The sequence below is a fragment of the Miscanthus floridulus genome, chromosome 9, assembly GCF_019320115.1.
Source record: "Miscanthus floridulus cultivar M001 chromosome 9, ASM1932011v1, whole genome shotgun sequence".
In the NCBI taxonomy this organism is placed as follows: domain Eukaryota; kingdom Viridiplantae; phylum Streptophyta; class Magnoliopsida; order Poales; family Poaceae; genus Miscanthus; species Miscanthus floridulus.
Window position 1 is genome coordinate 39,239,615 of NC_089588.1, and position 72,089 is coordinate 39,311,703.

The following is a 72,089-nucleotide window of genomic DNA, read 5'->3' on the forward strand; positions in this document are numbered from 1 at the left end:
CTTACAGTGCAGCTATGAGGGCTACATGGATCTGGCTTTGGCTCAGTATGAGGACCTTTTCTAGATTGTTAGAGGTTACCTTTATTGGCATAAGAATGGCTTGCCGATTTGGGTATAGGACAACCTCTACTCTTATGTGTATAGCCATGATGGAATTGTGCCATTCGATAGGGGTTCCTATATCTCTTTGCCGAGTGAATCTAATGGCCCTAACTTGTTAGACGAACCTTTGAAATGCTTCATAGTGAACCCTACCTGCTCACCTTGGAAGTGTTTTGGGAGTAATTAACTCAGACATATGGGTATCATGACTCATAGTAAAAGTGTACAACCTCTGTAGAGTATAAAACTGGTATATCAGCCATGCTCATGGTCATGAGCGGCCTTGGAACATTTATAGAAAAGATGAGCACTAATGATTATATGTTTTTGCTATTCATTATTCATATTACCTGATCATGAGTTTATTATGGGAAATTTTTGACAACTTGATGCTACTCACATGCTAAACTTTTGACAACTAAAAGCTAAATGCTGTTAAACCCGAGTCATACCTTTTTGAGCCTCATGAACCGTATGCTACACTTGTTGAGTGCGATATGTACTTACGCTTGTTTATTTTCACTATTTGGATAAAAATTCTGGATGGGTAACAGAATGCTGTGGTAATGATGACTTTCCTGAGAATTACTAGACTTGTGGTCAACCAGTTCATGTCCCTGTGATATGGAGCTTCCCTGAGAGATTTATCTTTATACTTCCGCTATATTTATGTGAAGACTATATCTTTTTATTCGTGATATAATAAACACTTATGATGATACTATTTATAATTTGTCGGCTTATGTGTGTGACTGATCTCTAAGCACACATAAGATTTTGCATCCTATTTTATCCTTAAAATCGGGTGTGACAGTCGGAAGGTCAAAACAGGTCATACATTACCCTGCATAAGGTACACAAGTAGACAAAACAAGGGTAAACCTATTTGAGCAGAGGTCAATAGTTATCTTCGATCACATCAATAATTATAAGTTTATCAATATTTTCTTTGCCTAGCTACCTTCCCCGGCAATGGTGCCAAAAATACTTATTGACATTTCTTAGCGTCGCTACTAAGAATAGGGTTTTAAATCCAGTCCCTAGCAACAGCGCCAGAAATGCTTCTTGGTATTTATTAACATGTCACTTGTTTTTAAATAGCCACATATTATAAACTTATATCTCCTAATTTTACTAGGTTGTCATCCCTAGTGATGATATCAGAGATACTTGTTGGTACTACATAGCATTACTACAAGAATAATACTAAGCAGTTCTTTATTAATTATGTGACTAGGAAGAATAAATAAAAATATGAATGAAAAGGATCTGTAGGCGCACATATAATATACCATTGTAGCATTTTACCCAAAAGTATTACAGGTATCGTTATTTATATTTTTACCACAGGGAAGGGCTAGCATGGACATGTATTGATAACTTATACTATTTAAGAAGAAATAAACCATAACCAATGTTCTACTCATAACAGGGGTAAGTCATAGGATAAGATATATAATAAGTATTAATAATGATAAATCACTCAGACTACTCTTTTCTATGGCATTAACATGTTCAGGTAGAATATTAGGACAATAATTCCTAAGTCATTCTTAATTACAAGTCAAAGCATACATTGATTAATGTAATTATACCTAGTAATAATTGCTAAGATCATTGTCATATCTACACATAAGGTATATTACTAAGGAAGATTAAGAACAGAGCTTGCCCTTCCTTAGAAGTACTGTAGCATAGAGCTGTTTTGGATTTCGAGGCAGAAAATGAACTGAGAAGAGGAGGAGCCGGTGGAGCCACGATTTTGAGCTTCTCCGGCTCCGTGCTACAGTACTGCTAGAGTAAGTGACTAGTTACTTGATAGCATCATAACTATAAGTTATCAATCTCTTTAATGCCACCGTCTGTCCTAGTGATAAAATATAAATAACGATACATGTTGACGGTAATTAACATCAATTATAAACCATCAATATAACCTACATATATACTTAATTCCATCACCAAACATAGGTTTAGGGGTTTAAACTAATAAATTCCCTGAGTTTTGGTGAATCTATATTTGCAGGAGGATTTAATTAGAAAACCATCAAGGCGGACCTATTCGTCAAAGTAAATCATGTTTATCCGCGATGAAACCGACTTAGGAAGACTCTAGAAGCATCCAGAAGACAACTCACCGAGGGCGGCCAAGAGGGCGGCCAGCCCCACCACTAGGCCGGCTGGCCTGTGGGTCCCATAGGTCAGCCCCTCCATCGTAAGTCGGTTCCCCACTGCCTTAAGGATCAAATCTACGTCATTGTTTAAGGTCGGTTTGATCCGAGGGTCTAGAATTGATGTTGCCCCCTATATATACGCCCCTGTACCCCTCTCCAGGAGTGGTATCCTGAAACCCTAATTCATATCCTCCTCATTAGGATCAGAGCCAACTATCAAGAGAAGATTAGTCCTCCATAGGATCTAGTCTTGTATTAGAAATAGAGAGATAGAGTATGAGGGAAGAGTTTGGATGAAGTACCGGCCTGTTGGTCCTCTCTCTACGGCTTGTACCATAGTGGAATCAAGTTCTTCATGAGCTTGCTTCTGAGATTTCTCTGGTAATCAACTTCTAATTCAAGTAAGTAACGTGTTTATATTGTTCTTTAGGTTTGTGACTATTTTTAAATACTTTAATCCTTGTCATTCCTGGGTTAAAGTAGTATTTATAGTGTAAGCGTGGTGCTTACAATCGGTTACTCGTAGATGTACCCTACGTACCGGATCGGTGGTAGCTCGTGAGGGTGACTCTTATAGCCTCGTTGAATATTCTATAGTTCACCTCCCGTTTGTAGGCCGAGCAGGATCTAGTTACTATAGGAAACATACTATGTTTGTGTTTTCCTTATATCCCTAGATTTGAACAATAGAAGACATAGCTTACCAAAGTTAGAACTAGAAGACCTTAGTGATCTCCTTTATACTCCTGTAATCGTAAGTCGTGTTGCTACTCTGGGTTAAGTTAGACATAGTTAATCTCACACGTTTCCCTGTGGATACGATACTTGGAATACTTCCGGGATGAAAAGCTACAGTGGTATCCGTGCGCTTACGGATTTATCTATGTGCGTTAATAAATACCAACAATACCTGGAATACTCCTGGTGAAATGCTATAATGGTAATATGTGCGCTTGTAGAATCCTTAATATTTTATTCGCACTCACAAACATCCACAGTGCCCTATGTTTCCTTGGAAATGTCGTATAGACAGAGATGCTGGCATACACAACACACAGACACCTATGAATGCTTTCGAGTGACTGGGGTAGCAAATCTTGGGGTCACAAAATTCAGCGCAAGCATCTCAGTCCTATTGACGAGCAGTCGTCGACCGCCAAAAGTATAGTTAGTCCAAAATGTGAAAACCTATATTTGCTGAGTGAGAATATGTTGGACCAAGAACACCAAAATGTTTAAACCAAATGAATGGTCAAACATAATATAATGAGTAAGTTTGTAAGTATTTTAAATGACAACAACCATCTTCCATGGCATGTGAATAACTAGTGTTGATTATTGACCACTTTACTAGCTTGAGTCAAATTTGTGCTTATTCAACCACCACTATAATTAATGCTCCTGTGGTGCTATAGTTGAATACATAAGTCTATGATAGACAGTTGTCTATTATTATTAGTCAACAATGTTCTATACAATCAATACAGGATGGACACATGTACTCTCTAAGTTGACATGTGTAGACACATGTTTCTCTCCATAGGACACATGTATTGTGCATGTGGAGGAACACATGACATCTGGACTACGAAGCCATGAATTTAATTTTCCAAAAGAAATTCTCAAAACATGGTATATGTCACTAGTTTTGTGGGTGGTTTCTTTTAGATCATGGCAAATGGCATAGAGTCGTTTCATGCACATCAGTTAAGCTCCATCTGTCATTCTTTTGCAAGACTAGGTAGCAATTAATGTGCCAGTCAACATAGGAAACGGTGTTAGCTGTACTAATGAATCATAGTGAAAACACCAAATGAATGGCATCCTGAAAGTTGATTCTGGCTATTTCTATGACCATTTTTTGGGGGACCTATTATTCTTTAGGCGCCTGTAATTAAGGTATTATTTAGCCGACCTGTTCAGCCAACCAATTCTGACCATTTGTTGTTGATCCAATGAAGCATAGGCCGTCTTCTTCCTTCAACCTACTCTCGCTCCTACCTCCCACCCTTCTCCAGCCATTCCTGACGACTTCCTCGCTACCGGAGCCTCCCCCACCAGCTACACTAACCACTTCATTTTGAATATTTCCCCCTTCATTTTGGACCTTCTGTGCCGCCAACACAGCCTAACTGCTGTCCCCCGCCACCCGTGGCCGGTGGCACCATGCCTCACTACTCCGCCCACCCACCATCTCCTCCTCCGTCGGTCTACCAACCTCGCGCAAGCTCCTTTATAAAGGTGGAATATACACCTAACCTCCAACAAACCAGACCATAACTATCGAACAACACTGGCACTATTCTTTGATCACCTGAGAAGTTGTCTAATTTTAGGCACCGGACCTTTAAGTATGCTCTTATTGTTGACTTTCTAGAGTTTCTAGGATACAAGGGGCAGTGTTGTGGTGTACCTGTAGATGTCCTCGACAATGATTTCTCTTTACAAAAAAAAAAGATCACACCCGTGAATAAATACGCAAAAAATAAGGGCCTATATTAAAAACTACTAATTAAAGCAAGCCTCTCGAAGGTGTTCATTAAAAAAGTAGCCAAACTTACACCAAACTCTATCGTCATCCGCATTAAAAAAGACTTTTGTCTGATTGTCTCTTCCTTAAAGGCTGTAATGATTCCTTAGTAGTGTGTTTGGTTTGTTGGATGAATCCATTTAGAACCATCCAATCCAGAAACGGAATCCATTTTCTTTTTTTATTTATTTTCGGTGAATTTTTGAAAAATTATAGTAAATCATAGAAAAATCATAAAATAAAAATTCTAATTTTATTGGACTCCACATGAGTAGATCTACACAGTGAATATATAATACGGTATGCTTTAGTATAATTTTTTTTTGTAGCTTTAGATTAATTGAAAAATCCAATTTTGTCTGTAATTAATTAGAATTTATCTATAACTAAGTTATACATAGTCCAATGAGTACGAAATTTTTACTATAGTTTAAGCATACAATAATTAGCGTACCATAAAAATTTCACCACAATTGGACCATAGAAGCTGCAGCTATGAATTATTCCAATTAATTACAGACAAAATTAGATTTTCCAATTAATCTAAGGCTACAGTAAAAAAAATTTGTACTAAAACATACCGTATTATATATTCACTATGTAGATCTACTCATGTGGAGTCCAACAAAATTAGATTTTTCATTTTATGATTTTTCTATGATTTACTATTATTTTTCAAAAATTCACCGAAAATAAAAAAAATTCAAAACCACCGACACTGTAGCAAACCCACCGTTACTGTACCAGGCCGCTGTTACTATAGCAAAACCGCTGCTGAAAACCGTCCAGGGGGTAAAATGGACGATTTTAGAAAGTTCAGGGGGTAAAACAGACGGGTTCATAGTTGGGGGTGAAGTAGACCAAATATGAAAGGTGGGGGGTTAAGTAGACTTTTTCCATAAAAAAATGATGTAGCGCCAGTAGCTAGACGATTGTCCATTAGAGTAATTGTGCAAGAACCCATAGAAAAATGAATCCTAGCATGCATCCGTGAACCAGACACATAGGGCAGTCATCGTCAACTCAAGTTCATGGGTGCCAATGCACTTACTGCCTTAGCGCATATGCTGACAGCATCAGCTTTAAAGTCATTAGAGTAATTGGCTCTCCTTTATCTATGTTTAGGCTATGTGCTTTTATGCAGAGGCCGAAAGTGGGTTAACGATTATTAAATCAACTCGATATAATGATTGTGAATTAATAAAAAAATCAACGTTAAAGGCTTAATTAAGAGTCTCCTTGCTTGAACCCACAGAAAACTCTACATCCTAACAAAGTGTTGATTGCATTGGGGTCCGTTTGAAATTCTGTAACCTTGGAGGAATTTGTGGCTGTGTTTAGTTCGCGAAATTTGGGAATTTAGATACTGTAGCACTTTTATTTTTATTTGGCAATTAGTATTCAATCATGAACTAATTAGGCTCAAAACGTTGATCTCGCGATTTCCAACCAAACTGTGCAATTAGTTTTTTTTTCGTCTACATTTAATGCTCCATGTACGTATCGCAAAATTCGATGTGATGACTACTGTAACACTTTTTGAGAAATTTTTTGGGAATTAAACACAGCCTGTATTATCTTAAGAAAACCATAATAATCACGCAATTTTTCATCTCAAGAATTGAGTGTTATCAAGGAGAAATTTCCTACTCCCTCCATCCTAAAATACTTGTTATTCTAGAAAATCTCAAACAGATTAGTGTGGAACTCAAATTACCATATTACCCTTATTTATCTTCTATATAAAGATCGGTTGTCACTTGGGTAATTGCTTAGTTATTTGTGCATGCAGCTATAATTAAGGAGTTTGCATGCATATGTGGAATCGGTCAAATAGAGAAGAGATATATACAGTTGAGTTGATATACGTGGGCCTCCCAGGCTGCCCAAAGGCTACAATTGACAAGTTTTTACAGGACAAATTTTAAATCCTAGAATAAAAAACTTTTTGGGGCGGATGGAGAGTATCAAAAGAAATGTTGTCATACTTCATTATTGATACATGCTAGGATTCACAAAAAAAAATCCAATATTGAAACGTATGGTATTTGGGAATCAATAGTGTTTTCAACAATATATTTCATAAAGATTTTATTGCATGAAGCACAGCATATTTTTTAAAACTAATTGAAACGTTAAGGATGAATCAATGCACTAACCCTGTTGGCTCTTCACATCAACTACACTCACCCTCTAGCTCATTCAATGGCATTGAATGTGCAAAGCCAAGACAATCCTGTGATCCATTGAATTTGGGGAGCATCAAGTAACCATCATATATATCCTGGGGCAGGGCTTCCATGTTGCTAGGCATAATAAGGGGTTGTTGCTGTCACATCGAATGTTTGACATTAATTTAGAGTATTAAAGATAGACTAATTATAAAACTAATTGTACAGATTGAGACTAATTTACGAGATGAATCTATTAAGCCTAATTAGGCTTATGTTTAGTCTTTCTAATTAGTATCTAAATATCCGATGGGATATCTACTAAACTTTAGTCCCCGAATCAAAACACTTATGCACTGCCACGTAGGTCGGATCACTCAACCAGCGTGATCCACCATTGTTATAGCATGCATGATTAAAAACTCTCTATTATTCGCAAAAAAAAAACACTGCCTGTTAGTCTCTCATCAGGTTAAAAATTATATGACACATTTAACTTTGTGCTGTTTTCAATGCATATTTTTAATCACTAATTGCTTCAAATTTATGAGTTTTAGTAAGTTTTTTTAATATGAATATACACATATAACTTATGTGTTTCTAAATTAAATAATGTAATAGCTACTAATTTTGTAGTTTCTAATAGTTATACACACACAATAACAACAACAAAATTGCATCATTAAATTAAATGAGTGTATTCATTTCCTCGGCTGAATATTTAGCGTAAGCACTACGCTAGCTCAGTCCAATATGACCTAGCTCTAGCCCCTACCCAGTCCTTTTCCAACACGATCCTGAGCCCATACAAGGCCCAACTTCAACTTGGCATGAACCCAAGCAGATTCAGAAATCCTAAACTGTACAATATATGTTTGTCACTGACATGACAACTCTTCAATCCTTAATTCAGAAACCTAAACATTATTTAGATATACAAAAAGAATCCATATATAAATTAATTTGTTGCCTTGATATGCGGTGCATACATCACACATAAATAAAATGTATGTATATGAGACTGTTTTTTTTGTTTTAAGCTTTTGTGTCCTGTAATAATTTTGCATTGGTCTGACCTCTCACTTGTGGGGATGATGCCAGATATTCTTCCATTATCTAAAAGTGTTTTACATATTCTTGGCATATACATGCACAATAGAATTTTGCCGGCATTTTTTAGTAATATTCGGTAAAATGACATGAAACAGACATAGTGTCAACAAAAAGGAAATTATCAAGCAAAACAAAGATACACAGAAGGTCTGCAAAAGTAGCTAGAATGAGGTTTAAGTGAGAATAAAGCAACTAGATATCGAAGAATAAAGTGATAGGGATATGCAAGGCCAGTGGGAGAAAAACAAAAGGCCAAGCAAAAATACCCATAATTGCATTACGAGAGCTGAGCCTATCGAGGCTAGGAATGAACTAACCGGGCATGAACAAGGGAGGGGAAAGGAAAGGAAATTTATTTATTTTTTAAAAATAAAAATTCAGAGAAAGCTAAGGATGCGCCTTTAATCTTTTCCCCTTGGGAGAGAGATATTCCTGGATCATCCAGCCTTATATTGTTCTAAAGATCTCATGGAGGAAAGAATGGACATTCCTTGTGATCTATGGGGACAATTTGATAGAAAGAAAAAGTAGGGTGTCTTGCATGTACCCTAAAGATCATTCTGTGTGCACTTTGCATGCTTAGGCAGCACTTTATAATATTCACCACCAAAAGAAGTGATTAGGACCTTTCTCCCTCCCACATGGAAAAGAGGGAATCTAATTCCCATGCAAGGTGATAATAATATATAACCGCAGCTGATTCCATCATGTGACCTAAGTGCAACTTGGTTGCTGTTAAAGAAAGACTTGGCAATTTTAGCTTTTCTTTCTAGGGAGGCAGGAGAATGTTTGTGCAGTGAAGGACAAGAGCACTCACTCACCATCCACTAGTGACTACTAGTAAGCATAGACAACATAGCCATGCACAACCCCAGCAATATTTCATTCAGGCAACAGGCAGGCAGAGAGAGGTAAAAGTTGCAGGATCCAAAGCTTTGGGGTTAAGTAGTGGGCCTAAGGACGGCAGCAATGCATATACCTTTGCACACCCCAAGGTGATGGAGTAGGTGCTAACTCAAATCATGGCGCTGCCCAATTATGAGAATCGATCTTTGAGATGACATCTACTTATCTATGAGCATGCTCCATGTGTGTTGTCTGAACTGAACTAATTTTTTTTTAAGAAAAAGGAGTGTAGGATTTGTCTTGATTGGCGTATAATCATATATATATATATATAACTAGTCTAACCCCAGTGGCTCTGACCAAAACAGAAAGTGTCAATCTAACCATGTCCCCTAATCTGAAATTTGTTGATTGCTAGCGCCACTACTTTTGTGCTACATGCCGTTTTGACCCCTAGCCTTGGGGTCTGCAAATTGCAATCCTCCTGCTGTGTTGCACATTTCAAGAAGGCACAAGGGGATTTGATTGGTTGGTTAGTACTGGTGTGGTCATTGTGTGTTTTTTTTTTTGAGGGAAGTGGTGTGGTCACTGTGGGATACCATCAAGACATGGGGGCATGGTCAACTCTTAGGGCACAATGATACGCTTCTGTGTGATACAAACAAACCCACTATTATATATGCTCTGGTACAGTCACATAGCCGACATTATCTAAAAAAACAGTCAGATAGCTGAAACATGCATGCTGCTAATACTGTTACTTATATCACTATAATATAATATCGCTGCCTTAAACACTTTTTTCAACTATACTAACATCATCTGGTACGTTGCAAGCTGCACTAATTGTTTGGTGATTGCACTAACATCTGGTAGGGTATGGAGATATGGATATATCCTGAAACTAATTGCTTCGTATTCTTCAGACCACAAAAGATTAGCTTATCTCTATAAAGATATGTAAACCTTTTGCATATTCGAGAAAAAAAATTAGCTTATCTCTATGTGTGTGCGTCGTTCTTTGTGCTAGTTTGTCATGTTTTGGTCCTGTTAACGTCAGAAGCAATGGAAAGGCCGGTATGGGCAATCGGGAGGCACTGCCATGGATTTGTGACTCAAACTATTTTTTTTACTTAACATAATCTTAAATAACAAGTATCTAGGTAATTTGTGAATGCAACAAATCTGCAGGTAATCTTGGCATGAATGAATGCTTTTTTATTTAAATTTAGAAGCATTACCTTTTATTTTCCTTCTTTTTTGTGAAAAGGGCTTCTTTTTAATGAACCGTGCCTTAGCATATTTTTTTTTGTGAAAGGTCTTGATTTTTGTATATAACATACTGCTATGCAATATTTTGTCTAGACCACTGCAATGCTATTGTATAGATTAAAATACAAAAGAATATATATGTATACAATTCACGTAGTCATGGCTTGTGATGAGGATGCAAAGACTGCCCACTATGAATAGGCTCCGGCAATGGAATTGATATTATCCCTCTATTACGCATGAGAAATAAATACCCAGAGCACAGGGGTTGTGTGAAATGCCCATGAGGCATTAACTGAGTGCTTAACTGCATTTTTCCCTTAGAGAGAGAGGGGGGGAGGGTAAAACCACTACTGTCATTCTATTGGGTCTTGGAGTATATAATATGGAAAAAAATATCAGTGCCTGGCTGGTTATCATCTCTCTCCCCTCCTCTCCTCTGACAGGCCACTGAGCCTCCTCCCTCATTCACACCCCCCTCTTCTCTCTCTCATTCATCTGACAGTGCAAGCAAAGCAAAGCAAGGGTGTGTTTAGTTTCCCTGAATTTGGCACTATGCAAAAAGAAGATTTCCCGTCATATCAAACTTGCGGTACACGCATGGAGTACTAAATGTTGACGAAATCAAAAACTAATTCAACAGTTTGATTGTACTTTGCGAGACGAACGTTTTGAGCCTAATTAGTCAATGGTTGAACAATTATTACCAAATACAAACGAAATGCTACAGTGCGCTACAGGAAATTCGACGACGCCAAATTCGGCCGAACTAAACAAGGGCCAAGCACCAAACACTAATATTTCTCTTCATATAATTCCTACTAGGGCCTTGTTTAGTTGGCGAAATGGTACTGTAGTATTTTTCGTTGTTATTTGATAATTAGTGTCCAATCATAGTCTAATTAGGCTTAAAAGATTCGTCTCGTGAATTTCGTCTAAACTGTGTACTTAGTTTTATTTTTTATTTATATTTAATGTTGCATGCATGCGTCTAAAGATTCGATGTGACGGAGAATCTTGAAAAATTTTGGAAACTAAACAGTCACTGGGGCCCTGTTTAGTTCCACTTCATTTTGTCAAAATTTTCAAGATTCCTCGTCACATCGAATCTGTGGACGCATGCATGAAGCATTAAATATAAATAAAAAATAAAACTAATTACACAGTTTAGACGAAATCCACGAGACGAATCTTTTAAGCCTAATTAGACTATGATTGGATACTAATTGTCAAATAACAACGAAAAGCGCTACAGTTGCATTTTATAAAAAAATTTGCATCTAAACTGGGCCTAGAAACAGAAGAAGTACAGAACCATCTTCCATAAGTGCGTCTCCTCCTCTTTCCTGTCTCCGGCTTTCTTTCTTTTATCGCCCACATGACAGCAGCTCGCTAGCGTGCCCTAGCGAGCGAGGACGCTAGTCACCTCACTACAATGGTGGAAGCTGCAAACTGAAGGCCTTGCCCCCCCCTGCTCCTGTGTCTCTTGGTCTCTCTCTCTCTCTCTGTCTCCCCCCCCCCCCCCCCCCCCCCCCCCCCCCCCCGCCCCCCCCTTTCTCTCTCCTCCTCCTCCTCCACTGTTCAGACAGATAGCACAGAGCAGCCAGCTAGTGGAAAAAACCCCTTGTAGTCTTGTGGCGTCCAAACAAGACCCATCACACACACCAGCAAACACTGCGCTAGGCTTAACACAAAACATCTGCAGCAGCATGAGAGCTCCTCCTCCATAGCTTCTTCTTCTAGTCATTGCTGTGCTGTGTCTCGTTCAAGGCGAGGAGAGAGAAGTGGTGTGTTGTAAGCCTAGGATTTAAGAGAGATAGAGAGAGGTCAAAGGCTGGTCCATAGCCCATACTCACATACATCTAGTAACCAGTAAGGGTAGAAGCAGTATATCAGTAGCCAGTAAATACTTGGAGCCAGTAACCAGGAGATCAAAGTATCCCAGTGCTGCCTTTTGGTAAGAACAGCCTCACTGTTCCTGTTTCCATCCTTCTTTCTTCTACTATAGCCACTGAGTGAGTAGCTTCTCCTTCATTTCCTTCCTCTCTTGCTTCCAACTTGTATGTAATGTAATGTAATTTTGTGTGCATTGCATTGCATGGGGAAGAGCCCAAGAAAGGAGGAGGAGGAGAAGAAGCTGATATGTAGCATAGGACATGGCAGCAAGCACAGATAATAACAATATGCATCCTGGGGTTTGCAATTGCAAGTTGTAGTAGTATCTTGTTGATAAGGTCCCAAGATTCCCACAGCACCCTTTTTGTTCACTCACTCTCTCTCTCTCTCCTTTAGTGCCTTCTGTCTTTGTTGAGTCCCAAGAAGCACTGAGAATTTTGTTGCATCTACTACCCTTGAGACTAGAGAGTGAGGGGAAGGAGCTCTGGGCGCCATTGGCCTTTTCTTGCTTGCTCTCTCATCATGGTTTCCATTGTGCCGCTGCAGAGAAGGCCAGAAGCACCAGCAGCGTCAGCGTCAGCAAGAAGCATCTTCTCTCTGGAGCAGCGCCGCCGAGAAGAGGACGACGGATCAGGACCAGGAGGAGGCATGGATCTTTCTGGCACGCAGGGCGAGCTCGCGATCCCAATGCACGCCAACGTCGCGTCGCCATACGGAGGCGGCGGCGGCCATGTCCTGCAGCAGCTGCACGGCCGTGACCACGGCAGCAACAACAATGGCCAGCAGTCTCCGGCGGCGGCGGCGCTGACGCCGTCGCCGCCTGCCGCGGCGGAGGAGACGGAGAGCTCCGGGAAGAAGCGCGGGCCGGCGGCCGGCGGCATTGGCGGGGGCAGCTCCGCGGTGAAGTACCGGGAGTGCCTCAAGAACCACGCGGCGGCCATCGGCGGGAACGCCACCGACGGGTGCGGCGAGTTCATGCCCAGCGGCGAGGAGGGCTCGCTGGAGGCGCTCAAGTGCTCCGCCTGCGGCTGCCACCGCAATTTCCACCGCAAGGACGTGGACGACGAGGACGACGACGTGTACGGCGCCGCCAACGGCTTCAGCGGCCTCGGCCTCGGGCACGGGCACCGCGCCGCCCACCTCCTCCTGGCCCCCGCCATGGCGCACCCGCACCACAAGAGCGGCGGCGGGCTCCTGATCTCCGGTGACGACCCCTACGGCGCCTACGCGGCAGCGCGCGCTCTCCCCCCGGCTCTTCCGCCGCCGCCGGGGCACGGGCACGCCCACCACCACCAGTACGTTATGCCGCTGAACATGATGCACACCTCGGAGTCCGACGAGATGGAGGGCGGCGGCGCGGGCGGCGTCACCGGCGGCGACGCGGCGTGCGGCGGCAGCGGCGGCGGGTCGGCGTCGTCCAGGAAGCGGTTCCGCACCAAGTTCACCCCGGGGCAGAAGGCGCGCATGCTGGAGTTCGCGGAGCGCGTGGGGTGGCGCCTGCAGAGGCTGGACGACGGCATGGTGCAGGCCTTCTGCCAGGAGATCGGCGTGAAGCGGCGCGTGCTCAAGGTGTGGATGCACAACAACAAGCACAACCTCGCCACCAAGCGCCTGGAGGCCTCGCCGGCGGCGCAGGAGCAGCAGGCGATGGTGGGCATGGAGTCGCCGCCGCCACCGCAGCACATGCCTCTGCAGATGCCCGCTGGAGTCATGCTGCCGCCGCCGCAGCAGCAGGCCGGGCCGTCCTGCCACCGCGGTGGTCCCGGCTCCCCGCTGCCGCTCAAGCTCGAGTGACCGACCGACCGTCGGGTCGGACCGTGCCGCCTTACAACCTGACAGAGAAGATCGAAGAAGAGGGGTGGCCACCATGGTGGTGGCCGTTGATCCGTCCTGGTAAGTGGTAACCTAGCTAGCTAGCAGACCAACCGACCGCATCGATGGCCATTTCACTGTTCCATTAATCCATCGTCGTCCAAGCAGCGAGAGAAGTGGTGATGAACTTCTTGAAACAACAAAACGAACAAGTCAAGGCTATTATCGTCTTTTTTCCTTCTTTTTTTTCCTGGTGTTTGTTGCTTTGGCCCCGTTCGCTTGTCTTAAAAATGGCTTGTTCGGCTTCTTTTTTCAGCCGGAACAGTGTTTTTCTCTCACAACAATTCAGCAGGAACAGTGTTTTTCAGCCAGTTTCAGCCAAGTTTCAGACCAGCGAACGGGGCCTTTGTCACAAGGTAGGGGAGCAAGCAGGCAAGCGCAGGCATGCATGATAGTAGTAGTAGCTGATCTCAACTGGACCGGACTCTTGAATTTCCTTCTAATTTTTTTTTTCTGGTGATGGAGAAAACTATATCCTACTAGTAGGCTCGCTCATTTATGGCCCTGTTTGGATACTCTAGCACAGCTAGAGGTTAGAGTTAGTTTCTATAGCTTAGGACTAGCTCTGAACTAACTCTAGCCTAAGAGATGTTTGGATACAAGGGTTAAAATGGTAATAAATGTGCTTTTCAAATCATTGGTGCGGATAAAAGTAGAGAGAAAACAGTGGACCCCACCTCAAATAGCCCCAACTAGTCCAAATAATCACCTCTTTGGGGGATAGTTTTTTAGGGTGGGCTAGTTGCAAATAACCCACTCTAATCCTCCTGTTTAACTACTTTAGGGCTAGTTGAGCTCCAACTAACCCAAACTAGCTCTAACCCATGGATCTAAACAGGGCCTACGTTATTTATTATTCATTTTCTTGGCTGCTGCTAGTAGTAGTAGCATCGAACTCTGACTTTGAATCCTTTTAAATTTCATTGTTTGATTGATATTGAGAGGTGTCGTTATGGATAACATCTTTTCGTTGAGTTCTGTGCCGGGGGTTTTGGAATGGTGTGCGTACATGATGGCATGACGCGGCAGAGCGAGGGTTGTGATTGAGATGCAGCAGCCAGCAGCCAGCAGCCAGCAGGGCAGCAGGGGTGCATGTGCTGTGGCTTTCAGGATCACTGTTTGCTCTTATGGCTCTGATCCACGCTGATCACTGCGTCCATACGGTGTTTGCTTAGGTTTGTTATGTTTATAAGTCGTACTTTTTCAGTTAATAAATATTATTTTTTTCTTATAACAAATCAGCCAATACTATTTTTAGTCGTGGCTTATCTGCTAAATAAGCTCAAACAAACAGGACAATCCATACTTAATCCCTTCTGCTGTCGGTGCTATTAAGACGCCTCTCGTCGTTCCCATATGACTAACTGTTAGTTTGCCAGTTGTTGCTTAGCCTTCTGCGTGTTTGCATCCCATGGTTTTTACATTTAGACTACTTTAGCTTACTTGCATGGGTCTAGCGAATCATTAACTTTTTTTTAAGATTGTCTAAACTTTAGACAACACTTTAGACTATGTGTTTAGAGTTTTAATAAGAACTAAAATGATCTATAGTTTAGTGACTCAAATTTAGACCATGGGATCTAGATAAGATCTAAGACTAGTCGTTACTTCTATACTATTTGGACTGTCTCGATCTCATATGACTAACTTTTAGTGTACCAGTAGTTCGTCAGTCTTATACTAATTTTTACTTCTATACTATTGGGGTATATGAGCCAGTAGCTATTGGTATACAGTTTCAATACATATAGTTACCAAGGGTGCATTAGCTTTTACGGTATAATTGAATGTAATAGTCCATCACATTTCGGTTTCATGACACAATTTCATGGACTAATTAACCACATCATTTAATTGTTATATAGTTGTAGGGGGTATAACCCTGGGTACCTCAGGGCGCCGATTAGTTAGCAGGTCAAGTAGCCCACAGCGCGTCACCTAGCAAAGACCCCAATGATCATGGCCCAGCTAGGCCAGGCCAGATGGCAAGGCCAGGGTCAGCCACGACCCCTTCCTCCTACATTAGCTGCACAACGCTCGAAAGGCACACGACCCCCCTAGTCACGACCCCGGGAGGAAATGGAGAGAGGTCGGGCCCAACCAGGAACAAGCACGCCGCACTAACCCCACAAGAAACGAGGGGACAACAGTCATCTCAGTCTGGTCAGACGTCATCCCTATGCAACGCTTCACAGACAAGACAATACCGCCCAAAGCGGTGACGACAGGTACGATGATCACCGGACAGATACGGCCCGACGAGATGAGAGCATGATCCTACCCACTATAGGATGGGATCCATGATGAGGGCCTTGACTTAGAGGCCATCCAGGTTGGCGGGGACCACGTTCCCAATGGTAGGGATCGTGCCCCCCCCCCCCCCCCCGCTCCTCAAGACGACAAGGCGATCAACGACCCGGGGACGACCACCAACTCCTGTATGACGCCCTAGGAAACCAGAAGACGATGACGAAGACCATGGTGGATACCATGTCACACAGGACGGCTGGCGAACTACCATCGTGTCTATAGTACCGCCACGGCCGGCACAGTAGCACCACGCCACGCCACGCCGCGAAGTGGCCACAAGACCGTGACGACAGCCACGCCCGGATGTGCTCCACAAGATGACGTAGCTTGCAAGCTAAGTTAGATAGGCCCTCCCTTAGGCTCTCGACCCCTCAGTCAGGAGAACCTATTGCTTTGTATACGCCCTGGCCCCGAACTCTATGTAAGGGCAGTCAAGGCACCCATCTAGACATGATCCAGATCCTCTACCAATTTTCACTCATTCTCCATCATAGCAGTGTTTGTGGAGCTTCCCTTCAGGTGGTCCATCTCCTAGCTCTAGCTCTCCATCCTCTTTCACCATTCTTGTAACCCCATTGTAAGAACTTCAGAGCATTCAAGCGAGGAACACACACTCGATCATCTCTAAGACTAGACATAGGGCTCCGGCCTAAACCAGTATACATCCTTATATCTTTTGGATGCTACTATCATCTTCCTAGAGCAGCGCGGCAATCATATAAATTTACTAGTCCGGTTTACAAAACATCGATAGTTGGCGCACCTGGTAGGGGACAGTCGCGCACTCTCATTGTTGAGAAGGAAGCGATGGCTCCCTGCACTTACGTCAGACTTGCTCTTGGTGCGGCCCTTGGTGGCCACATCTGCTTCAAAAGCCTCGATGGGCCAGCTCCCATTAATGGTCTTCTCCCTGGCCAAGCCCTGCGCTTCAAGGACCTAGACTTCATAGTCGATCGTCTGGGTCAGTTGCGGCTCAGCAAAGAGAATGCGGCTCTGATGCACATCTCGACGCCTGATTATGAACCGGCCCATGCTGCCCACGATCGTCGACTCCGGTGCGCTAGCATGTAGAATCGACGCATATCTTGGGGCGAATCCCAAGCCAGAGCTAAGCCGACGCATTTTCTACGTGTTAGCAAACGCTTTCACCCAACTCTCCAGAAGCGGGCCCTTGCCACTAGAGGCCGAATTTTGGAACCCCAGCACCGCACTACCCTCCGAGATAAGGGAGGCGATTGCGCTCTTCAAGCAAGAGCTAGCCAGGCGCGATGGCCAATCGATGACGCTGGAATCCTCTGGGTTTGTGGGGATGATGGAGTAGGATCCGAAGTCCATCTATGACCTCCTGCTGGCAACTCCTAAGAACACGGACTTTGAGTCTGATTCATAGGGGAGCTGCTGTCCGCTAAGAGATTGCAACATGTTGCACCTCTCGGAGAATGGCGCAGCACCGACGGAGGATGCAGAGGATGATGCCTACCCAATTCCGTGCACCCCCAAAGAATAGGCTGAGAACGACCAGGAGTGCCTAGAACGAGCCAAGGCCCATGAAGCCAATTAGGCCGATGAACGCCACGACAATGGATGCCCTAGCCCGTAACACCTTGACACTAAAGGCGCGCGGGCATAGGCATGTCGTCTGTATGTTCAAATCCAATAGGGCAGGAGGGAGACACCCATCTTCCCTTGAGCTAGCTAAAACATCGCAGCGGCCACCATGATCATGTAGACGGCCCCTAAGCCCTCGACCGATGAGGGAAAGCACGTCTATCAGGAGCTACGAGACCAGCTAGAACTATAGTGGTGCAGCAGGCTCAAAGCTCCATGGAGAGGCGACATCCCTAAAGCTAGCTTTAAACACATCTCCTTGGCATGCGGTGCCCCCGAGGGGCACCATGCGCCAAGCACACTCTGGCCAGGCAGCGGCAGCGCGACACATGGGCGAGAACACTCCTAAGCACGTAGTCGTTGCTTCAGAAACCACAATACCCATCCAGCTCAAGGCACTAGGAGCGTTGGGCCAAACCGGGCGAGCGAAGATCAACCACACTACGGTGACAGCAACCCAGACAACCATGGACAACATCCTAGGGTTTGGGATGCTCGACGCAGCCCATGCCTAGATGACTGTGGCCCACGATAGTTCACAAAAAGGATCCGGCAGACGCCATTCCCGTCACACTTCCGTGCGCCATCAAACATCGTCAAGTACTCTGGGGACACCAACCTTGCCATGTGGTTGGAAGACTTCCGCCTCACCTGTCAAGCAGGCGGGGCGGATGACGATCTCTTCATCATCCAATATTTGCCACTCCACCTTGCGAAAAGCACCCGAGCATGGCTCGAGCATCTCCCCGCGAACAGCATCCACTCATGGGTAGAGTTCAAGCACGTCTTTGTAGGGAACTTTCAAGGGGCGTACGTGCGCCCTGAAAATTCTTAGGATCTCAAGGCCTGCAAATAGAAAGCGGGAGAGACTCTATGCAAGTACATCCATTGCTTTTCCAAGCAGTGCAATGAGCTTCCCGATATCGTGGACGCGGACATGATCAGAGCGTTCATCTCTGGCATGACCAACAAAGCACTCGTCTATGAGCTTAGATGCTACAAATTGTGGATGACGTGGGAGTTGCTCGACCTCCCATAAAGCCACGCCTCTGGTGAGGAGGCTGTCGGTGCAATCTTATGCAAATACAAGGGTAAGGCTCAAGCTGAACCCATGGATGAGGCTAGGGACCACAGTCATTGGGTAAAGGGCAAGAAGGATAGCGAGAGATGCCATGACAGCGAGTTCATCATGGCGGTCGATAGGGTCCATAAGCAGAAGAACTGGCAAGCTCAACCATGTCAGCTTCGACAAGATAGTCAAGATGTTGTGCCGCAACCATAGCTATCTAGTCAAGCACACCCTCAAGGAGTGCGACCTCATCAAGCGCTACTTCAGTGGCGATTACAAGGTTACCGGCATGGACGCACCATCCGGGCCCGCAGGCAATGAGGAAAAGGGGTATGTGTATCCTAACCCGAATGGGTGCCTCATGATCTTCGGTGGACCGATGACGTATGAGTCCAAACGTCGATAGAAGCTCATGGCTAGGGAGGTAAATGTGGATGCCCTAGGCAAAGCCATCTCGACTTACGTGAAATGGTCAAAAACTGCGATCACTTTCAACAGAAAGGATCACCCCGACCACATTCCGCAACCAGGGCGCTTCCCCCTTATCGTGGACCCGATCATTGGCAAGACCCGCCTGTCTTGCATCCTCATGGACGGTGGGAGTGGCCTCAACCTCCTCTAAGTCGAGATGTATGACGCCATGTGGCTGCCATGAGTGGCGATACGACCATCTAGCGCTCTGTTTCATGGGATTACCGGGCTTTAGGCCGTTCCCCTTAGACCGATCGACTTACCCGTGACGTTCGGAGGTTGAGCCAATTTCCACACAAAATTGCTTACCTTCGACATAGCGGATTTCCCTGGCACCTATCACACCATCCTGGGCCGACCATGCTATGCCAAGTTCATGGTCGTCCCCAACAACACCTATCTGAAGCTCAAGATGCCCGGGCATCACGGGATCATCACTGATGAGGACATGACACCCATGCATATGACCATCTTTGGCACATGGTATGGAGGGGTAGGAGGCCAGCAAGGGTGTCCAAGTCAAGAAGGAGGCCCAAGGCTAATTCGGTTCCAGTCCCCGAGGTGGAGGCCCAAAGCAACTCAAGGTCAAGTCTGTCTCGGCCTCTAGGACCAGTCTGCCTTAAACTGGTCACCCAGGACGCATCTGGACTCTATTTTCGATGATCCACATATGGTTGGAAAGCTAATTTGATAAGGAAACCAATCCATATAGTCTCACATCAAAAGGCCTCCAGAATCAATAGGAATCGTCGAAACAAGTCAGCGTCCAGAATCTACCAGAGTGTTGCGACACCGTCTTTTGGTCCGATGGACCGTGTATCGTGTTTGGGCCCATTAGGGGGCGTGTCCAGGGTAGGCGACGACCCTAAGACCTTTATAATCATATGCCGCCGCCATCATTAGGTTTTGGGTTTTGCTTAGATTATTTTGTCAAGAACAGTTTCACCGTTCATCGGTTTGTGAGACCCCAACTTCATGAGATTAAGCATTCATCTGCAATTTGGTTGTGTTCTTTCTTGTTCTTACTTGCGTTCTTCGTTGCGCGGGCGGGGATTAGCCTTCTTGGCGAGGTCAACCTGGTCCGTGACTTGGTTGATAACCAGAGGAGCTATGGTGCTAAGATTGCAGGGTTCGATCTTTCGATCTGAAGCCGGATCGGTGTGTCATTCTCCACCACAACAATAGTTACCTCTACCCGATGAAAGATCGGGATCCTCGTCCCCATTAATCACTATAGGAAAAGACCTCCAGCAGGCCCACCTATGTGAACAGAAGAATTATGACATCATGATAGCTATGTGCCAACCCCCGGGGACTAAGCCCGAACATGACTTCTCTACGCGGTAGGGGAGCACGTGGAGGTTGCGCTCCACGACCTCGGCCGTAGCATGCTATGAGGCATGCAATGACATGGCATGAGAATGACATGATCGACGAGCATCAGAGGGCTCGTGACACAGTGCATTCCTCGACCCGGTGAGCCATGTGCTCTAGGCCTGGCCATGTCGAGCACCGCAAATGATGAAAGCCATGACCAGTGGCGCGGACACTTAGCATTCGCATCAAAGTTATTCTCAACCAACTGAGAATTTGTATACAATGACCAATGAATCCTTCCTACGCCTAGAGATCGCAACATGCCTCAATGAGCACACAATGAAGCGACACTCTAACGACGTGAGCGACCCCAAGTGACCCATGTCGATCAGCACATGCCGGTCAACACGGTTCACTCATGGGGGGCTACACTGTGGCACACCACGCGCTGATGCTCACCAGAAGGAAAATCGCCATGACCAAAAGGGAGAAGGACGACAAAAGGCGCGCTACCGCCAGATATGTCCTACAACATTTGGGTCACGAAAACGGAGTTGCACTTGTGAAAGGTCCTAATGGCTAGAGGGGGGTGAATAGCCTAATAAAAATTTCTACAACAACACTTAACCAAAGGATTAGACAATTATGAGGCAAAGCAAGTGTTACGCTAGCCTACTCAAAATGCAAGCCACCTACCACAATTCTAGTTTAGATAGTGTCAATTCACACAAGAGCAATGACACTACCCTATGTTAGTGTGCTCTCAAAGGCTAACTAAAGAGCCACACCAACCAAGCATGCAAGCTCTCACAACTAGCTACACTAAAGAGCTTGTCAACTAGTTTGCGGTAAAGTAAGAGTGAGCAAGAGAGTTATACCGCCGTGTAGTGGTAGGAACCAATCAATCACAATGATGAATACCAATGTAGACCAATCACCTCAGAATCAAATGATGAACACAATTATTTTTACCGAGGTTCACTTGCTTACCGGCAAGCTAGTCCTCGTTGTGGTGATTCACTCACTTGGAGGTTCACGCGCTGATTGGCATCACTCGCCAAACCCTCAATAGGGTGCCGCACAACCAACACAAAATGAGGATCACACAAGCCACAAGCAATTTACTAGAGTACCTTTTGGTGCTCCGCCGGGGAAAGGTCAAGAACCCCTCACAATCACCACGATCGGAGTCGGAGACAATCACTTCCTCCACTCAACGATCCTTGCTGCTCTAATCCGTCTAGGTGGCGGCAACCACCAAGAGTAACAAGAGAAATCCGCAGGGAAACACAATCACCAAGTGCCTCTAGATGCAATCACTCAAGCAATGCACTTGGATTCACTCCCAATCTCACTATGATGATAAATCAATGATCTAGATGAGTGGGAGGGCTTTGGCTAAGCTCACAAGTATGCTATGTCAATAGAAATGGCCAAGAGAGTGAGCTTGAGCCGGCCATGGGGCTATAAATAGAGCCCCAATCAAATAGAGCCGTTATACCCCTTCACTGGGCAAAACGTCTTCTGACCGGACGCTCCGGTCAGACTAACCGGACGCTGGCCCTCAGCGTCCGGTCGCTCGATGTCAGCCACGTGTCCAGACTCAACGGTCATCAGCCTCAACCGGACGCTGCTTCTTCGAACTGACCGGACGCTGAAGCCCCTATGTCCGATCATTTACAGTAAGCTCCCGAGCATGACCGGACGCAGCCCAGCGTCTGGTGCTTAACCCTAAGCACTGTGCCGACCGACAGCCTGACCGGACGCACTACTTCAGCGTCCAGTCGTTTCAGACTCAGCGTCCGGTCACTATTAAACAGTGAGACCGAATTCCTTTCTCCTCTATCTTCTTTACCCTTGATCCAATGTGCCAACCACAAGAATTTGCATCCAGCGCAATAGAAAATGGGCAATTCATTTTCCCAAAAGCGCCGAATCCCAGAGGGACCCAAACCCATCTCAACCCTGCAAACACCACCTCCTTTGTAAAATGTGCCAACACCAACAAGTGTATCACCTTGTGCACAAGTGTTAGCATATCTTCACAAACATTTTCAAAGGTGTTAGCACTCCACTAGATCCTAAATGCATATGCAATGAGTTAGAGCATCTAGTGGCACTTTGATAACCGTATTCCGATACGAGTTTCACCCCTCTTAATAGTACGGCTATCAATCCTAAATGTGATCACACTCTCTAAGTGTCTTGATCACCAAAACAAAATAGCTCCTATGGTTTATACCTTTGCCTTGAGCTTTTTGTTTTTCTCTTTCTTCTTTTCCAAGTCCAAGCACTTGATCATCATCATGGTATCATCATCATCATGCTATGATCTTCATTTGCTTCATCACTTAGAGTGTGCTACCTATCTCATGATCACTTGATAAACTAGGTTAGCACTTAGGGTTTCATCAATTCATCAAAACCAAACTAGAGCTTTCAATCTCCCCCTTTTTGGTAATTGATGACAACCTTTATACAAAGATATGAATTAAAATTAAATTGAATCCATGTTGCTTGTCCAAGCATATTTACCATGTGTAAAAGGATATGGACAAGTTTCATGAATCCTAAGTGGTAGCAATAGCTCCCCCTACATATGTGCTAAGAGTTTGGATTGTAGCTTGCACATATGATTAGATAGGAAATGTAGGAGACAATGTCTACCAAATGATGCTAAGGTATAAAAGATGGACCTTTGAAGCGTGTTACCAATCGGAGTGCACTATTATACCATCCTTAGCATCATGGTTAGCTCAATACCACTTGGAAACACTTGGAAATGAAATCACTAGATAATCTCTGCATACTAGATTTTCATTTCATCATTCAAACCTACAACTAGCATACACCACACAAGCATGGATATTGAAATTTAACACTTGTGCCATGCAAGCAAACATATGAAATGCACATTCAAATGCACCATACAAGTTTATGAGCTTGCTCCCCCTACTTGTGTGCTCAAAATTGTAAGTTTTAATTGATCCCATTCCTTTATCATATCTCTCCCCCTATGTCAAGTACTCCCCTATCACTCATATCTTTGTTTCTCTCCCCCTTTGTCATCAATGACCACAAAGACATAAATTATGGATAGGTTTGGATTATCAATGTCAATCAATGGGGTGACGATTATTTTCAAAATTTGGTTCAAACTAGAATATTTGCCAAAGATATTCAACTTGGTTTGATCCAAGGACAAGCTTCTTCACACCTCCAAATGAGGGTTATCTTGTACCATGTTGAGTTAAACACTTATAGTTCATTTTCTAGATTAAACACTAGGTTTACAAGCCCACAAACATGTCATATGCTATCACTAGATCAAGTCAAGCATAGAAGCAATAGTGATATCATACAAACATCAAATTCATTTGATTTTCATGAATGAGCAATAAGCCTAATAAATAGGTCCTAATGAAATGTAGGAATGACTAGATGCACTAAACATGTCCTTAGCAAGGATGCAAGTCATGCCTATCAACTTTTACCTTTGATAGCTCGAAGGAGAGGCATGTCATAGAAGTGGGGGTGCATCAACACATATTTGAGAAATCCAATATGTTCAACTCATTCCTTAGCTTGCAAAACCTTTTCTCATCCAATGGCTTGGTGAATATATCGGCAAGTTGATCTTCGGTGCCTACACTCTCAATGCAAATGTCCCCTTTTGTTGGTGGTCTCTTATGAAATGGTGGCGGACATCAATGTGCTTTGTTCTTGCATGTTGAACCGGATTGTTGGTCAACTTGATTGCACTCTCATTGTCACATAGCAATGGCACTTTCCTGAACTTGATTCCAAAGTCACTCAAAGTGGCCTTCATCCAAAGTATTTGTGCACAACAACTACCGGCGGATATGTATTCGGCTTCGGCGGTTGATAATGCAATACTATTTTGCTTCTTTGATGACCATGAAACAAGTGATCTTCCCAACAATTGACATGTGCCCGAGGTGCTCTTCCTTTCAATCTTGCATCCCGCATAATCCGAGTCAGAATAACCAACTAGCTCAAACTTTGCTCCTTTGGGATACCACAAACCGACATTTGGTGTATGCTTCAAGTACCTCAATATTCTCTTTGTAGCCTTCAAATGACTTTCTCTTGGTGAGTCTTGAAATCTTGCAAACATGCACACACTAAACATGACATCCGGCCTTGATGCGGTCACATAGAGTAGGCTTCCAATCATAGACCGATACAACTTTTGATCCATCATATTTCCACTTGCATCACTATCCAAGTTGCCATTGGTTCCCATTGGTGTGCTAATAGCTTTACTTTCACTCATGTCAAATTTCTTGATCATGTCCTTAATGTACTTGCCTTGACTCACAAATGTACCATTCTTCAATTGCTTGATTTGAAGACCAAGGAAGTAACTTAATTCTCCAATCATGGACATCTCAAACTCATTGGCCATCATCTTTCCAAATTCATCACAAAAATCTTGATTGGTTGATCCAAAGATGATATCATCAACATAGATTTGCAACACAAACAAGTCTTTTCCAATCTTCTTGATGAAAAGAGTGGTGTCAACCTTGCCCATTGTGAACCCTTTAGAGAGTAGAAAGTCCATCAATCTCTCATACCATGCTCTAGGTGCTTGCTTCAAGCCATACAATGCTTTCTTCAACTTGTACACATGGTTGGGCTTCTTATCATCTTCAAAACCGGGAGGTTGCTCAACATATACTTCTTCATTGATGTAGCCATTGAGAAATGCACTCTTGACATCCATTTGATAGAGCTTTATGTTGTGGGCACAAGCATAGGCTAGCAAGATTCTAATTGCTTCCAATCTAGCAACCGGGGCATATGTTTCTCCAAAGTCAAGACCTTCAACTTGAGTATAACCTTGTGCTACCAATCTTGCTTTGTTCCTTACTACTATCCCATCTTGATCTTGCTTGTTTCTAAAGACCCATTTGGTTCCAATTACGTTGTGTCCCTTTGGTCTTTCTACCAATTCCCATACTTGATTTCTTGTGAAGTTATTTAGCTCTTCATGCATAGCATTGACCCAATCAATATCCCTCAAAGCTTCATCTATCCTTTTTGGTTCAATGGATGACACAAATGAGAAGTGCTCACAAAAGGATGCTAATCTTGATCTTGTTTGAACACCTCTAGAAATATCACCAATGATTGTGTCCAATGGATGATCCCTTGCAACATTTGTTGGTTGGAGGATTGGCACTTGATTGCTTGTACTTGCTTGATCATGGGGTTGAGATGATGTACTAGCCACTTGATCTTGATCATTATCATGAGATCCACTTGTACTAGCTTGAATTTCATCATCTTGCACATTTGAGTTGGAGAGCACTTGCACTTGATCATCTTCATCATCATTCACTTGTCTAGGCCTCAATTCACCAATATTCATATTCTTCATGGCATTTGAAAGTTGGATGCCTCTAACATCTTCCAAATTTTCATTCTCTACTTATGAACCCTTGGTTTCATCAAATTCAACATCATGCACTTCCTCAAGAGTACCACTATCCAAATTCCAAACTCTATATGCTTTGCTTGTAGTGGAATAACCAAGTAGGAATCCTTCATCACATTTCTTGTCAAACTTGCCCAATCTTGTGCCTTTCTTCAAGATATAGCATTTGCAACCAAAGACTCTAAAATATGCAATGTTGGGCTTTCTATCATTCAAGAGCTCATATGGTGTCTTCTCTTTCAATCGGTGACAATAGAGCCGGTTGCTACAATGGCAAGCCATGTTGATAGCTTCGGCCCAAAAGGATTGACTCACATTATACTCACTAAGCATAGACCTTGCCATATCAATGAGTGTTCTATTTTTCCTCTCAACAAGGTCATTTGATTGAGGTGTGTACTTGGCCGAGAATTGATGTCTAATTCCAAATTCATCACATAACTCATCAATTCTAGTGTTCTTAAACTCACTACCATTGTCACTTCTAACTCTCTTGATGGTGGTTTCAAATTCATTGTGAATGCCTTTGATAAATGATTTGAATGTTGCAAATACGTCACTTTTGTCCACTAGAAAGAATACCCATGTATATCTAGTGTAGTCATCCACTATCACAAATCCATATTTGTTACCACCAATGCTAGTGTATTGTGTTGGCCCAAACAAATCCATGTGCAATAACTCAAATGCTTTACTAGTGCCCATCATGCTTTTCTTAGGATGGGTGTTTCCAACTTGTTTGCCGGCTTGACAAGAGCTACATAGCTTATCCTTTTCAAACACTACATCTTTCAAGCCTTTAACCAAGTCATGCTTAACCAATCTATTCAATTGTTTCATTCCAACATGACCAAGCCTTCTATGCCATAACCAACCCATACTTGACTTAGTGAATAAGCATGTGGATAATTGAGCTTCACTAGTATTAAAATCAACCAAGTATAGATTCTCATATCTAAAGCCTTTGAAGATCAAGTTAGAGCCATCTACACTTATGATCTCTACATCATCTACTCCAAATATGCACTTAAATCCAAGATCACATAATTGAGCTACGGATAGCAAGTTGAAGTTCAAGCTCTCTACTAGCAATACATTGGATATGCTCAAGTCATTGGATATTGCAATCTTACCAAGCCCTTTGACCTTGCCTTTGCCATTGTCACCAAAGGTGATACTTTCATATCCATCATTGCCATTTGTGTTGATTGAGTTGAACATTTTTGAATCTCCAGTCATGTGTTGAGTGCACCCACTATCAAGAACCTAATGCCTTCCCTGGCTTTATAGTTAACCTACAAAAGAAGATCAATTCTTTTTAGGTACCCAAACTTGCTTGGGTCCTTGAAGGTTAGTCACTAAGCTCTTTGGCACCCAAATGGCTTTCTTCTTTGAGCCCATCCATGGTTTACCAATGAACTTAGCATGAACACCATTTGCACCTTTCCTAAGCATATAACATGAATCTAGCTTAATGAAGGATACATTAGCATTATTTCTCTTATTGGTGCATTCATGCTCTTTGTGACCAACTTGCTTGCAACTAGTGCAAAACCGACCATTGTTCTTCACAAAACTAGTCTTGTGAGGAGCAAAGGCCGCCTTGCCTTTCTTGGGGGTATAGCCCAATCCCTCTTTGTAGAGAGAAGCTCTTTGGCTACCCAAGCACATAAGCAAGCGGTCCTCACCACCATAAGCCTTAGCTAAGGTGTGAGTGAGCTTAGTTACCTCCTCCTTGAGGTTCTCATTCTCAACCACTAGTGAGGTATCACAAGTGAAACCATCACTACTAGATGAGGTGGAAGTAGTAGTGCTACAAGAAGGGTTAGTGATAGGAACAATGATAGGTGTAGATAATGATTCATCAATTAAATCACAAGTTAAACCTACATTGCAAGTTTCAACATTCTTCTTTTTAGTTTGCTCATTAAGCAAAGAGGAATGAGCTTTTTCAAGCTTCTTGTGAGCCTTGCCAAGCTTTTCATGGGCATCCTCTTGCCTCTCATGAGATGCATTTAGCTCATCAAATGCTTGCTTAAGGGCTTTTATTTCCTTACGCAAGCTTTTGCATTCCCTTCTTGACATGTTAAAGTGTTCTCTAGCATCTTCTAGCATGTTAATTAATTCATCTTTAGTGGGTTCATCATCATCATTATCACTATCACTATCATGTTCATTATCACTTCCATCATCACAAGATTGTACCTTGGTAGCCTTAGCCATGAAGCATGATGGGGAGTCAAAGAGAGATGGCTTCTCATTGATTGCAATGCTTGCAAGTGCCTTCTTCTTGGTGGTCTTGTTGTCATCACTTTCATCATCATCACTTGTGGAAGCATCACTATCCCAAGTGACTACATATGAACCACCCTTCTTCTTTTTGAAGGACATCTTGTCCTTCTTATCTTTCTTTTCTTTCCACTCCTTCTTGTTCTTGTTGTCATCATCTTTCTTACTATTATATGGACATTTGCCAATAAGATGATCTTTGCTTCCATAATTGAAGCACCTCCTTGCCTCTTCCTTACTCTTGGATGAATACTTCTTTCTTCTAGCTCGATAGCCCTTCTTTACCATGAACTTGCCAAACCTCTTGACAAAAAGAGCCATCCTCTCATCATCATCATCATCCCATGAATCATCATCCTCACTTGATGTTTCTTGCTTGGCTTTGCCCTTGGATGATGTGGCCTTGAAAGCCACGCTCTTCTTCTTGTCATCCTTCTTCTCATCTTTCTTCTATCTCTTTTCTTCCTTCTCATCATCATCTCTATAGGCATCATCGGTCATGATATCTCCCAAGACTTGGTTTGGTGTCATTGTGTTCAAACCACTCCTTACTAGCAAGGTGACCAATATTTTGAATCTTGCGGGCAAACATCTCAAGAACTTATTTGAGAAGTCCTTGTCCTCTATGTTCTCACCGAGTGCCTTGAGATCATTGACAATCACTTCCATCTGGTGGAACATGTCCGGCACACTCTCATCTTCCTTCATTTTGAAGCTTGCAAACTTCTCTTTGAGAATATAAGCTTTTGCACCCTTCACGGCTTGAGTGCCCTCAAAAGATTCTTCTAATTTCTTCCAAGCCTCATGTGCCATCTCAATATTCTTGATTTGCTCAAAAGTTCTTGCATCAATTGCATCATGAATGGCACTTAGAGCAATATCATTGTTTTGGAGAAGTACTTCTTCGGCGGCGGTGGGATTCTCCGGATCATCAATCTCAATTTTAGTTTCTACCACCTTTCACACCTTTCTATTGATTGACTTGATGTGTGTAGTCATCTTTGACTTCCAATATGAATAATTTGAGCCATCAAATTGGGGTGGCTTCTTGGTGTTGTTGATTTGAGCCATTTTACACCGAAGGTTGTTAAGCCTCAAATTAACGGTGACCTCAGCTCTGATACCACTTGAAAGGTCCTAATGGCTAGAGGGGGGTGAATAGCCTAATAAAAATTTCTACAACAACACTTAACCAAAGGATTAGACAATTATGAGGCGAAGCAAGTGTTGCGCTAGCCTACTCAAAATGCAAGCCACCTACCACAATTCTAGTTTAGATAGTGTCAATTCACACAAGAGCAATGACACTACCCTATGTTAGTGTGCTCTCAAAGGCTAACTAAAGAGCCACACCAACCAAGCATGCAAGCTCTCACAACTAGCTACACTAAAGAGCTTGTCAACTAGTTTGCGGTAAAGTAAGAGTGAGCAAGAGAGTTATACCGCCATGTAGTGGTAGGAACCAATCAATCACAATGATGAATACCAATGTAGACCAATCACCTTGGAATCAAATGATGAACACAATGATTTTTACCGAGGTTCACTTGCTTGCTGGTAAGCTAGTCCTCGTTGTGGTGATTCACTCACTTGGAGGTTCACGCGCTGATTGGCATCACTCGCCAAACCCTCAATAGGGCGCCGCACAACCAACACAAGATGAGGATCACACAAGCCACAAGCAATTTACTAGAGTACCTTTTGGCGCTCCACCGGGGAAAGGTCAAGAACCCCTCACAATCACCACGATCGGAGTCGGAGACAATCACTTCCTCCACTCAACGATCCTTGCTGCTCCAAGCCGTCTAGGTGGCGGCAACCACCAAGAGTAACAAGAGAAATCCACAGCGAAACACAATCACCAAGTGCCTCTAGATGCAATCACTCAAGCAATGCACTTGGATTCACTCCCAATCTCACTATGATGATAAATCAATGATCTAGATGAATGGGAGGGCTTTGGCTAAGCTCACAAGTATACTATGTCAATAGAAATGGCCAAGAGAGTGAGCTTGAGCCAGCCATGGGGCTATAAATAGAGCCCCAATCAAATAGAGCCGTTATACCCCTTCACTGGGCAAAACGCGTTCTGACCGGACGCTCCGGTCAGACTGACCGGACGCTGGCCCTCAGCATCTAGTCGCTCGATGTCAGCCATGTGTCCAGACTCAACGGTCATCAGCCTCGACCGGACGTTGCTTCTTCGAACTGATCGGACGCTGAAGCCCCTGCGTCCGGTCGTTTACAGTAAGCTCCCGAGCATGACCGGACGCGTCCGGTCAACTCAACCGGATGCAGCCTAGCGTCCGGTGCTTAACCCTAAGCACTGTGCCAACCGACAGCCTGACCAGACGCACTACTTCAGAGTCCAGTCGTTTTGGACTCAGCGTCTGGTCACTGTTAAACAGTGAGACTGAATTCCTTTCTCCTCTATCTTCTTTACCCTTGATCCAATGTGCCAACCACAAGAATTTGCATCCGGCGCAATAGAAAATGGGCAATTCATTTTCCTGAAAGCGCCGAATCCTAGAGGGACCCAAATTCATCTCAACCCTGCAAACACCACCTCCTTTGTAAAATGTGCCAACACCAACAAGTGTATCACCTTGTGCACAAGTGTTAGCATATCTTCACAAACATTTTCAAAGGTGTTAGCACTCTACTAGATCCTAAATGCATATGCAATGAGTTAGAGCATCTAGTGGCACTTTGATAACCGTATTCCGATACGAGTTTCACCCCTCTTAATAGTACGGCTATCAATCCTAAATGTGATCACACTCTCTAAGTGTCTTGATCACCAAAACAAAATAGCTCCTATGGTTTATACCTTTGCCTTGAGCTTTTTCTTTTTCTCTTTCTTCTTTTCCAAGCCCAAGCACTTGATCATCATCATGGTATCATCATCATCATGCTATGATCTTCATTTGCTTCATCACTTGGAGTGTGCTACCTATCTCATGATCACTTGATAAACTAGGTTAGCACTTAGGGTTTCATAAATTCACCAAAACCAAACTAGAGCTTTCAACTTGGCCAAGCCTCACGGGTCGATCCCCAAGCAAGGTCGCACGACTGCGGCATTCCAACGACCAGGTAATCGACGAACACATGGAAACAAAAGAAGCACAAGATACAAACCAAGAAAATTCATTTATTAAAAGACCCTAGGTACAACCTAAGGTCCCTGGATGCTACCGCGGAGAATGTCCTCCATGTCCACGGTGGCCACAACGTTGGCCGCGGCAGCGACAAAGCCACCGACCAGTTCTGCCCGCTCCGCCTACCCAGCATGCATGGTCTAGGAACCTGGGTGCCACCTAATGGAAGTCCTAGCTAGTGCAGAGTTGTAGGGCAACGAGGACGACGCCGGATCCTGACCACCACCACGCATTCATGATCCTCCATCAGGAGAACTTCCTAGAGGCAAGCCTCCTTCATCTTATGGCGGGAGGCCATCAACTGCTCCTTGAACACTAACAACAAGAAGACATGAAGATCAGAGGAAAATCATAAGTGGCGAACGACAGACGGGACAACAAGACGAGAAAACTCCCTTACCCACGACGCGGGCCTGGGCGCCGGCGGCCACCGCCTGTGCGGTGGTGGTCTCCCCCACTGAGGCCTCAAGGGCCACCCTGACGGTGTCAAGGCAGCGCTCCAGCCGGCTCACCTCGTGGGTGGCATCGGAGTAGTTTTAGCGGGCCTCGTTCGCCTCACGGACAAGCTCGCAGAACTCGCGCTAATCATCCGATGAAGATGATGATGGGCTCGACCCCCCTATGGGTGGGGTCATGGCACGAGCGGCCCCTCCGAATGTGGCATGGGAGGTGGCCCTGTGAATACTCATAGTTAATACAGGTTGAACCCTCAAACTTGAACATCATCCGAATGCACTTAACCTTGATTGCGCAGGCAAGGATGAAGAAGGCAGCGATGCTCCATCGGTACACGGCGATGAGGGAGAAACTTTGGCTGCTAAAGAGCGAGAATGGGGAAGCAGTGGAGCAGGTGACTCAAAGCGAATGTCACCCCGCTGTACCACTCTAAGAGTATTTATAGCCGCTATGGACACTTAAGGCAAACATGCGTTCATTCACATTTACTAACTGCTTGGAAAACCCCGTAGAGCAGGAGAAGCGATCGGAGGGAAGGTGAAATGACGGTTGCCCACGCAGCGGCGCGAACCAAGTAAGCCGCACACAGCCCCACTCTTTTAACATCATTTCAATTTGTGCGCCCGTGTTCCGCAGCACACGACTACTTGTGAGTGGGCGCCATTAGGCCACGATGTGACCAAGGAGGCCAACCGCCCCCTAAGATCATGTATGGAGTGACCCACCGCAACCATGACCCCACGTCATGCTTAGGAAACCCACTCTTAGGCCAGTCCTTTGAAGGGCTCGAGGCCACAAAAGAGATAGGGGCTGGGAGGAGATGGGCCCCTATGGCTCTAATCGGTGGTGCAGAGCCACATGACTGTATCTCTACGTTCAAGTCATCCGCTTCGAAGTCTCCTAGGTTGACCCCCCTCTAGGGGGTAGGCATCTTGCCACCTAGCACTGTAGAGGCGGTTGGGGATCGATGGGATTGACGATTGATGATTTAAGCGGCGTCTCTCGATGAGGCATAGCCAAACTTTACGTCGATTGGGGAGGATATCAGGTCCCGCTCGGATTACCCATCGACCCCGACGTCGCGTACCGCTCTGACTGCATGGTTACGGTGGACATGCCTCTCCCCGTGTGGGCAAAACCAAACCTACTTGTAACAGGGCATCACGACCTCATGGGGTCGGTAGGAGCGCTGGGAAAAATAGGAGTCGGGTCCCTACAACCCTGTAAAAGGGTCTAAACCAAGATCAAGACTCCTCCTGGCACCTCCAAGTCAAAAGACCAAAGGCTAGCTTCGAAGAATCACAAACCATCAGAGGTCCATGACCTCTCTAGGAGAGATCGACAAAGCAGACGGCTGGGGTGTAACACCCTCAGTGTTACGCCCTAAACCAACTACTAAAACATGTCATGAGCATCATGTTTATGTGATAACGAATGTGATAGGAGGTGTAGATAAATTTCTTGTAACTTAAAAGGATCAATAAAAATGTTAAATGAAAGTTGATTCAATAGCTCATGTATATCAAGTAGGGTTGAAAACCAATTTTTATTAAGCAAAAATACTATAGAACATGTGTGTGATACTTAAATAAAGTTTGAAGTACAAACTTTGTAGATGACAATGCAACTTTTGCTGTAGAAAAATAACATTGCCATCTAGTAATTCTAATAGCTTAGAAATGGAACTTGAAATTGAATTCAGCCCAAGACTTAGAAGATTTTTTAAGTTTCTTGACAGCTAGACAATGCCATGTTTGGGGATTTATTTTGTGAAATTGAGTTAAGAGGTGGTGTCGTATTTTAGCTCAGATTGGTAGCCTAATAGACCCTCTTTAGCATAGTGAAGGTGATTTAGTGTCAACCTCAACGTTTAGTTGCTATCGACGCTTTAAAATTCATACACAGCACGTTCTCTGGTTGGCTCCCTGGGTAGACGCGGTCACCATGTCCGGGCGCTCTGCATCACCATGCTAGTCGCACATGCGTGCGCTGTCGTGCGTGGCCAGCCGTGGCTGCCTCTGGCCTGGCTATGGCTCGGCAGCCGCTAGCCCCGTCGTACGGAGCCACTGCTGCTGCCGCCTACACCGCCACGCACCATGACAGAGCCACTGTCGGTGCCATCACCTCGTCGTCATGTTCGCATTGTTGCCCTGAATTGCGTTGCCGCTACCGACGCTGTGCTGCGCTGCTGCTCGCCTTGTCCCCACATGCACGTGGGCTGTCACGGCTACCTCGTGTCGTTGCCTCATCTTAATGGTGCTGCGAAAGCTCATGTCGTGCCCCCACCTGCCTTTGCGCGCGTGCACGTGGTCTGGCCACATTGTTGTATAGCAGGTGCGTAGATGCTGCCTCGGGTCCGTCCGACCGCTTGCCGCCAAGGCAAGGATGAGCCGAGCCAGACTTGCCCCTCTCTCTCTACCACCACCCCGCTCGCTTAATTTGGCATGGTTGAGTCACCATCACTCGATTCATCATGTCCTTGGCTTCTCCATTAAGACACCTGACCCCTTGACCCCACCCAACCTTGAAGCGAGCACGACCAAGCTCCAATTATGAGTTTCTCTCCGCCGTCGTGCCATTAAGGCTGCGTCCAGCCATGGACGAGGGCAGCCCTCCTATCGTCCCTCCCTAGCCAATTCACTTGCACCACTAGCTTCACCTTGCCTCCCTCTCCATCTTGCACACATCAGCGAAAGTGCCCTGGAGCTGCTGGCACAGACTATTGGTGGCTTCGCCCGTGGAGGCCCCAGTGGCAATGGCGGGAACGAGGGTGGTGCCTGTTGTCTTGAGAAGCCCTGTTCCTATCAGGACTTCTTTGGGACACACCCGCCCATGTTCACGCTGACTGTTGAGCCTCTAGACGTGGAGCATTGGCTTCATACTCTAGAGCAAAAGTTTCAGCTTCTTAATGTGACGGATGAGCAGAAGGTGCGCTTTGCCGCACAGCAACTTCTGGGATCTAATAGTTCTTGGTGGGACACTTTCAACGCCATGTAGCCTATAGACCACCATGTGACTTGGCGGGAGTTTACCACTGTTTTCCATCAGTACTATATTCCTGTTGGTTTGTTGAACGGGAAGTTGTCCGAGTTTCTAGAGCTGAAGCAAGGAAACATGACTGTGATAGAATATGTGAACAAGTTCAACCACCTTACACAGTATGCTAGGAACCATGTGGATACTGATGAGAAGAAGATGGATCATTTCAATCGCAGTCTCTCTTGCATCTTGCAAGAGAAGCTATATACCGAGGGCTCTCAGACCTTTGGTGCTTTGATGAATGCCGCCATTGCTTTGGAGGGACTTTAGCATGACTCTTAGGCTGAGTGGAAGCATAAGAGGGTGATCACTGGGTCTTCTAGTCACCCACAATCGCAGAAGGTACAGGTTGTGAGGAGGGTGTCCTGTCACTCTCTGGGTGGATAGTTGTCTTGTCAGACTCGGTAGACTTACTAGGCACCTCCCACCCAGTACCATGCGCCTACTCAGTAGGTGCAGCAGCCTCAAGGACAGCAGGTTCTGCCTTGTCAGGGATAGGAGAATATGCCAGGTGCATGTTTCAAGTGTGGCAAGGAAGGCCACTATGCTCGTGAGTGCCCCCAAAACCAGCTTACTCAGTCTTCTCAGCATTTAGCCAACTCTTGTTTGGTCAAGAGTACTATCATCAGGAAGAAGGTGTCCGTGAGCCGCTCGGGACAGGTTAACTTCACCGAGGCTAAGGAGATCCCATAGGGAGAGCCTATGATGGCTGGTATGTTCACCATTGATTCCTACCTAGCATATGTATTATTTGATTCTAGTGCATCACATTCATTCATGAGTATGGGGTTTGCACAAATGCACCATATATCTACTATGGCTATTCCTATTGCCTATAGAATCAAAACCTTAGGTGCGCAGTTATGCGTTAAAACTCGGACGGACACAGTGAGACTTGTGCTGCCACTCACTCTTATTGTCTCCAATTCATGGTGCTACCTGGGCAAGGCATAGATGTAATTCTAGGAATGAACTATTTGAGAAACTATGGGGTAGTCTTGAACCTTGGTCAAAGAATTATTGAGTTGAAGCTTCCTTTTTCTAAGGATAGAATGTCTCTCCTTATGTCTTCAGTTTCCACCCTACCAGCTATTGCTCATACTGAAGCTTCTTCGGATCTTGCTTCTATTCCTGTGGTCTATGAGTTTCTGGATGTCTTCCCCAAGGATCTACCTAGGTTACCACCAGATAGGGATGTGGAGTTTGCCATAGAGTTAGAATCTGGTACTACTCCTATTTCACGGCATCCTTACCACATGGCTCCAAAAGAATTGGCTGAGATGAAGAAACAGTTAGAGGAATTATTGGAAAAGGGATTCATCCATCCAAGTTTTTCACCATGGGGTTGTCCAGCTATTTTCATGAAAAAGAAGGACAACACTTTCGAATGTGTGTGGATTATCACCCTCTCAATGCGGTAACCATTAAGAACAAGTATCCTTTACCTCATATTGATACTTTGTTCGATTAGTTGGCTGGTGCCAATGTGTTTTCAAAGATTGATCTTTATTCTGGGTATCACCAAATTAAGATCCGGCCACAAGATATACCAAAGACAGCTTTCCCTACTAGGTATGGTCTCTATGAATACCTAGTCATGTCTTTTGGTCTCACCAATGCTCTTGTATTCTTCATGTATCTCATGAATTCAGTCTTTATGCCAAAGTTAGACAACTTTGTAGTGGTGTTCATTGATGACATACCGATATATTCTAAGAACAATGAAGAGCATGCACAACATCTTCGCATAGTCCTGACTCGATTGCGGGAATACAAGCTGTATGCCAAATTCAGCAAGTGTGAGTTTTGGTTGGATCAAGTGCAGTTTTTGGGACATGTCCTAACACCTGAAGGCATCTCTGTGGATCTTGGTAAGGTGCTGGATGTGTTAAATTGGAAATCTCTAAAGTTAGTGCATCAGATTCGTCAGTTCCTTGGTCTTGCTGGTTATTATCGGTGCTTCATCCCTGAGTTTTCTAAGGTAGCTCAACCAATGACCAAGTTGCTCCAGAAGGATGTCAAGTTTGTATGGAGTCCGACTTGTGAAGAAGCTTCCAAGCCCTAAAGAAGTTTCTTACCTCTACTCCTATTCTTGCCCAACCGGATATTGATAGGGCGTTTGATGTGTATTGTGATGCCCTCTGGGGCTCGACCGGGATGAGCATATAGGAAGAATTAAGCTTAATGAGGATACATTAGCATTATTTCTCTTATTGGTGCATTCATGCTCTTTGTGACCAACTTGCTTGCAACTAGTGCAAAACCGACCATTGTTCTTCACAAAACTAGTCTTGTGAGGAGCAAAGGCCGCCTTGCCTTTCTTGGGGGTATAGCCCAATCCCTCTTTGTAGAGAGAAGCTCTTTGGCTACCCAAGCACATAAGCAAGCGGTCCTCACCACCATAAGCCTTAGCTAAGGTGTGAGTGAGCTTAGTTACCTCCTCCTTGAGGTTCTCATTCTCAACCACTAGTGAGGTATCACAAGTGAAACCATCACTACTAGATGAGGTGGAAGTAGTAGTGCTACAAGAAGGGTTAGTGATAGGAACAATGATAGGTGTAGATAATGATTCATCAATTAAATCACAAGTTAAACCTACATTGCAAGTTTCAACATTCTTCTTTTTAGTTTGCTCATTAAGCAAAGAGGAATGAGCTTTTTCAAGCTTCTTGTGAGCCTTGCCAAGCTTTTCATGGGCATCCTCTTGCCTCTCATGAGATGCATTTAGCTCATCAAATGCTTGCTTAAGGGCTTTTATTTCCTTACGCAAGCTTTTGCATTCCCTTCTTGACATGTTAAAGTGTTCTCTAGCATCTTCTAGCATGTTAATTAATTCATCTTTAGTGGGTTCATCATCATCATTATCACTATCACTATCATGTTCATTATCACTTCCATCATCACAAGATTGTACCTTGGTAGCCTTAGCCATGAAGCATGATGGGGAGTCAAAGAGAGATGGCTTCTCATTGATTGCAATGCTTGCAAGTGCCTTCTTCTTGGTGGTCTTGTTGTCATCACTTTCATCATCATCACTTGTGGAAGCATCACTATCCCAAGTGACTACATATGAACCACCCTTCTTCTTTTTGAAGGACATCTTGTCCTTCTTATCTTTCTTTTCTTTCCACTCCTTCTTGTTCTTGTTGTCATCATCTTTCTTACTATTATATGGACATTTGCCAATAAGATGATCTTTGCTTCCATAATTGAAGCACCTCCTTGCCTCTTCCTTACTCTTGGATGAATACTTCTTTCTTCTAGCTCGATAGCCCTTCTTTACCATGAACTTGCCAAACCTCTTGACAAAAAGAGCCATCCTCTCATCATCATCATCATCCCATGAATCATCATCCTCACTTGATGTTTCTTGCTTGGCTTTGCCCTTGGATGATGTGGCCTTGAAAGCCACGCTCTTCTTCTTGTCATCCTTCTTCTCATCTTTCTTCTATCTCTTTTCTTCCTTCTCATCATCATCTCTATAGGCATCATCGGTCATGATATCTCCCAAGACTTGGTTTGGTGTCATTGTGTTCAAACCACTCCTTACTAGCAAGGTGACCAATATTTTGAATCTTGCGGGCAAACATCTCAAGAACTTATTTGAGAAGTCCTTGTCCTCTATGTTCTCACCGAGTGCCTTGAGATCATTGACAATCACTTCCATCTGGTGGAACATGTCCGGCACACTCTCATCTTCCTTCATTTTGAAGCTTGCAAACTTCTCTTTGAGAATATAAGCTTTTGCACCCTTCACGGCTTGAGTGCCCTCAAAAGATTCTTCTAATTTCTTCCAAGCCTCATGTGCCATCTCAATATTCTTGATTTGCTCAAAAGTTCTTGCATCAATTGCATCATGAATGGCACTTAGAGCAATATCATTGTTTTGGAGAAGTACTTCTTCGGCGGCGGTGGGATTCTCCGGATCATCAATCTCAATTTTAGTTTCTACCACCTTTCACACCTTTCTATTGATTGACTTGATGTGTGTAGTCATCTTTGACTTCCAATATGAATAATTTGAGCCATCAAATTGGGGTGGCTTCTTGGTGTTGTTGATTTGAGCCATTTTACACCGAAGGTTGTTAAGCCTCAAATTAACGGTGACCTCAGCTCTGATACCACTTGAAAGGTCCTAATGGCTAGAGGGGGGTGAATAGCCTAATAAAAATTTCTACAACAACACTTAACCAAAGGATTAGACAATTATGAGGCGAAGCAAGTGTTGCGCTAGCCTACTCAAAATGCAAGCCACCTACCACAATTCTAGTTTAGATAGTGTCAATTCACACAAGAGCAATGACACTACCCTATGTTAGTGTGCTCTCAAAGGCTAACTAAAGAGCCACACCAACCAAGCATGCAAGCTCTCACAACTAGCTACACTAAAGAGCTTGTCAACTAGTTTGCGGTAAAGTAAGAGTGAGCAAGAGAGTTATACCGCCATGTAGTGGTAGGAACCAATCAATCACAATGATGAATACCAATGTAGACCAATCACCTTGGAATCAAATGATGAACACAATGATTTTTACCGAGGTTCACTTGCTTGCTGGTAAGCTAGTCCTCGTTGTGGTGATTCACTCACTTGGAGGTTCACGCGCTGATTGGCATCACTCGCCAAACCCTCAATAGGGCGCCGCACAACCAACACAAGATGAGGATCACACAAGCCACAAGCAATTTACTAGAGTACCTTTTGGCGCTCCACCGGGGAAAGGTCAAGAACCCCTCACAATCACCACGATCGGAGTCGGAGACAATCACTTCCTCCACTCAACGATCCTTGCTGCTCCAAGCCGTCTAGGTGGCGGCAACCACCAAGAGTAACAAGAGAAATCCACAGCGAAACACAATCACCAAGTGCCTCTAGATGCAATCACTCAAGCAATGCACTTGGATTCACTCCCAATCTCACTATGATGATAAATCAATGATCTAGATGAATGGGAGGGCTTTGGCTAAGCTCACAAGTATACTATGTCAATAGAAATGGCCAAGAGAGTGAGCTTGAGCCAGCCATGGGGCTATAAATAGAGCCCCAATCAAATAGAGCCGTTATACCCCTTCACTGGGCAAAACGCGTTCTGACCGGACGCTCCGGTCAGACTGACCGGACGCTGGCCCTCAGCATCTAGTCGCTCGATGTCAGCCATGTGTCCAGACTCAACGGTCATCAGCCTCGACCGGACGTTGCTTCTTCGAACTGATCGGACGCTGAAGCCCCTGCGTCCGGTCGTTTACAGTAAGCTCCCGAGCATGACCGGACGCGTCCGGTCAACTCAACCGGATGCAGCCTAGCGTCCGGTGCTTAACCCTAAGCACTGTGCCAACCGACAGCCTGACCAGACGCACTACTTCAGAGTCCAGTCGTTTTGGACTCAGCGTCTGGTCACTGTTAAACAGTGAGACTGAATTCCTTTCTCCTCTATCTTCTTTACCCTTGATCCAATGTGCCAACCACAAGAATTTGCATCCGGCGCAATAGAAAATGGGCAATTCATTTTCCTGAAAGCGCCGAATCCTAGAGGGACCCAAATTCATCTCAACCCTGCAAACACCACCTCCTTTGTAAAATGTGCCAACACCAACAAGTGTATCACCTTGTGCACAAGTGTTAGCATATCTTCACAAACATTTTCAAAGGTGTTAGCACTCTACTAGATCCTAAATGCATATGCAATGAGTTAGAGCATCTAGTGGCACTTTGATAACCGTATTCCGATACGAGTTTCACCCCTCTTAATAGTACGGCTATCAATCCTAAATGTGATCACACTCTCTAAGTGTCTTGATCACCAAAACAAAATAGCTCCTATGGTTTATACCTTTGCCTTGAGCTTTTTCTTTTTCTCTTTCTTCTTTTCCAAGCCCAAGCACTTGATCATCATCATGGTATCATCATCATCATGCTATGATCTTCATTTGCTTCATCACTTGGAGTGTGCTACCTATCTCATGATCACTTGATAAACTAGGTTAGCACTTAGGGTTTCATAAATTCACCAAAACCAAACTAGAGCTTTCAACTTGGCCAAGCCTCACGGGTCGATCCCCAAGCAAGGTCGCACGACTGCGGCATTCCAACGACCAGGTAATCGACGAACACATGGAAACAAAAGAAGCACAAGATACAAACCAAGAAAATTCATTTATTAAAAGACCCTAGGTACAACCTAAGGTCCCTGGATGCTACCGCGGAGAATGTCCTCCATGTCCACGGTGGCCACAACGTTGGCCGCGGCAGCGACAAAGCCACCGACCAGTTCTGCCCGCTCCGCCTACCCAGCATGCATGGTCTAGGAACCTGGGTGCCACCTAATGGAAGTCCTAGCTAGTGCAGAGTTGTAGGGCAACGAGGACGACGCCGGATCCTGACCACCACCACGCATTCATGATCCTCCATCAGGAGAACTTCCTAGAGGCAAGCCTCCTTCATCTTATGGCGGGAGGCCATCAACTGCTCCTTGAACACTAACAACAAGAAGACATGAAGATCAGAGGAAAATCATAAGTGGCGAACGACAGACGGGACAACAAGACGAGAAAACTCCCTTACCCACGACGCGGGCCTGGGCGCCGGCGGCCACCGCCTGTGCGGTGGTGGTCTCCCCCACTGAGGCCTCAAGGGCCACCCTGACGGTGTCAAGGCAGCGCTCCAGCCGGCTCACCTCGTGGGTGGCATCGGAGTAGTTTTAGCGGGCCTCGTTCGCCTCACGGACAAGCTCGCAGAACTCGCGCTAATCATCCGATGAAGATGATGATGGGCTCGACCCCCCTATGGGTGGGGTCATGGCACGAGCGGCCCCTCCGAATGTGGCATGGGAGGTGGCCCTGTGAATACTCATAGTTAATACAGGTTGAACCCTCAAACTTGAACATCATCCGAATGCACTTAACCTTGATTGCGCAGGCAAGGATGAAGAAGGCAGCGATGCTCCATCGGTACACGGCGATGAGGGAGAAACTTTGGCTGCTAAAGAGCGAGAATGGGGAAGCAGTGGAGCAGGTGACTCAAAGCGAATGTCACCCCGCTGTACCACTCTAAGAGTATTTATAGCCGCTATGGACACTTAAGGCAAACATGCGTTCATTCACATTTACTAACTGCTTGGAAAACCCCGTAGAGCAGGAGAAGCGATCGGAGGGAAGGTGAAATGACGGTTGCCCACGCAGCGGCGCGAACCAAGTAAGCCGCACACAGCCCCACTCTTTTAACATCATTTCAATTTGTGCGCCCGTGTTCCGCAGCACACGACTACTTGTGAGTGGGCGCCATTAGGCCACGATGTGACCAAGGAGGCCAACCGCCCCCTAAGATCATGTATGGAGTGACCCACCGCAACCATGACCCCACGTCATGCTTAGGAAACCCACTCTTAGGCCAGTCCTTTGAAGGGCTCGAGGCCACAAAAGAGATAGGGGCTGGGAGGAGATGGGCCCCTATGGCTCTAATCGGTGGTGCAGAGCCACATGACTGTATCTCTACGTTCAAGTCATCCGCTTCGAAGTCTCCTAGGTTGACCCCCCTCTAGGGGGTAGGCATCTTGCCACCTAGCACTGTAGAGGCGGTTGGGGATCGATGGGATTGACGATTGATGATTTAAGCGGCGTCTCTCGATGAGGCATAGCCAAACTTTACGTCGATTGGGGAGGATATCAGGTCCCGCTCGGATTACCCATCGACCCCGACGTCGCGTACCGCTCTGACTGCATGGTTACGGTGGACATGCCTCTCCCCGTGTGGGCAAAACCAAACCTACTTGTAACAGGGCATCACGACCTCATGGGGTCGGTAGGAGCGCTGGGAAAAATAGGAGTCGGGTCCCTACAACCCTGTAAAAGGGTCTAAACCAAGATCAAGACTCCTCCTGGCACCTCCAAGTCAAAAGACCAAAGGCTAGCTTCGAAGAATCACAAACCATCAGAGGTCCATGACCTCTCTAGGAGAGATCGACAAAGCAGACGGCTGGGGTGTAACACCCTCAGTGTTACGCCCTAAACCAACTACTAAAACATGTCATGAGCATCATGTTTATGTGATAACGAATGTGATAGGAGGTGTAGATAAATTTCTTGTAACTTAAAAGGATCAATAAAAATGTTAAATGAAAGTTGATTCAATAGCTCATGTATATCAAGTAGGGTTGAAAACCAATTTTTATTAAGCAAAAATACTATAGAACATGTGTGTGATACTTAAATAAAGTTTGAAGTACAAACTTTGTAGATGACAATGCAACTTTTGCTGTAGAAAAATAACATTGCCATCTAGTAATTCTAATAGCTTAGAAATGGAACTTGAAATTGAATTCAGCCCAAGACTTAGAAGATTTTTTAAGTTTCTTGACAGCTAGACAATGCCATGTTTGGGGATTTATTTTGTGAAATTGAGTTAAGAGGTGGTGTCGTATTTTAGCTCAGATTGGTAGCCTAATAGACCCTCTTTAGCATAGTGAAGGTGATTTAGTGTCAACCTCAACGTTTAGTTGCTATCGACGCTTTAAAATTCATACACAGCACGTTCTCTGGTTGGCTCCCTGGGTAGACGCGGTCACCATGTCCGGGCGCTCTGCATCACCATGCTAGTCGCACATGCGTGCGCTGTCGTGCGTGGCCAGCCGTGGCTGCCTCTGGCCTGGCTATGGCTCGGCAGCCGCTAGCCCCGTCGTACGGAGCCACTGCTGCTGCCGCCTACACCGCCACGCACCATGACAGAGCCACTGTCGGTGCCATCACCTCGTCGTCATGTTCGCATTGTTGCCCTGAATTGCGTTGCCGCTACCGACGCTGTGCTGCGCTGCTGCTCGCCTTGTCCCCACATGCACGTGGGCTGTCACGGCTACCTCGTGTCGTTGCCTCATCTTAATGGTGCTGCGAAAGCTCATGTCGTGCCCCCACCTGCCTTTGCGCGCGTGCACGTGGTCTGGCCACATTGTTGTATAGCAGGTGCGTAGATGCTGCCTCGGGTCCGTCCGACCGCTTGCCGCCAAGGCAAGGATGAGCCGAGCCAGACTTGCCCCTCTCTCTCTACCACCACCCCGCTCGCTTAATTTGGCATGGTTGAGTCACCATCACTCGATTCATCATGTCCTTGGCTTCTCCATTAAGACACCTGACCCCTTGACCCCACCCAACCTTGAAGCGAGCACGACCAAGCTCCAATTATGAGTTTCTCTCCGCCGTCGTGCCATTAAGGCTGCGTCCAGCCATGGACGAGGGCAGCCCTCCTATCGTCCCTCCCTAGCCAATTCACTTGCACCACTAGCTTCACCTTGCCTCCCTCTCCATCTTGCACACATCAGCGAAAGTGCCCTGGAGCTGCTGGCACAGACTATTGGTGGCTTCGCCCGTGGAGGCCCCAGTGGCAATGGCGGGAACGAGGGTGGTGCCTGTTGTCTTGAGAAGCCCTGTTCCTATCAGGACTTCTTTGGGACACACCCGCCCATGTTCACGCTGACTGTTGAGCCTCTAGACGTGGAGCATTGGCTTCATACTCTAGAGCAAAAGTTTCAGCTTCTTAATGTGACGGATGAGCAGAAGGTGCGCTTTGCCGCACAGCAACTTCTGGGATCTAATAGTTCTTGGTGGGACACTTTCAACGCCATGTAGCCTATAGACCACCATGTGACTTGGCGGGAGTTTACCACTGTTTTCCATCAGTACTATATTCCTGTTGGTTTGTTGAACGGGAAGTTGTCCGAGTTTCTAGAGCTGAAGCAAGGAAACATGACTGTGATAGAATATGTGAACAAGTTCAACCACCTTACACAGTATGCTAGGAACCATGTGGATACTGATGAGAAGAAGATGGATCATTTCAATCGCAGTCTCTCTTGCATCTTGCAAGAGAAGCTATATACCGAGGGCTCTCAGACCTTTGGTGCTTTGATGAATGCCGCCATTGCTTTGGAGGGACTTTAGCATGACTCTTAGGCTGAGTGGAAGCATAAGAGGGTGATCACTGGGTCTTCTAGTCACCCACAATCGCAGAAGGTACAGGTTGTGAGGAGGGTGTCCTGTCACTCTCTGGGTGGATAGTTGTCTTGTCAGACTCGGTAGACTTACTAGGCACCTCCCACCCAGTACCATGCGCCTACTCAGTAGGTGCAGCAGCCTCAAGGACAGCAGGTTCTGCCTTGTCAGGGATAGGAGAATATGCCAGGTGCATGTTTCAAGTGTGGCAAGGAAGGCCACTATGCTCGTGAGTGCCCCCAAAACCAGCTTACTCAGTCTTCTCAGCATTTAGCCAACTCTTGTTTGGTCAAGAGTACTATCATCAGGAAGAAGGTGTCCGTGAGCCGCTCGGGACAGGTTAACTTCACCGAGGCTAAGGAGATCCCATAGGGAGAGCCTATGATGGCTGGTATGTTCACCATTGATTCCTACCTAGCATATGTATTATTTGATTCTAGTGCATCACATTCATTCATGAGTATGGGGTTTGCACAAATGCACCATATATCTACTATGGCTATTCCTATTGCCTATAGAATCAAAACCTTAGGTGCGCAGTTATGCGTTAAAACTCGGACGGACACAGTGAGACTTGTGCTGCCACTCACTCTTATTGTCTCCAATTCATGGTGCTACCTGGGCAAGGCATAGATGTAATTCTAGGAATGAACTATTTGAGAAACTATGGGGTAGTCTTGAACCTTGGTCAAAGAATTATTGAGTTGAAGCTTCCTTTTTCTAAGGATAGAATGTCTCTCCTTATGTCTTCAGTTTCCACCCTACCAGCTATTGCTCATACTGAAGCTTCTTCGGATCTTGCTTCTATTCCTGTGGTCTATGAGTTTCTGGATGTCTTCCCCAAGGATCTACCTAGGTTACCACCAGATAGGGATGTGGAGTTTGCCATAGAGTTAGAATCTGGTACTACTCCTATTTCACGGCATCCTTACCACATGGCTCCAAAAGAATTGGCTGAGATGAAGAAACAGTTAGAGGAATTATTGGAAAAGGGATTCATCCATCCAAGTTTTTCACCATGGGGTTGTCCAGCTATTTTCATGAAAAAGAAGGACAACACTTTCGAATGTGTGTGGATTATCACCCTCTCAATGCGGTAACCATTAAGAACAAGTATCCTTTACCTCATATTGATACTTTGTTCGATTAGTTGGCTGGTGCCAATGTGTTTTCAAAGATTGATCTTTATTCTGGGTATCACCAAATTAAGATCCGGCCACAAGATATACCAAAGACAGCTTTCCCTACTAGGTATGGTCTCTATGAATACCTAGTCATGTCTTTTGGTCTCACCAATGCTCTTGTATTCTTCATGTATCTCATGAATTCAGTCTTTATGCCAAAGTTAGACAACTTTGTAGTGGTGTTCATTGATGACATACCGATATATTCTAAGAACAATGAAGAGCATGCACAACATCTTCGCATAGTCCTGACTCGATTGCGGGAATACAAGCTGTATGCCAAATTCAGCAAGTGTGAGTTTTGGTTGGATCAAGTGCAGTTTTTGGGACATGTCCTAACACCTGAAGGCATCTCTGTGGATCTTGGTAAGGTGCTGGATGTGTTAAATTGGAAATCTCTAAAGTTAGTGCATCAGATTCGTCAGTTCCTTGGTCTTGCTGGTTATTATCGGTGCTTCATCCCTGAGTTTTCTAAGGTAGCTCAACCAATGACCAAGTTGCTCCAGAAGGATGTCAAGTTTGTATGGAGTCCGACTTGTGAAGAAGCTTCCAAGCCCTAAAGAAGTTTCTTACCTCTACTCCTATTCTTGCCCAACCGGATATTGATAGGGCGTTTGATGTGTATTGTGATGCCTCTGGGGCTCGACCGGGATGTGTGCTTATGCAAGTTGGACGTGTGATCGCTTATGCTTCATGTTAGCTGAAAAAGCACAAGTTGAATTATCCCACCCATGATTTGGAGCTGGTTGCAGTGGTGCACGCTCTAAAAGTTTGGAGACATTACCTGTTGGAAAGTAAAGTGCATATCTACATAGATCATAAGAGTCTCAAATATATTTTCACTCAATCCAAGTTGAATACGAGGCAACGGAGGTGGCTTGAGTTAATCAACGATTACAATTTAGAAGTTCATTATCACCCTAGAAAAGCTAATGTGGTAGCTAATGCCTTAAGTCAGAAGTCACATCGAGTTGAAGAAGAATCTTTGTCTCTCAACCATTCTGAGGTGTTAGCCCATATTGCTCTAGTCTCGGATCTACATGAGCAAATAATTATAGAGCAAAGGCAAGATGTTTCAAAAATTCCGCATATCAAGAAGCTAATCGCCGAAGGGCGTGGTCCTTATTTCAGTATTGATGATCAAGGTGTGGTGAAGTTCAAGAACCGATTGGTAGTTCCCTCAAGTGATGAGCTTAGGAGAAAATTTTTGGATGAAGCTCACAACTCTAAGTTATCCATTCATCCAGGAAGTAACAAGATGTATCATGATTTGTGTCACTTGTATTGGTGGCCACATATGAAATAGGATATTACCAAATACATCTTAGAATGTGATATTTGTGGAAGGGTTAAGGCAGACCATATGCGTACGCCTAGATTTCTATAGCCCTTGCCTATCCCTGTTTAGAAATGGGAGGATATTTCCATGGACTTTATTGTGGGTTTGCCCCGCATGACAAAGGGGTATGACTCTATTTGGGTCATTATGGATCACCTTACCAAGTCTGCTCATTTCCTCCCTGTGGATAAATGGTATTTAGCCAAGAAGTATGCCAAGTTGTATTTTGATCAGGTTGTGATCCTACGTGGAGTTCCTCTTACCATTATTTCATATAGAACATCAGTCTTTATCTCTTGTTTCTAGGAGCAACTCTAGAAATATCTTGGTACTAGTCTCCTCAGAAGTTCAGCGTATCTCCCGCAAACTGACGGTCAGACAGAAAGGGTTAATTAGGTACTTGAGGATATGTTGAGGGCTTGTGTCATCTCTTTTCTAGAGAAGTGGGACGAATGCTTGACTTTAGCTGAGTTTTCCTATAACAATAGCTATCAAGAAAGCATTCGTATGGCACCTTTTGAGGCCCTGTATGTCAAGAAATGTAGAACACCTCTTAACTGGGTCGAAGTGGGTGATCGTGGTTATTTTGGACCTGATTTTATCAAAGAAGCTCGGGAGCAAGTTAGTGTTATTCAGAGTCATTTAAAGGCAGCTCAGAATCATCATAAAACTTATGCGGATAAGAGGAGAAGACCTTTGTAATTTGAAGTTGGTGACCATGTGTATCTCAAGGTATCTCTAATGAGAGGTGTGCATCGGTTTGGAGTCCGTGGAAAGTTAGCTCCTCATTATGTTGGACCTTATAAGATTTTGGAGTGGTGTGGTTCTGTTGCTTATCGTCTTCAACTCCCGGATATTTTATTAGCAGTCCATAATGATTTCCATGTCTCCTAGCTGAAAAAGTGTTTGTGAGTTCCCGATGAAGTGGTGGAAATTGAAAGACTCCCTCTCCAACCTGATCTTTCTTATATTGAGCATCCCGTCAAAATCTTGGATGAAAAAGAGTCACTAGGAACAAGGTAGTGAAATTTTTTAAAGTTCAATGGCAAAATCATTCGGCAGATGAAGCAACTTGGGAACAAGAGAGTTATATTCTAGAGCATTATCCCCATCTTCTCCCTAAAGTATTGAGGAAATGGGTTAAGTAAAAGTTTATTCCTTATCCCTTTTCCCACACTAGGCACACACATGAAATCTCGGGACGAGATTTTGTTTAAGGGGGAGAGCTGTAACACCCTCGGTGTTACACCCTAAACCAACTACTCAAACATGTCATGAGTATCACGTTTATGTGATAATGCATGTGATAGGATGTGTAGATAAATTTCTTGTCACTTAAAAGGATCAATAAAAATGTTAAATGAAAGTTGATTCAATAGCTCATGTATATCAAGTAGGGTTGAAAACCAATTTTTATTAAGCAAAAATACTATAGAACATGTGTGTGATACCTAAACAAAGTTTGAAGTACAAACTTTATAGATGACAATGCAACTTTTGCTGTAGAAAAATAACATTGTCAGCTAGTAATTCTAATAGCTTAGAAATGGAAGTTGAAATTGCATTCAGCCCAAGACTTAGAAGATTCTTTAAGTTTATTGACAGCTAGACAATACCATGTTTGGAGATTTATTTTGTGAAATTGAGTGAAGAGGTGGTGTCATGTTTTAGCTCAGATTGGTAGCCTAATAGACGCTCTTTAGCATAGTGAATGTGGTTTAGTGTCAACCTCAACCATTTAGTTGCTACTGATGCTTTTAAAATTCATGCATGACACGTTCTTGGGCTAGCTCGTCGGGTGGACGCGGTCACCAAGCTCGAGCGCTCGGCATCATCGCGATGGTCACGCTGCCGTGCGTGGCCGGCCGTGGCTGCCTCTGGCCTGGCTACTGCTCGGTAGCCGCTGGCCCTGAGCCGCTGCTGCAGCCGCTAGCCTGGCCACGCGCCGTGATGGAGCCACTGCCAGTGCCATCACCTCGTCATCACGTCCACAGTGCTGCCCTTCCTCATGTTGCCGCTACTGATGCCACTATGACATTATGTTGTGCTACTGCTCGCCTTGTCCCCGCACGCACGTGGGCTGTCCGGGCTGCCTCGCGTCATCGCCTCACCTTAATGGTGCTGCGACCATGCATGTTGTGCCCCGGGTCACCTCACCTCACCTTAATGGCACTACGGCCGCGCATCACCTCGTCTGGCCACGTTGTCGCGTAGCGGGTGCGTAGACGTTGCCTTGGGTCCGGTCGACCGCTTGTCGCTAAGTCGAGGACGAGCCGAGCCAGACCTGCCCCTATCTCTCTACCACCACCCCGCTCACTTAATTCGAGATGGTTGAGTCACAATCACTTGATTCATCATGTCCCTGGCTTCTCCATTAAGCCACCTGACCCCCAACCCCACCCAGCCTTGAAGCGAGCACGGCCAAGCTCCAATTTGGAGTTTTTCTCCACCGCCGTGCCATTAAGGCCGCGTTCGGCCATGGATGAGGGCAGCCCTCCTACCGTCCCTCCGGAGCCAATTCACTTGCACCACTAGCTTCGCCTTGCCTCCCTCTCCACCTTGTGCACGTCAGCGGAACTGCTACCGCCTCCCCGTCATTGCTGACATGACCGTGCTGCCGTGGTGCACCGCCGCACGGCTCAACCACATGTGGCCAACCCTTCTCAGTCATCCTTTGCCCCAACGGTCACCTCGGCCTAATCCATGGTAGCCTCCTAATGCTCACACGCTAACCAATTAGGTCTATAGCTACCCCAGCTCACTGGAACAATGGCGCCGCCATCACGGATGGCTGTGCGCTGCTGCAACCTTCCCCAGCAATCCATGTCACCCCGCACCACCGCTCAGCGTAGCCACCTAGGTTGGAGATGGTGACTGGCCTGTTAGGTGGTCTATCGCAGGTCCCAGGTGGCCGGTGCAACCGCGCTGTGTCACCGGCCGCCGCGCCGCCATGCGCTGGGTGACCGGGGGTGTGCACGGGGGAATTCTAGGAAAGCCAGGGGGTTAAGTGAGAAGGTTTTAGAGAGGGGAAATACTATTGGCACTTAGTTATAATTCGAGAGAAGTTTGAGGTCTCTTTTGCAAAATCGCCAGCGCACGCGGGCTTTTCCCCGCCGCGGGCCACCTCGCGCTGCAGGCTGGACTCGCATGGGCTGCACCACGGGCCACCATGCGCTCGCCCACGCGCTGCGTCACGTGGGCCACGCGTGTGGGCCACGCAGGATAATTTGTTTTTCTTTTTCCTAATGAATTAGAAATAGTTTTCTAATTTAGTTTTTGGGCTAATCTTTGGTAAATCATATAAAATCATGTATGTGTCCAAAAATTGTGAAATAAATTTTGTTAGGTTCATAAAATTGTGCTCTGTCTGTTGGTGTATTTAGTTAATATATATACATGTTGATACCAGGAGCTATTAAATCGTTTGAGAATGCTTCATATTATTAAATTAATCATTGTATGAATTTTTGTGGTAATTTAGTGCTAGTTTTAGTCCTGAAATTTTTATAGTAGCTTCATGGTATTATTACGTGCTCACTGTAATTTTTGTAGCCTTAGGGTAGACTAAGCACTAGGGTAGTTAAATGCTCTTTGTTTCAATATATATTAAATCACTAGTAGAAATAAAGATATATCCTTAGTTTGCCAAGCTAAGGGTTTGTTAGTTGAATCCAACACCTTGCTTGATGAAGATGATAGTTAGCTTGGTACCTTAGTCATTAGAGCTAGCTTAGTAGCTTAGTATGCGTATTCTTATTTTAAGAGTTGGTGTTGCCTAAATGCTAAGTGTTGCATCATCATCACATGTAAGTAGAGAACAAGTTGGTGGAGATAGTGACCACAGACGATCGTGAGTTAGAGGAGATCGTAGAAGAATACGAGGAGGAGGTCCTCGTGAGGGAGGAAGTCCCGGAGCCACCGACGACTAACTCGGCTGACACCACACCTACCCAAGGCAAGCCCTGGTGCATAACCCTTATTTTTTATAATCATTGGATATATATATATATGATGTGCATTTACATTACAAGAATTTTATGAAAACCACATGCATAGATATATCTGTCCTATGAGTCTTACTAGTGCATGTTCGAATAGATGCTATGCTTAAGTTTTTGGTAGCATGAGTAACCTACCGTTACTCACAATAAGTGATTATTATATTTACTCTCATGATAAAATGATGAAAGGAAAAATGGAGACCGGGTAGGAATATGGTATGGGTATTGGTGGGTGTGACAAGTTATGTCCTGTGGCCATGGGGCTTAGCTTGGTTATACTGTTTCCCTGTCCATGTTGATTGAGGACCGTCCGTTGCTGTGGATGGTACTCAGGTCACAAACTTATTATCCTGAGCACATACTTGCTTATGGGAGCAGGAAGGCTCGTTACGCTCTTATCGTGGGTTTTGGCTCTTTCCGGACTGATTGATTGGAGGCGGAGAAAGGTGGAGGTCTAAGAACCATATTGAGACTGGGTCTCAAGTGTGGGGGCTTGGAGTCCAAGTTTGGACGGGGACCTGGACCCCTTGATAGGAGGGGAATGGATTGGTCTTGTTTGTGCCTAGGGTACAAACGGGGCGTGTATTTTGGGGTACCCAGCTGGGATACATTGGTTCGCAAATCGCCATTTTTGTGAGACGGTATGACTTGGCTATGGTCTAGCACCGTAGTAAGAACTAGAAGATGAAAGATGGTAAATGGTTCTGATTGCTCAACCCTTGCTTGAAAGTAGAACAGGTGCTTACTTAGAATGGTTAGCTAATGAAGTAATCATGACTGCTAATAAAACTTGATCTTAAGGACATACTCCTAGTAATGCTTTTCGCAAACAAAAAGAAAACAACAAACCCATATTGCCTATCATACTCCTTGGAGTTGGGAAACTATTCCCACTAGTCGGGTAAGTCTTGCGAGTATATTGTGTACTCAGGGTTTATTTTACCCCTATTATAGGTGCAGCTTGAGGAGTAGCTCTTGTGTGGAGGATTCTTCTAGTGGGCATAGACAGATCCTTGTATCGTTTCCGCTAGATGTTTATTTTTATTCCGCTGTTTCATTATCGCACTCTGAACTCTGGTATTGTAATAGATAATTTCCAAGAACTCTTGTTGTATAAAATGGACTAAGTATTGTAAACTCGTACTCATTATCAGATTCTAGAGGTAAACGTGGATTGATTCGAGTTCTCCCGTGGGGTGTGCTCGACAGAACTGTCCGGTGTAGCTAACTTTCTAGGTGCTTAGTATCTAGTGGAAGACAAGCGTCTCTGAAAGCGTGTTATTTCGGGCGGTTCTGCCACACCGGGCAATGCAACAGTAACTTCCATATGAAGCAATGCGGAACCCAAAACATGATCATGGCTCAGTCACATTGAAAAATCAAAAAGGTCCAAGGCCTACGAGCCAATGCACGATCGTAGAAAACCTCGCGGCCACGCTAAAAGAGGTCGAGGATGAATTCCTTGCATCGTGAGAACATAACAACCCTTGCGACAACCCAAACCAAAAGCACGACCCTAATCCCATGGCTCGGGGGCTTGCTGTAACCATAAGGGAAGCCTAAAAATTTATGGATATAAGAGTGACCAAGCCGCTAAAACACCAAGGGTGGGTGTCACCTCGATGGTGATGCCGACTAACAACCCAAGGTCGAACGACGCAGAGGAACCACAGGCGGTGCATGACCCTAGGGACCACATGCCGAGGGGACTACTACCATCCCATCAGTAACAAAGGGAGCCCAGCAATCGCCGGTAGACGAAGGGCAGACGAGGCATCATCCTGATCCATTCGACATGGAGAGCATGACAGGGCCATGCTACTTCACCCCCCACCTCCGTGAGTAGTCCCAAGCAGACATCGTGTGGACCCATAGCGGGATCCCGACATGACGCTAGACTACGCGCAGAACTCAGGAAGAAGCCAGATATGCCTCTGGCTATCGCACATTTTGAGCACACGAACCACCAAGGTTCGAAGCAAGAAGCAACGATAGGATAGCGAACCGATGTCGCATATACCTGACTCGATGGCCACACTACCTCTCAGTCCCTAGTTCACAAGTCGCCTTCTAGCACCAGCTGCTGGGAAGGGTGACGCCGATCTCCATCCATCACGAGCGACCCCAGCGGATCACGTGATTGGAGCCCCACGGCTCCCTTCAGGATCTCCTCTCCTCTCTTTCCCTCAAAATCAGCCTAGGCTAGAGCCAAGTAGAAGTAGCCTAAGGGGGTTTGAATGGTAAGGAGACATATATTTATAAGCCCAAGGGCGATCCCCGTGCCACGTGGTGTACCACGGGGGACCACAGCCAAAGATAGATGGCCGCATAGGGATGGGGAAATCAAGACCCTCAAGGGCAAGGCCGCAACAGGGTCGATAAAACCACTCGACTCCGCCTGGGTCACGAACCCCAAAACACGGCACACTAACATGACAAGGCTCAGCAGCCATGTACCACATCGTCAGGGCGTCCTGATAGGGCAAAGTAAAACAGCCACGTACCGCATTGAACGGTCTTGCACACGAATGGTCGAGCAACGGAGCTCGAATAAGCCATGACTACAAACCCGTGCACAAATACATATGCATCTCAGCGCTTTCACGGCCACTTTGTGATCGCAAAAATGTTCGGGGGCTACTGTTAGGTTTATAACTCTAAGGCACCTCAGGGCACCGATTAGTTAGCAGGCCAAGCAGCCCACAACGCGTCAGCTAGCAAAGGTCCAAATGACCGTGGCCCAGTTAGGCCAGGCTAGGTTCAGCCACGACCCCTTCCTCTGGCCTTAGCCACACGGCGCTCGAAAGGCAGCCAACCCCTCCCCGTCATGACCTCCGGAGGGAACGGAGAGAGGTCGGGCCCAACCAAGCATGCCTGCTCTGACAGGAACAAGCATGCCGCGCTGACCCCACAAGGACCGAGGAGACATCAGTTACCTCGGTCCGGTCAGACACCATCCCTGTGCCACGCTGCACAGACAAGACAATACCATCCAAAGCGGTGACAACATGTACGATGACCACCGGCCAGATACGGTCCGACGAGACAAGAGTACGATCCTACCCACTACGAGATGGGATCCATAATGAGGGCCTTGACTTAGAGGCCATCCAGGCTGGTGGGGACCACGATCCCAATGGTAGGGATTGTGGCCCCTGCTCCTCAAGACGACAAGGCGATCAACGACCCGGGGGCGACCACAAACTCCTGTACGACGCCCAGGAAACCAGGAGACGATGACGAAGACCATGGCGGAGACCATGTCGCACAGGACGGCTAGCGAACTACCATCGTGCCTACAGTGCCGCCACGGTCGGCACAGTAGCACCACGCCACGCCACGCCGCGACGTGGCCACAAGACCGCGACGATAACCACGCCCGGACGTGCTCCACAAGACGGCGTAGCTTGCAAGCTAAGTTAGGTAGGCCCTCCCTCAGGCTCTCGATCCCTCGGTCAGGAGAACCTATTGCTTTGTATATGCCCCGGCCTCAAACTCTATATAAGGGCAGCCAGGGCACCCATCTGGACATGATCCAGATCCTCTACCATTTTTCACTCATTCTCCATCGTAGCAGAGCTCCTAGAGCTTCCCTTCAGGCAGTCCATCTCCTAGCTCTGACTCTCCATTCTCTTTTACTATTCTTGCACCCCAATTGTAAGAACTTCAGAGCATTCAAGCGAGGAACACACACTCGATCATCTCTGAGACTGGATGTAGGGCTCCGGTCTGAACCAATATAAATCCTCTTGTCTTTTGGATGCTACCATCATCTTTCTAGAGCAGCGCGGCAATCATATAAATTTACTAGTCCGGTTTATAAAACACCAACAATAGTGTTACGATCAAATGTGACTTATGAAATATATAACCTTGCCGTTGCATAAAATTTGTAGTTATCTTATGCAGAAGATCCTTGAGAGCGTGTGAGAATGAAACAAATTGGTCTCGTTGGAGGTTTTGCTGCATTTAATTGTGTTGGTAAATGTGATGGATGTTTTTCGTTCTTATTATGAAACCTTATTTCTGTTTCATTGTTATGGAACCTTATTTCTCTTTTTTATTTCTATAAATATCATGCCCACTAAGCAAATTTGCTAATTTTATCATAGCTTAAATGGGGATTGAACCCCACTGAAACTAGGACTGAAGAAGACATGTGCATAACCCAATTTATCACTTTGTCTCTTTGGGGGTTTTTTTTCGGGGAGAGAATTGTTTTGGCGTCTCAAAATGCAGATGCAAGCATGTGGTGCAACCGGACGCACGTTGGGGTTTGTCCGTGTCCCCCGACCCCGAGTGCAATATTGCAACGCAACGAGAAGCCAAGCCAATCCGGCAATCCCATCCCATCGAAACCAAGGCCACGTTTAGTTCATCCAAATTGCAGAATTTGACACTATACAAAAAGAAGATTCCCCGTCACATCAAACTTGCGGTACATGTATGGAGTACTAAATGTTGACGAAATCAAAAACTAATTACACAGTTTAGTTGTACTTTGCGAGACGAACGTTTTGAGCCTAATTAGTCAACGATTGAACAATTATTACCAAATAAAAACAAAACGCTACAGTGCGTAACAGTGCCACAACAGTGCCGCGAATTTGGGCGGCGCCAAATCTGGGGCCGAACTAAACGCGGCCCAAACCAATCCATCATGCATGTGTGGATGTGCAGGGGTGCAGGGGAGCATGTGGCCGCCGAACCCCACATCGTCGAGTAATTCTTGGTGGTTTGCACAATGCGTATGCTCCCCGTGCTCCCGCAGCACACCGGGGGTTTTGGACACATATATCCTGACATTGGCCCCGTTCGTTTATCCGGTAATCTATCTTTTTTTTAGCTTGTTTTTTTAATCAAAACAGTGTTTTTCTCTCGTACCAAATTACTTGAAACAGTATTTCAGCTAATTTTTTTAGCGAAGCGAACGGGGCTATTCTCTGTTTCTTGCCATCGGAGATGCGCTGAGGGCGGGACGGCGACATCTCCATGTCCGTGGAATTTTGCAGGAATCAGCACTATTTGTTTGTATCGATCAGCAAGAAAATCCTGTATTATTAGTACCAAAGAGATCCTGATAATGTTACTGGAGTAGCTTGACTTAACAGACGTACAACTGCTTGTGCTAGGTACTCCGTACAGGTTTCAGCAGCGTTAAACAGGAGTAGGAGTAAGCCCTTGTTTAGTTCGCGAAATTTGGAATTTGGGGCTACTGTACCACCTTCGTTTTTATTTGGTAAATAGTGTCCAAACATTGACTAATTAGGCTTAAAACGTTCGTCTCGCAATTTCTCACCAAACTGTGCAATTAGTTTTTCTTTTCGTCTACATTTAATGCTCCATGCACGGGCTGCAAACATTCGATGTGACAGATACTGTAGCAACTTTTTGAACTTTGAGGTCCAACTAAACAAGGCGTGAATCAGAAGGCAGATGCATGGTGTTCATCAGCGTTAAAGCAAGTGGCAACCACGGCCTAGCTAGGAGGAGTAGAGCCTACAGACAGGCAGGCTACACGGCCTACGGCCCCGCCTGCTCAAGCGATGGTCAGCGTGTTCGCATGATCATTTACGACGAAATCAACAGGCTGGATGTACTTTGGAGGGTGCGGAAACGCCCGTGCATTCTTCACTCCTTTGTTTGCACCCAGGGTCGTGTCGTGTCACGACGTAGTAGGTGCCCAGACGCACGCGCTGGCCCTGTTCGGCAGGAAAAATAATTTTTATAGGTGAGAAAGTAGAGGCGATAAGCTCGTGTCATGACACCGGTCGCTCGGAAAGCACACAGCTCCGTCAGAATTCGCTAGACGACGGTCCTCTCCACCTCCGCGCTTGGCCCGGTCTGCCTCTACCTCCACACCGGCGACCCTCTCCACGCCAGGATGTGCCGGGAGGCGATGGAGGGCGGGCGCTGGGGGCCCTATCTGTCTCGACGCCGACCGCTCTTGCTCTACCTCGGCAACAGCCGGGTCCGCATCGTCGCCTCGACGCCGTTGTGCCCGGTAGAGGATGTGAGGGAGGGGACGGGGCCGGAGAGGATGGGTGCTCGTCGCGGCGGCCTCGCCTAGACAGGGGGCCGCGCCCCTCCTCTACCCCAGCGCGGTGGCTCGCCCAGACAGGGGGCCGCACCCGTCCTGGCCTGACGCGGCGGCCTCGCCCAGCCGGGAGCCCGCGCGATCCTCGCCCCTTGGGTGCCACTAACTTGACGCCGGCGGACGAGATGTAGAGACGTGTTGTGGCGGAGGATCGAAGGGAGCGAGTGGATCCGCGGATAGCTCTCACGGAGTCACGGTCACGGAGGGAGGAGGGGCGAACGGATAAGGCTGCAAAGGGAACGGCAGGTGGGCCCTTTCTCTCCGACGACACTCTTTTTGAGACAGCAATGAAAGGCAAGAACGTCGAGAGAGCACTTGCAAAAGCACAACACAGGCAGCGGTGGTTTTGTTTCCTTAATTCCTACCAGACTTTCTTTGAAACGCGGAAATTTCATAAATATTGTATAAAACATTTCACTGAAATCAGTTTATTTTTTCACGGAAAAAACATAAAAATAAAAAAGGGCGTTCCAAAGAGGGTCTCAACCTATTTTTTCCCCTTTTGCCGGAATGAATTCCACCGAAAATAAAGTCTCTCTGCTTAACACGAAATTTCTGGCACCACAGACTTTTCACTAAAAGAGTGTTTTTTCAGTTTGGTTTACCCCTTATTTCCCTTAGGCCCCGTTCGGTTTGCCCCATATTCGATTGGTTCGGCTTGTTTTTTAGTTAGAACAATGTTTTTCTCTTCCAACAATTCAGTCAGAACAGTATTTTTCAACCAGTTTCAGCCAAGATTCAGCGAGCACCTGAAATCCGATTGGAAAGTAGAAGTAGAAATGTTTGTGCGCTCGGAGGTTCCGTCGCCTTGTATTTTTTCTAGTGCTGTACTCTACTATGTGTGCTGTAAATTTTTAATATTATTATATTAGTAAGAACAAAATAGTACGGAACCAAACTGCTGGCTGAGTTCAGAACTGCACCAGCCTGGTGTTTGAATTTCGTTCTGGAAGGCCAATGTTCTGTACGAGCGTTGGGATGTATGCTTCCTGCCTAGGGCCCTGTTTAGTTCTACTTCATTTTACCAAATTTTTCAAGATTTTTTGTCACATCGAATCTTTGGACGCATGTATGAAGCATTAAATATAAATAAAAAATAAAACTAATTACACAGTTTAGACGAAATCCACGAGACGAATCTTTTAAGCCTAATTAGACTATGATTGGACACTAATTGTCAAATAACAACGAAAAGTACTAAAGTTTTATTTTGCAAAAAAATTGGCATCTAAACTGGGCCTAGGTTGGTGGTTGTTGCCCTGCCTTCGTTTGGTACGGCCATGCATGCGCCATTTCCAGGCCATATTTAGAGTGCAAAAAATTTCAAACTGATGAATAGTAGCATTTTCGTCTTATTGGGTAAATATTGTCCAATCGTGGACCAACTAAGCTCAAAAGATTCATCTCGTGATTTCCAACTAAACTGTACAATTAATTATTTTTTTTACCTACATTTAATGCTCTATGCAAGCGGCTAAAAATTGATGTGATGAAGAGAAAGAGAAAAAACTTGAAATTTGGAGGTGATCTAAACAAGGCCCTAGTATCCCAGCTAGCAGCAATGGCAAGCGTGCAGCTAAGGTTTTTCCACTAAGAGCAGGTATAATAAGGTATTTGAGTCGGCCAGATGAGCTCCACGTCAACAGTAAGAATGCCACGTTAGGAGAGAGGGTGCCGAGCCGGTGCTTAGCTTCTCGCTGGCTGAATCACAGATTACAAGACAAAAAGGTTACCTTGCAGCTGGTTGCTGGCTGGGAGCTGCCGCTGTATTCGGCTGCAACTGTAAAACATTAATTGCTCGTAGATTTGATACAGCTCGTCTTTCATCCAACCTATTATATAAGTAGATGGTATCACTTACTTTGTATGACATGGCACATGTATTTAGCCGGCAGCAGGCGAAATCATTAGCCTTGCTCTAACACTGCTGAGAACAGAGTTTAACTAACGTTGCTGCAGTGTCACATCGATCCCCACTATTATTATCTCATGCAATGCACGACGGTGAATAGAGACAGGCATGGGATCTCTTTAATCATGGCACTGCTGAACCACACTGGCAGCACACATGTGAAATGGTGAAATGTTGGTGAGGTGAGAGAACGCACAACACCTACCGTAGCATGCATGTGAGCACAAGATAGTAAACGTTACTGTACTTTGACGGGGCTAAAATTTATGTCACGTCAAATATTTAGATACTAATAAGGAGTATTAAATATAGATTAATTACAAAACTAATTAAGTAGATGGAGACTGATTTGCGAGACAATTTTTTAAGCCTAATTAATCTATTATTAGCACGTGCTTACTGTAGCACCACGTTGTCAAATCATGGACTAATTAGGCTTAAAAGATTCATCTCGCAAATTAGTCGCAAGTTGTGTAATTAGTTTCGTAATTAGTATATATTTAATACTCCATACATATGTCCAAACATTCGATGTGATAGGAATTATAGGAGGCACTGTAGGAACAAAAACAGGGCCTTAGCACAAAGGCTTTTCAAGGCGTATGAAAGGGAGGTCTATTTGTGCACACTTGGTGTAAGTGTGGTGTGTGCATGGGTAGCATGGGCGTGCATTCATGCATGAACAAGATACTACAACCGTACCCAGACAAGAGGCTTCAAAAAAAAAAAGGTGTACGAAAGGGGTATTATAGTTTCTTTTTTTTTAAACTTTGTAATAAGGTTTGGCCGCAACTCATTTTAGAGTGCTGTACTACCACACGACACGTGGTACGTACGGAGTAGCAAATTATGGTCAAACCAACAGTTTGGATGCCTCCCCTTTAACTCTAGAATTAAGCCAAACCCAAAAAAAAAAAGATGAAATGGAAGCAAGCAACAAGGGTGCTATAACCCATAACGAAATGATCACACAAAAGGAGAGGAGGGGAAGGCTTTTGGTTAGCAGGGCAGAGGCAGTGCCCCCATCATGGCCGCTTGTTTTGTTTTTGTCTCTTGGCGTTGGCGAGCAAATGCAGAATTTTATTGCCATCTCCCTGTCGTGGTCTGGTTTGCGATGGGAGAGGCAGTGCAGTGCTCCATCACTTGCTGCCGCAGCCTGCACGAGCAGGACACAGCCCTCTGCCGGCCAGCGGCCAGCCCATGTGTGTCAGCTCGCTCAGCTGAGCTGCCGCTGCTGCCCTGTCATGCCGTGTGTGAGATGAACTGGACTGTGATGGTGGTGGTTGGTGGTTGCCGCCAAGGCAAGTCATCAGGCGGCAGCAGATCACTCCCAGCAGGCACAACACGCACCATCCATCGGCCACACCGTGCTTTTGTTCTCTCTCTCTCTCTTGCTTTTGCGATGGAACACGACGCACAGCAGCTGAAGCCCATCCTTCCAAACAGTGAACACACAGGAGTGTACGTACTCCTACTTCATTTTTCTTTTCTTTCTTTTTTTTTTTGGTACAAATAAGGGTATTCATGACTGCATTTTGCATTGCTCTACTACGGACTTATTTAGTTGGCGAATTTTTTTGAAAATGATACTCTAGCACTTTCATTGTTATTTGACAATTAGTGTTCAATTATAGTCTAATTAGACTTAAAAGATTTGTCTCGTGAATTTTGTCTAAACTATGTAATTAGTTTTATTTTTTATTTATATTTAATGCTTCGTGCATGCGTCCAAAAATTCGATGTGACGAAAAATCTCAAAAAAATTTATAAAATTTTGGGCACCGTCAAACAAACATGCCCGCTCGGTTTCTCCAGGCGACAAATGTGCACTGTCTTAGAGTTCGCGTGCATGAGCATGACCTTCAATTCATCTACGACAGAGCCAGGATTTGGGGCCTGTTTAGTTCTCCTTCAAAACGCCAAATTTTTCAAGATTCTTCGTCACATCGAATCTTTGAACGCATGCATGAAGCATTAAATATAAATAAAAAATAAAATTAATTATACAGTTTAGACGAAATCCACGAGACGAATCTTTTAAACCTAATTTGACTATGATTGGACACTAATTACCAAATAACAACGAAAATGCTACAGTGTTATTTTGCTAAAATTTTCGGCAACTAAACTGGGCCTCGATCATATGGACCGTTGTGGTATACCAATAATAATCCCATATGATAAAATATGCGCACGTGCATACACATATAAGCATATTAAGTTAGCAAGAGTATAAATAATAACTAAATTAGTATTTGTTTTGCGATACAAAAGAAAGTTAAAAGTCTAAAAATGATACTAAAAATTATAGCAAAATAAAAAAAATTAAATAGCTCTAAGTCTCTAATCTCTACCCAACTAATATAACTCATAGAAAAAATCATTGTAATAACTAGAATAATAGTGAGAGGGAAAGATAAAGCACTAATAATTAACGTCATAACTAGCTAATTGCTAGTATATTATGCAGATCAACTAAGATATTATGTAGGAAAACAACCACAAAGAGGAGAACATAAATATTAGACATAAATCATATAGATGCCAATAAAGGCTAACACAAAGAAGAGATAATAAATAAATACAACACTAATTAGTAATTTTTATAAGCTAATAACTAAAGGGTTATATTGTGAGGCACTGGGGAGGGTGGGGGTGTGGTGGCCCTGTCTACCAATGAGCTACTAGAAATTGAGGCAACACTATAACAACTAGCAGCAAGCTCAATAATAAAGCCTAGTGTTTGGCTATCAGCTAAGTTGTCAGAGCCAAGTATACAATAGTCGTATCTTGTTTGTCTATAATAAAGTCTTTTATTCTTACTTCTACCCATATCATATCTTCTCTTTCCTAATCCTCCTCACATTCACTTAATGGTCCTGTTCGCTTGTCTTATAATCCGTACTTTTTAGCTTATTTTTTCAGCCAGAAACAGTGTTTTTCTCTCACAACAAATCAGTCATCAGTACTTTCAGCTATGATTTATCAGTCAAGCGAACGAGGCCAATGTATGGCCCATCACTACATATGCTTTCATGCGTTGCTTGCATGAGAGCCAAGCTCTCCTCTCTCTCATCACTTCTCTCTTCCACATCAGCACTTATTTGGCTATAAGCCAATTATTGTACTTGCTCTAACACTACTCCCCTTCTGGCCTCTAGTGCGTGTAACTCATTCAAGTGCATGTAACAACGGTTATACCTGAAGCAAGGCAGTAACTACGCAAAGTGTGGTTTTTTTTCCTCCCATTTGTCACAGCCTTCTCCTCCATTTGTTCGTTTACCAAACGTTTTTTTAAAAACAATTTTAGCTCGCTACTCGTGGAGCAAAAGCTGAAATAAACTACTCCATCGGTGAAACAAAGTTATACCACACCAGACCCTAGTTAGGGTGCTTGGTTTAAAAGCGAAGTTGAATGGGTACGGCCATTCATGGATTCTAGGATGTGGATATCCATACTGCCAGTTTGGTTCGGTGGATGTGGAACGAGCAGTTTTTCGTTTGGTTGGATCGACGAAAGTGGATGAAATGAGAATAATTGACTAATTATATTTATTATTTAAAAATAAAAACAACTAATTAGGCACTAATAAATATGCACTAATATTAATTTTGTCATGATAATCACTAATTAAACATAAAAATATGTTAATTTGCACCACCACTTCCCTAATTGGCACACAAAACATGCACTAATCAACCTACTAACACATCAGAATTAATCTACCATCATAATTACTTAATAATATAACATATATTAATCCTTAATTTAATTACTAATGATAAAGATTAGCAGACATGGATAAGCTTGTCCAGTAGATTTGTTCGGCCGAGCTGATCCAACCTCTATAGAGAATATTCTCCTGGTGAATATCCCCCTGCGAACCAAACGTTGTTCTACCATGGACCGCTATCGCTCGCAATATATACATACGGAATTACGGACGCAGCCAGCCCGTGAAGACGACGTGAAGACATTTGTCTTAAACTTGGCTGAAACTGACTTAAAAATACTATTTTAACTGAATTATTATGAAAGAAAAATACTATTCCAGCTAAACAAAGAAGTCAAACAAGCCGAATATGAAGTAAGCCAAACGAAGCCATTGACTTTTGAACAAGTCTCACACAAACAGTACCGCATCCACAAGAAGATGCGACTAGTACACGCTGTCAACGACCTGTTTCCCCAGCGTAGTATTCAAGTCGAGAGGGACTTGTCGAAACTCTGGTTGGGCCATGTTTAGTTCACTCCCAATTCCAGAATTTGGCACTATGCAAAAAGAAGATTCCTCGTCACATCAAACTTGTGATACATGCATGGAGTACTAAATGTTGACGAAATCAAAAACTAATTGCACAGTTTGGTTGTACTTTGCAAGACGAACGTTTTGAGCCTAATTAGTCAACGTTTGGACAATTATTACCAAATAAAAACAAAATGGTACTATTGCTACAGTGTTGCTACAGTCTATTTGTCGGCGCCAAATCAGGGGAACTAAACGAGGCCTTGGTGAAAGTCCTACAACAACAACAACGCATCTTCTTCGCATCTTCTGAGAAACAATTCAACTATGGGTTGGATGGTAGTTAAAGTGGTTCACATTTCACTAAGTCCTTGTTTAGTTGGACCCCAAAATCTAAAAAATTGCTACAGTACTTGTCACATCGAATATTTGCGGCTCATGCATGGAGCATTAAATGTAGACGAAAAGAAAACCTAATTGCACAGTTTGGTGGGAAATTGCGAGACGAACGTTTTAAGCCTAATTAGTCAATGTTTGGACACTATTTGCCAAATAAAAACGAAGGTGCTACAGTAGCCCCAAAATCCAAATTTCGCGAACTAAACAAGGGCTAAATTTCTAGCTAATGGTATTCATATTTATGGTTTCAAGTCTATTTATTATGAACATTTTGTAATTAACGTAATGATATTTATTTGATATCATAAATATTGACACTTTTTTTATTTATAATTGGTCAAACTTAAGATTATAAAACATGATACTTTGCTAGTATTGTACTTCCTCTGTCCCTGAAAGAATCAATTTCTAGATTAAAAATTTGTCTCCAAAAGAATCAATTTCTGAAAATGAGCGGTCCACTGATTCACATTAATCTCTCTCGTGGTCTGGGTTACACTTAACACAACCTCTCTCTCCCGCGCTCCTATTGATACTCCAAACAACACTACTTAATTAGGCTTCACGGTAACTGGAAAGCTATTAAGGTTCAGCAATTTAATGAGGTGCAGTATGGTTTTTTATCTTTTTTGCTAATCTATTCTAAAGTTGCTAGAAATTCATTTTTTTTAGGGACAGATGGAGTATTCTTTCTACGATGGAGAGTATATGGCTCTCACGACATCTTACAGGTTGACAAATATGCAGCGTGTAAACGCTTCTACATTTCTTCAAAATTTGAAAACGCGGTTTTGAAAAGAAAAAAAGAAAAAAAACAAACTTGCTACTCTTGTTTCGGTATCTTTCCAAAAACATATGTACGCACAATTCTGCCAATATTGAGCCTGCTAGCTAGTTGGTTTCTAAGTTGATAAGCCTGGCTGGTGCTGGTCTGTTGTGAGAGGAAAACACTGTTGGTTGGCTGATAAGCTATAGTTGAAACCAACAAACGAACAGACTGATTTACTGTTGTAGTATCTTTCATGAAAATAATAATGAGAAAACGGCATCTTTATTCATGTTGCACTGAATACATTTATGTATGCGTCCGTCCATACTCCATATACATACGACCACAACTCTGGCCACATCATAAAACTCGTGAACCCGCACGAAATGCTACAGCTGTTCCTATAGTAATAGATGCACGTTTGACACTCGTAACGTTTACTAATTCCAGTGGACTTCCAGGCGAATTCCGGTTGCAGCTGCAGCTGCGTGCGCGTGCAGGCCAGGCCTTGATCGCCTGCATGCAAAGTGCCCGGCCATAGCGCGGTCCACGTACGTCGTGAGACACAAGTTCCGAACCACTGAAGCGTCATTGCTTAGGATGATGCACATACATACGTACAGCCTGTTCGTTTGGCTGTGGCTTGTCGTAAACAATCATAAATTTTCAGCCAGAACAGTATTTTTCTCTCACACAAACCAGCCAGCAGTACTTCTTCACAAACCAGTAACGATACGAACCAACCAACCGAACAGGATATTCGTATGAACGTACATGTTGCAAGATTCCATCGAAGCACATTGAATGTGAGGGTTTTTTCGAGCACATTGAATCAGCAAATCAAATCCGAGGGTACTCACTACCGGATCCGGCTTGTTTGCCGATGGCCCGCAGCCATCGGCGAAGTCTGGATTGCCATCGGCAAAGGCTTTGCCGATGGCAATCCGACGTGGCCGTCTCTCTTTCTGGTGCCTGCCTAAGCCGTTGGCGTTCCCCATGGAGGATCCAGCGGGTATAGTTTGGAACGTATCCGTTCTTCCAAATATCATGGTACATCGGCCGCCTCTCTTTCTTTTTGTCGTTCTTACACTTGCTACAGGGACACCACACCCGAATTGCCCCTTTAGCAGCTGGGCCAAATGCTTGCTCTAGGAAGTGACCGGTCCCCTTTACCCATTCCTCTGTCTTGTCTTTGAACCCCGTGTACATCCACTCACGGTCAGCCATCCTCTGTCATGCGCAAACGTAAGCGAGTAACAGAGGTGATTTATACCTAGGGTGGGGGCGCAGAGGCGGGTAGCGGGCCGGTCGACGATCAGGGTCGCCGAGGTGCTCCGGGTCCCCTCCGACAAGCCCTGCTCTGCAAAACAAGAAAAACAACACTATAAGTACAAAATTTTGGCAGAACCTCCCCTGTGCGGGGAGGTTTCCAAAACCTGCAAGAAAAAGCCGGCACGATGGTCGACGTCCACATTTCGAGCACGATGGCTCACACAACCATAATCCGGCAAGAAGGCCATCAACGACACATCGACACGAAGGCCGATAACCCTGGGGCTTTACCTTCTTCGTCGACGACGCGCAAGGACGACGGCGTGGACGAACGGTATGGAAGGTCGTCGGTCCGAGGTTCTTCCTCCTCCTCCCTCCTCCTCCTCTTCTTCTTCCTCCTTCCTTCCTTCCTTCTCCTTCTTCTTCTTCCTTTTTCCCTTCTTTTCTCCTCCCCTTCTTTTTCTTCCTCCCTTCTTCCTCCTTCCTCCCTTCTCCTTCTTCCTCTTTCTCTTTCTCCTTGTTCCTTCTTCCTTTTTCTTTCTCCTCCTTGTTTCTTCCTCTTCTTCCTGTGGCCGGTTGGGTTGGGGGGGAGAGGGAGCTCGGCGGGGACAGAGGGGGGAGCTCGGCGGGGAGAGGAGCCCCGAGCTCCTCACCGGTCGGGCGTGGCGGCGGCAGTCCTCGCCGGCCGGTCGAGCCACGGCGGGGGGCGGGGCCGCGGCGGGCCGGCGGGGACACGGCGGGCCGGTTGGGTTGGGGGGGAGAGGGAGCTCGGCGGGGACAGAGGGGGGAGCTCGGCGGGGAGAGGAGCCCCGAGCTCCTCACCGGTCGGGCGTGGCGGCGGCGGTCCTCGCCGGCCGGTCGAGCCGCGGCGAAGGGCGGGGCCGCGGCGGGGCGGCGGGGACACGGCGGGCCGGCGGCACTGCGGCGGGGAGCAGGGAGCTGCGACGGGCCGGCGGAGATGCGGCGGCGCGGCGGAGCTGTGGTGGTGGCGGCGCAATGGAGACGCGGCGGATGGGGTTAGGGTCGGGCGCGATGGGGATGGGGTTAGGGTTGGGATGGGCTGGCTGGGCCTCTGCCTTTTAATTTTTTTTTAAAAAAAATGTGTTTGCCGACGGCCACGGCCATGGCCATCGGCAAAGAACCATCACGTGGCGGCCTCAGGGGCCGTCCTGGGCCTCCACCTTGCCGATGGCTACCTGGGCCCGGCCATCGGCAAAGAAACTTTGCCGACGGCCTTCACATGCCGTCGGCAAAGTTTGAATTTTTTTTTGTTTTTTTTCAGCCCATTTTTTTCCTGGTGCCTGCCTACATCAAATATAACCCAACTTCAAAAGTTGGGACAATTTTGAGTTTTTTAGCTATATTTCGTTAATTATTTCTGTTTCTTTGCATTTTTCCGGCGACTCCAAATTTGAACTGCAGGTGCATGAAATAATGGGATTTTTTGATTCGAAAGATGGTATTCATGATTCTAGGAGTATGCTGAGTCTGTATCCAGGAGCTCGCATGAAATGACGACCATGTTGACGTCGTAACATGGGGAGTTACGTGCGTGGAAAGTGTTTTTAAATTATATAAAATCCATACGAAGTCCGAAATTGACGAAACTTGACGAGTTGTGTTGTCATGGCATGTGGAGGCCGTGGTAAAAATTTCAAAAAGTTTCGAGCAAGTGGTGACGTCGGATGGCCAAAACCCATACATCTCCACAACTCGTCAAGTTTCGTACTTGTGGAGATGTATGGGTTTTGGCCATCCGACGTCACCACTTGCTCGAAACTTTTTGAAATTTTTACCACGGCCTCCACATGCCATGAAAACACAACTCGTCAAGTTTCGTCATTTTTGGACTTCGTATGGATTTTATATAATTTAAAAATACTTTCCACGCACGTAACTCCCCATGTTACGACGCCAACATGGTCGTCATTTCATGCGAGCTCCTGGATACAGACTCAGCATACTCCTAGAATCATGAATACCATCTTTCGAATCAAAAAATCCCATTATTTCATGTACCTGCAGTTCAAATTTGGAGTCGCTGGAAAAATGCAAAGAAACAGAAATAATTAACGAAATATAGCTAAAAAACTCAAAATTGTCCCAACTTTTGAAGTTGGGTTATATTTGATGTAGGAAGGCACCAGGAAAAAATGGGCTGAAAAAACAAAAAAAAATTCAAACTATGCCGACGGCATGTTAAGGCCGTCGGCAAAGTAGGTTTGCCGATGGCCAGCCATCGGCATAGACGGTGGGCCCGGCAGCTCCTGAGGCGGCCACGTGGCCTGTCTATGCCGATGGCCGCGGCCGTCGGCATAGCCTTCCCTTTTGCCGACGGCCTGACGACAAGGCCATCGGCAAAGGGCACGGCGTCGGCCGGCGTCGGCCGGCGTCTGCCCTGGGCCAATTTTGCCGATGGTCGGACGTTGCCGATGGCCTGGCCGTCGGCAAAGATTAGTATTTGCCGATGGCTCGGGTTTGCCGATGGCTTTGCCGTCGGCAAAGATCGGCTTTGGCGATGGCCTGTCTTTGCCGATGTCTGGACCGTCGGCAAAATATCTTTGCCGATGGCTCTGCTTTGCCATCGGCAAATCCTGTGGTCTGCCGATGGCTTATTCTCTGGCCATCGGCAAACCTCCCGGCCGTCGGCAAATAAGCCGTTTCCGGTAGTGACTCCGGCCACCAAGGGTGACTCCTTGCAAAACTCCTCCAGGCCTTGTTTAGATCACCTCCAAATTCCAAGTTTTTTCATTCTCTCCATCACATCAATTTTTAGCCACTTGCATGAAGCATTAAATGTAGGTAAAAAAATAACTAATTGCACAGTTTAGTTGGAAATCACGAGATGAATCTTTTGAGCTTAGTTGGTCCACGATTGGACAATATTTACCAAATAAGACGAAAGTGTTACTATTCATCGATTTGAAATTTTTTTGCAATCTAAACATGACCCAATCGTTTGCCGGTTCCAAACATGAAATATATACGGGACTAGAAGTAACGCACTGATTTGCAGAGCTGGTCCTATAGGAGTATCTGTCAGCTCCAACAACGCTCCCCATTCCATTTCTCTATACGTGGTGGTTCTCACAGTTCTGACAGTACTGCCTTACGCGTACGTTGATCAATACTGTACTAGTAAATGGCTCTATGCTAATCATTATATATAACAAAGTCCTAGTTATATATCAGGTGTATAAATATTGTAATGTAGCATCCAAAAGTCAAAGATTTGGGAAAATCTTATGATTGTAATTGATGACGAATCTGATGTACCATAGGTTCATGTATAGAGCAACAGAGAGTACGTACTTATCGTCCTTGAAAGAAATACAGTGTGTACGTAGGATGTGTCCTCATGTTTCTTCTGATCTGATGAACAGTGAATTTTGGCTAGTTTCGAATGAATAAATTATGTTCTGTGAGAGAGAATAAGCTAAAACGAGACAGAAGTGGAACAGCGATCGGTCAAGGCCGCCGCCGTAGATACTGTGGAGTGTGGACCTCGATCGGCCCCGGTGCGTAGCAGGACACAACAAAAGTACTCCTACTGTGGCAGCTGTGCAAATGAAGGTAAACTACACAGTCTTTGTACACTGGCAAGATAATGGTCCAAGAGACTACTGGTAAGTTGCAATTACACATTTACCGTACTGTACGTACTAGTCTTATGAAGTCTAGAGAGAGAGCACTGAGGGTATAAAGGGTGTTTCCGATCCGGTGACTAAAATTTAGAAGGTGTCACGTGAGATTATCATACGAGGTATTCAGATACTAATAAAAAAATAAATTATAGAATCCATTAGTACTCCACGAGATGAATTTATTAAGCCTAATTAATCCGTCATTAACACATGTTTACTGTAACACCACATCGTCAAATCATGGACTGATTAGGCTTAAAAGATTCGTCTCGCAAATTAGTCGCAAGCTGTGCAATTAGTTTCGTAATTAGTCTATATTTAATACTCTATGCATGTGTCAAACATCCGATGGGGCAACGAGTAAAGTTTATTCATAAATGTATTCGGTGCAACATGAATAAAGATGCCGTTTTCTCATTATTATTTTCATGAAAGATACTACCGCAGTAAACCAGTCTGTTCGTTTGTTGGTTTCAGCTAGGGCTTATCAGCCAGCCAACAGTGTTTTCCTCTCACAACAAACCAGCACCAGTCGGACTTATCAGCCCAGAAACCAACCAGCGAACAAGCTCAATATTGACAGAATTGTGCATACATATGTTTTTGGAAAGATACCGAAACCAGAGTAGCAAGTTTGCTTTTTCTTTTTTTCTTTTCAAAACCGCGTTTTCAAATTTTGAAGAAATGTGAAGCGTTTACACGCTGCATATTTGTCAACCTGTATGGTGAACGTTACGAGTGTCAAACGTGCATCTATTACTATAGGAACAGCTGTAGCATTTCGTGCGGGTTCACGAGTTTTATGATGTGGCCAGAGTTGTGCTCGTATGTATATGGAGTATGGATGGACGCATACATAAATGTATTCAGTGCAACATGAATAAAGATGCCGTTTTCTCATTATTATTTTCATGAAAGATACTACATTAGTAAACCAGTCTGTTCGCATGTTGGTTTCAGCTAGGACTTATCAGTCAGCCAACAGTGTTTTTCTCTCACAACAAACCAGCACTAACCGGACTTATCAACCCAGAAACTAACCAGCGAGCAGGCTCAATATTGGCAGAATTGTGCGTACATATGTTTTTGGAAAGATACCGAAACAAGAGTAGCAAGTTTGCTTTTTCTTTTTTTTCTTTTCAAAACCGCGTTTTCAAATTTTGAAGAAATGTGAAGCGTTTACACGCTGCATATTTGTCAACCTGTAAGGTGCCGTGAGAGCCATATACTCTCCATCGAAGAAAGAATACTCTCTGTCCCTGAAATAATAAATTCCTAGCAACTTTAGGACGCATACGCTGGCATGGACGACATCAAGCCCAAAAAACTGAAGGCCCGCCCCAGCGCTGTAAAACACTGTACAGTGTCTGTTAGGCCCGTTTAGTTCCGAAATTTTTTGGCTTTTTGGCTACTGTAGCACTTTCGTTTTTATTTGGCAAAAATTGTCCAATTATGGACTATTTAGACTTAAAAGATTCGTCTCACGATTTCTCGGCTAACTGTGTAATTAGTTTTTTTTCGTCTACATTTAGTACTCTATGCATGTGCCGCAAGATTTGATGTGACGGGGAATCTTGAAAATTTTTTGTTTTTGACTTGGAACTAAACGGGGCCTTAGTAGAGAAAAACTCTCCAAGGCCATGTTTAGTTTACCCCCAACTCCCAACTTTAGCACTATGAAAAAAAAGATTCCCCGTCACATCAAACTTGCGGTATATGCATGGAGTATTAAATGTTGACGAAATCAAAAACTAATTGCACAGTTTGGTTGTACTTTGCGAGACGAACGTTTTAAGCCTAATTAGTCAACGATTGGACAATTATTACCAAACAAAAACAAAACACTACAGTATTTCAGCCGCCGCCGGTTCGGGTGAACTAAACGCCCCCCGATTCCAAAAATTTTCAACCCAAAGTGTCACATCGAATCTTGCGGCATATGCATGGAGTATTAAATGTAGACGAAAAACAAAACTAATTGCACAGTTAGGTTAGAAATCGCGAGACGAAACTTTTAAACCTAATTAGTCTATAATTAGATACTAATTACCTAATACAAACGAAAGTGCTACAGCAGCCAAACAGTAGCC

At 45.0% G+C, this 72,089-nt stretch overlaps 1 protein-coding gene across 1 annotated transcript; it reads left to right on the forward strand.

Moving 5' to 3' along the window:
* The first annotated feature begins 12,271 nt into the window (after positions 1–12,271).
* Positions 12,272–14,241, forward strand: LOC136481781 (zinc-finger homeodomain protein 4-like). Its single transcript, XM_066479076.1, has one exon. The coding sequence runs from the start codon at positions 12,627–12,629 to the stop codon at positions 13,896–13,898; it is 1,272 nt and encodes a 423-aa protein (XP_066335173.1). The 5' UTR covers positions 12,272–12,626; the 3' UTR covers positions 13,899–14,241.
* The last annotated feature ends 57,848 nt before the right edge of the window (positions 14,242–72,089 follow it).

Coding starts and splice junctions, on each gene's coding strand:
- LOC136481781 (XM_066479076.1), top strand. CDS start 12,627: ATGGTTTCCATTGTGCCGCTGCAGAGAAGGCCAGAAGCACCAGCAGCG.